Raw genomic sequence first — 64,052 nt, 5'->3', positions numbered from 1 at the left:
AACACATGTACCTAGCAGATCTTGTGCAGGATTTGTGCTGTGCAATGAGGTTGCATGCTTGAACCAACAACTTAATGTTCCTGCTGGACATCCTGCTGAGAATCTACACACGGCAATGGCCTGTCAATCATTCTTCTAATGCATGAATGGGGATGGGCTGACGGAAGAGGATTACACTGTCACAGTGATATTTATCTTAATGGTAAACATAAGCTTAGCAGACAAATAGTCTATGTGTTTTTCCATCTTTCTGCATCCATGTATACAGTGCAGGGATATAGAAAGAAATTCCGAGGCCATGCTCAGTGCACTGACTGCACTCCACAAGCAAGAGTGTGAGGCATTTCACAAAACACAGACATAGTACATGTGGTATTATGGATCGAAAAGTCAACAAAGCAGTTAAATTTGGAGTGGTACCAGATTAAAGAAAGAGACAGGTTGGTGGAAAGGTCACTATAGGACTTTGGGGTAAATTGTGAAGCATTCGATACACACACACACACACACACCGGAGCGGATATGTTATGGGAATGTAAGTTTATCAGGTTTCAGCGAGGTTCTATAAATTCTTCCTCATGGCAGAGACTTTCCCTTGTGTGCCATTCACCTGTGTCTGTGTGCTCAGTATTTGCCCCAGGGCACCATACCTCTCACACAAACACGATACATGTGTGTGAAAACACTTTAACGTGAGCTTCATCTCAGTGCTGATCAGGCAGAATTTAGTTTAGGCAAGACATGTCTCTTTTCTACTCGGATCAGTTTTGTGTTAAGTAAACATTCTTATAAATTCAGCCTTCACAGAACATCACACAAAGTTCTGTATTCCCTTTCATTAACCCTTTATAGGGCACTCATTGGAATATTTGGAAATTCTCAATTTTAACCTCAGAAAGCTAATGGGGGATGTTACAGGACATCATCTTTGCATTGCAAATCAAGGTCAATGAAGTTATCATATATGAGCACTTGCCTGTCTAGGGCAAATAAATTACCGTATAAATTGCCCATAAAGGATTATATAGTGTTATTTAAATAAACTCCTGATGTACTCACAAACTTCCCAATGCCTCGTTTTATGAGCACAGAACCTATTTGTACTACTGTAGAAGTTTGGTACCATCACAAGCATTATTAGTGGGGTAATTTACGAGATACAACCTTGGATCCATTAGCGCCTGCACTAAGCCATTCGGCTGATATCTTGAAATAAGTTCTAACTTTAATAATGTTCGACCAAGGGAAAAAAAGCTTCTGGGGGGTGTTTGGCTCGAGGTCATGGTGCAAAGGACCCTAAGCTGAAATTACTCCGAACCATCCCTTTCAGATTTTGCAAAGCGATGCCTGGGAAAAGCTGTTAAGATATATTTTAAAAAATCAAGCTGTGGTAAATCTGTGCCTTTTTCTGCAAATAAAATATGCAGTTGACACAAATAAGCTGTGGCAGCTGCTACAAGGGCTTTTTAATTGAATGATTATTGTATAAATAGTTGTTTTACATACATTTTTAAATTTCCATACACCCAGAACCACAGTAAGTGTGGGTGTGTGACTGTGCACACATGGGGGACCACAGCTGTCCCCCTGAGCCAAAACACTTGGATGCCTAAGAGTGTCCCTGTTTTTATTTGTGTGTGCGTGCCATTTAACTATATAATAAAAAAAAACATACATTCATAAGGCATATGTCTAAAAATAGACACTTGTGCCACTCATGCTAGTCTTAGGTGAACGGGGCATATGATCAAATATGGTGCATTTAGTTTTCAGCCAAACATTAAGCTAATTTTTACAAATGCTATGCAAATAACAACAATCTTAATCTTTAACACAACTATTCAACCAAATAATCTGTGAGTTACATCAACTTACCATGTTTAGTTATGATGTTATTACTATAGCTGTGGGAGAAGCCAGGTTCAAAAAAGCAGTATTTATGATTTCTGCAAGATGGCTGTGTTTGAGGTGCTCCAGGCCACTGCTGATTGGTCAGATGCCTTGATGTCAATATAGGTGTGTTAGACATCGGCTGCGGCTGGATGTAACCGATCGGCGAGAGTAGCCGCGTGCAGGCGGGGAGCTGCAAACGGAGACGTGAAGTCGGACACTTTCTGGTTCCCGTAGTGACCGCCCACGTGGTGTTCGCGTACTTTACCACAGCTGAAGTGAAATAAATGTAATATTTGCCAAATAATACACAGATGTTTCAGAGACATTTTCATTCATTAGGCCTACTTTATGTACTGCTCCATACAGCGTCTGTTTGAACAAGAATAAAGTTCAACATAAGCTACTCAATGAAGTGGAGTCTATACGTTTTTTAATCAGTTTTAATTTGATAACCATGACACAATATAACATCGCAATGACATGAAGAGTGTTTACTGTTATAAAAAAACCTATTTGTGAGCTTTAGATTAACTAAAGGTGTTCGAATAAACACGAAACACACGTGATCGTTGTCATGCGGTGAATCCGGCCAATCGTGGAACAGCTGTGTCGTCATCAGCCCTCCTGCAACCCAGTGCAGCCACTATTGAGAAGCTGCGCTGGCTGAGTTCTCCGGCTACTCTCGAATCGCTCTCGCGGTACTTTGATGGCATACGTCACAGTCACGTGGCGTCGGCGCTGTATCAAGTCGGACAAAATTTCTAACCGGCAAGCACTGCTTCAAGTCAGCCACCGATCGGTCTGCGCAGAGCTGCATGAAGTCGAACAAGCCTAATATCTGTCAGATAGCTTGATCTCCCCTGATTGGCTGAGAGAAAACCACATGACTCTACAACTCCAAATGGAGGCAGGGGGAGGGCATTTTGAATGTGTGCGGAATATCTGCATAAAACAAAATAATTGCGAATCTGTTTAAAGAAGTCTTTGTAAAGAAATAATGCACGCATTAAAGGGTTAGTTCACCCAAAAATAAAAATCATCCGATAATTTACTCACCCTCAAGCCATCCTAGGTGTACCGGTATATTACTTTCTTTCAGCCAAACACTAACGGAGTTATATTAAGAAATATCCTGGCTCTTTCAAGCTTTATAATGGGAGTGAATGATTTCCTAGATTTTGAAGCCCAAAAAAGTGCATCCATCCATCATAAAGGTGCTCCACACGGCTCCAGGCGTTAATAAAAGCCTTCTGAAGTGAAGCGATGCATTTTTGTAAGACAAATATACATATTTATAACTTTATAAACTAGAATCAGTGGCTTCCGGTAACGACCATACGCGAGTCTAGTTCTGGCGGAAGAGTGACCTCTGACCTGACCATTGACGAAGGATGTAGGAGTAGCGTAAGCTTAGTTAAGCTCTCTTGGTTCAAACAAACAGGGCTGGGCAACAAACTCAAGCTCCTCTTCTCTTATATTGAAATCATTCAACATTTCTCTTTAAAAATTTTAGTTTTATACTTCTAATTAATGACCGGTGTTTTGTTTTGCTCTTTCCTCTGCACTTCCATGTTCTTCAATACGTTGTGCGTCGGGTCAGAGGTCACTTGCGCTTTTTGGGGCTTCAAAATCTCAGTTACTATTCACTCCCATTATAAATCTTGGAAGAGCCAGGATATTTGTTAATATAACTCTGTGTTTTTCTGAAAGAGGAAAGTCATATACACATATGATGGCTTGGGGGTGAGTCAATTATGGGATGTTTTAAATTTTTTTGGTGAACTAACCATTTATGTTTGATTAAAAACATTAAGTTGAGAAATCTTTTGATACAATATAAAAGTTGTTACTATTTCAAAACTATTAGTTTCTTTCAAACTTTCTATTGATCAAAGAATCCAGATTTTTTTTTCATGGTTTCCACAAAAATATTAAGCAGCACAACTGCTTTCAACAGTTATGTAAAGGCTGCTGAAAATTCAGCTTTGCCATTGCATGGGTCAATGACATTTAAAAATATATATTAAACAGTTATTTTTATTTGCAATAATATTTCACAATATTACTATTTTTAATGTAAAAACATTTTTTAATCCTATCCGGAGGTGTCACCAAACAGGGTTTTTATTATTATTATTATTATACATGTGATTATTATTTTCCTGATGTAATAGCCTTTTCTTTTATTGAAGAGCAATAAAGAAGGCCCACCTAACCATCAGCAGCTGAAGGAACACATAAGGTGGACAAGGACGATGTCATCACTCTGCAACCCACATCACTCCTCCATGAACTTCTGTCTTTCTTCACTGCCACAGCACAAAAAAAAAAAAAAAAAAGAGGAATTGAGCTCTCTTCTTCCAGAGGTCAAAGGCCAATCTGTGCTTGTCAGGAGAAAACAGGCTCGGGGCAACAGGTTAGATCAGAAGCTGTGGCCTGTTGATTGGGTGAGGTATGATCAGCTTCCACGAATTGCGCTGGTGTGACAGCGTGTGGGCGATGAGCTGTGAGGGAATAAGAGCTGACATGAGGAGATTCAGGGTGGGTGAGTCTTTCTGTCACTACCTGACACAATGACACCAAAGAGAGACACACAGAGAGAGAAAAGACGGAGCGATTGAGAGACAGAGTGTCAAAGAGCATGCTAGGAAAGGAAAGAGAAATACCTCAACAGGCAGAGTGAAGAATAACGGAATGAGAGAAAGGAATGGAAAAACAGTTGACCTGAAATGTTTGTCACTGACTTTGAAGATTTTTGTTAGACCTACACCTGTCTGACTGTTTGGGACAGTTCATCCAAAAAATTTTTTTTAATTCTATCAGTTGTTCCAAAACCAAATTACATTTTTTCTTGTGAGAAGATATTTAGCAGAATGTTTAAGCTGCTTTTTGCACATAGCAAAAGTGGAAACGTGGTTGAATGAGGAAATGGATACATTTCTGAATGAAGTATCTCTTTAAATTTGCTTTTGTCTGATCACAGTTAACCAAAAATAATGAATATGAGGTCAAGGAACAGTATTGTTTTCTCTCTGAAAGAAATGATTACTTTTATTAAGCAAGGACACAATAAATTGATGTTGAAAAATGTTGAAATGTTGAAAAAAAATCTATTTCATATAAATGTTGAACTATCTATTCATCAAAGAATCCTGAAAAAATAATCCTTTTTTTGTGGTTTCCACAAAAATATTAAGCTGCACAACTGTTTTCAACAAGAAATGATTCATAAGCAGAAAATCAGCATATTAGAATGATTTCTGAAGGATCATGTGACACTGGGGATAAATTTGCTTTTGTCTGATCATGATTAGCCAAAATAAACATGAATATGAGGTCAAGACAATAAAGAAACAGCATTGTTTTCATTCTGAAGAATTAGGGAGGATTAAAGTAAATCCAGTTGTGAAACAACTTTATTAACCGCTAAATGCTTACAAAAACAATATTAAAAAAGATGATATACTCATAATAAAGGAATGCAGAGCCTTGGAAGATAAAAACCTTTTGTGTGTGTGTACTGAGTCTGATAAAATCCCTTTACTTTTTAGTTGTCTATTCATTGATAGAGAAACATCTACTGGGCAAAAAGACAAAACAAAATCTAGACAGAATTTTACAGCAAAGTGCATTCACTCAATTCATTGATTTATGTTTGTTAATCCTCCGGTTTCCTACTTTTTTCAGTCCATTTTTCTCCTCTCCTGTAGAACCCAGCAATAGCCTTAAAAACAGTTCTACAGTTCTAAATTAAACAAGGGAGAACACAGATTGTTGTATAATTTATCCGGACCTCCCGCTGAGATTCCTCGGTTCAGTTATGTTACTGTCTAGATTGGAATTTCCTTTTTTCCCAGTGTTTGTGTGAAACACAATGTGGATTCCTGACAGGGCCCTGTAAATTACCTCTTTAAACATTCATTTGGCTTTAGCAAGAAGAGAAAGAGAAAAAGCTCTTGATTTCGTATACAATGAATAAGTTAATAAAAATGGATTTTTTTCATACACACTTTTTTCTTTTTCCCCCCTCTCATCATTCCCTCAGAAATCAAAAATATGTCTGAGGAAGAAAAAAAAAAATACACACGCTCAAGAATGTATGCGCGCACAGACATACAACAACAACAAAAAGAGAGGGAGAGGAGAGAGAAAGAGAAAAGGGAAGGAGGATGAGCAGGCAATGATGTGCCTCACAGGCTCCCTCCTGCCTCCCAAAATATCCAGCGCGGGAGCCGTGCGAGGCGGCCCGCACTCCCCTGAGAGCCCGCGCCGCTATCATTAGCGAGGGAGACGGCAAGCTCAAGTGGCATACAAACTTCAGCAAAACGTCAAGTGAGAAGAGCACGCCACTGCCGAGCTGGCAAACTCCACCAAATTAATACTGCTGAAAATAAAAGGCAGGACAACTTTCAACCAGCCAGTGAGGCAGAGTGAAAGAGAAATGTGAGAAGTATGAGAACGGATGAAAGGCACAGGGAAGAAAGTATGGGTCTGTGCTGGGTTCGCACATAAGAGACACGTTCATTTTCGAGATCTGTGCCGGAGCTTTTCTCTACCTCAGCGACTTGGCTGGCGTTTGAAGGAAAGAGACACTGAGGATGGGCGCTTTCCTGATGAGGTCATCAGCAGGGCTCGGAAACAGAAAACTTTGTATCGCTCGAGTTTGGCTATTAGTATTCCGTACTTATTAGTAGGCTATAACAACTGCACACCCGTGGAAATCAGGAAGCTTCCAGTAAAAAAGAGAACACGTATACATTTAGTTTTCAGGGGTGTCAAGCAACATAATGTGATGCTTTAGAGGAAAGTAATGCTCCCTAATACAAATGCTCTTAAAACCTCAAAGAAGAAAATACAATAAATGATAGCCTACCTAAAAAACAACAACAACAAAAAACAGTAATGACACTCCGAACTGTATCACAGCAAAGGCTTTGGTCAGAAAAACAATGTAAACATTGAAATGTCACAGCTTGCTAAAATCACACTGCAAATTTTGGAACAAGGAATTTAGTAATTTTCCTTGTCAGTGTTTGACATAATAACTTTTTCTTAATTCCTAGTTTTTCCTAATTCCTTAATTCCTAATTCCTTAAAGTTTCCAAGCTAACTTTATTTATATAGCACATTACATACACATTATTTAAAAATAATCATAAAAGACGCATACGAAATAAAGAGGCATTACAATATAGGTAAAGTTTATTTTACAGTGCCTTTAATTTACAGGCATTACAATTTGGGTCAAGTTTATTTTACAGTGGCTTTACGTTACATAGTTACTATCGTAATAACTTTAAATTATGCTTGCAATTTCAGGAAAATAACCCTTAACCAAAACATAATAACCCAAACCCTAGTACATAACTATTACTCCATACTTAAATGTATAACTAGTGTAACAAGGACACCTTAAATTAAAGTGTAACCAAAATTTAGTAGAAAAAAAAAGAATAAGTAAAATTCCTTCAGTGATAAAATCCTTCAAAAACTGAAATATATGACATTTTCCCAAGGAATGCATGAACTGATAGCATGAATAACTTAATGGCAATCAGAAAAAAGCATCTGCCAAATACAATTGTCAAAAAGCAGAAGCCCATTCAGTAAATCATAAATAAATATCGCAAATCATTTTTATGTACCCTAATGAAACTATACTGAGAGCTGAAAACACACTGACATCTCAGCCTTAGTTTGCAAGGATGGAGGTCAAAGCAACTGTGCCGTAGGCCTTTAAATGTGAATTTTCAGGTACTTTAATGGGGGTCAGTGAGTTGGAGGAACATTCCACGACCACGATCATGAAACTTTAGAGAGAGTCAGAGGGCTGCTCTCAAATGAATATATTCAGATTTCAGCATCTCAATAAAGCCAAAGCAAAGAAAGTCAAAGCTTATGTACTTAATACTTGAACCAGTGTAATTTACAACCCTGAGACACAGTATTGCAATTTTCACACATTTTCAACCCAATACATGTATTGTAATTATAGCATTTTGTAACAAAATCCACTAATTTAAATATGCTAGAAATATGTTTAAAAGTGATGTTAGTTTTCCATGATTGGTCAAAGATGCAACAGAGACTGGAGAGACACACAATCGCCACATGGATGAATGGAACGGCTCTTTTCCAGCCCGGCAGCGATCGGCGACAGCATAATCATGGATGTTAAATGACTGGTTGAGAGATGCTGCAGAATTTAGGCTTAAGTCTGTACAATTCAGAGCCATAATTACCAGTTAGGTTTAAATAAACAAACAGGACTCCGACTAACCGCTCTTTCAAGAACATTTTGGCTGGTGGAGCTTGTGATTTCTCTGATCTGAATCACATTTCTAAGGCTGCATGGATAAGTTCAAGTTCAAGTTCACTTTATTTGTATAGAGCATTTACAACAGCCACTAGGCTGACCAAAGGGCTTTACAGAACAACCAGATTAAAATATAGTAAGACCTGCATTACAACACATCAAACACAAATAAGAGCAGCAAAGCTAAGCGAAACCTTAAAACCGGAGTGAAAAAACAGTATCAGACCCAGAATGTAAAAACAGGAGGGGCAAAACAGTATCAAATTCAAATATAAAATAATAGAGCCAACCATTAGAGAAGAGATCAAGATACTAAATAAAACAGGTAGGTTTTTAACAGAGACTTGAAGACAGACAGAGTAGGGGCCGTTCTAATCTCAAGGGGCAGGGTGTTCCAGAGTCATGGCCCGGCCACCGCAAATGCACGCTCCCCCCTTTGAGTCTAACGCGAAGGACTACCAGCAGAGCCTGGTCGTAGGATCTTAGGCTTCTGGAAGGAGTGTAGGGATGGACAAGTTCAGAGAGATAGGCAGGAGCTAAGTTATGAAGAGATTTAAAAACAAAGAGTAAAATTTTGAAATCTATTCTCTGTCAGAGATTTGAGAATCGGAGAGATGTGGTCATATTTGCGACACTTATGTAGAAGTCTGCCCGCAGCATTTTGGACTAACTAAAGACGAGCAATTTGAAAACTTGATATACCGCAATATAAGGAATTGCAGTGATCTAGCCAACACGTAATAAATGCATGAACAGCCATTTCCAGAGTTTTCGGGGTGAGAAAGCCTTTGATTTTAGCCAATAGATGAAGTTGGTAGAAACTGGAACCGATTACGGATGAAATCTGTTTGTTAAATTTTAAAGGCTGGTCAACAAGAACACCTAAGTTCCGCACCCCTGGGGATTTAAAAGCCCGATAGACTCTCCAACTCTGGACTTGTACACTGAGAGTTTTCATTTGGGCCGAAAACAATGACCTCAGTCTTGTCTTCATTTAGGAATTGGAAATTTTGGGCTAGCCATGCCTCCTCTAAGCATCGCAGAAGAGAATTCATCGCTGCAGGGTTGTTTCTCTAATGTCTATATACAAACACATACAGATATACATTTGCATTTCATATAAATTATTTAATATATATAAGTGCTGTTTTTCATTCATTATAATAACCCTCAACCCTTGCCCACAATATTTTGCTGAATACATGCCTCTATAAACCTGAGGGACTATTTTAAAAGAGCTATTTTCTCAAGGGACGGAAAAAGTTTACTAGAAATACACGTCAACGAACCCAACAATTTACCCATTTTGTGATATTTGTTTTTTTTACTCACAATTCCTTGAAAACCAACTGAGGGAGCCAATGGCTTGACCGAAGGTACAACATAGCACTAAACTGGGAGTGTGTCAAGATTTTTTCTCTCTCTCCATGCTATGGAGAAACTCCGCAGCAGTGATGCTTTCTCCGAAACATATCTGTGGATCTGCACCACTAAAGACTCTGAACACAGCCTTTCTAGTAAATTACATGTACAGTGAGGCAGTTAAGCTCTGTTTTTGTGGTTGGTGGAGAGGATCTGTTTTCTCCTGAAGTGGAAAAAAAAATGCAAAAAGTGAATGTAGAGGTGCCACTGCCACATTGTAAGTAAATACACTGATTACACGCATCATTTATTCACAGCGGTGCCACACACACACATACACAATGATTTTGACATACGCTTGGGACCAACATAGCTCACGTTTGTGCCATCCAGGCTAAAAAAAAAAAAACAGTTTATTGTTGAGTGCAACTGCCTTTTTTCCCCCAACAAAGCACTCTGTGGATAGCAGCAACATTAAATAAAAACTGGGGTGTTTGACATTAAAGAGATCAGTTTAGCGCTATAGTTTGAGATGCAGTCTGCTATTTATTGTTTTAAGTAGTTTCTCTCACACATGGGTGATACCAGCATTCGCACAGATCCTTCCTTTCAACATATGTGAAGCTACATCAAATGCTTCTATTAGCTAACCTCAACAGAATCGGGCACTACAAACCCAGTCTACAAGTCTAGGACAAACCCAACATAATGATTAAAAACCTACTGGAGAAGATAACCATTTGCTATTTATACCTTCCAACACGGTTGTTAGATGTGATTGTTTTTTGTTTGGAAGGAGTTATATTTTTATTTCAATTGCATTTGTATGTGAACGTGGTCCAAAAAAGACACACATGACTAAAGATAATGCATTTGTGACCTGAAAAATTTAATATTAAAGTACCAAAGACTTCATGTCCCCTTAGGAAAGTATGCAGAGTTTATAAGGCCTCTCTCTCTCTCTCTCTCTCTCTCTCTCTCTCTCTCTCTCTCTCTCTCTCTCTCTCTCTCTCTCTCTCTCTCTCTCTCTCTCTCTCTCTCTCTCTCTCTCTCTCTCTCTCTCTCTCTCTCTAAACTTTTATTCATGCAATGGCAGCAGTAGTTTTTTTGCAGGACTACTGACTGAACCTGGAGTCACTGCTAACTGGAGAAGATTTCAAAATCAAAGTCCCCTTCAGTTCTGTCACGTTCACAAACACTGATAATCACTTTCCCCGTCTTTTTCTCCCCACGTGAAACATCTTATTTGCTTTGATTGTCCTGTTTAAATGATTAGCATGGCAGCTCTGCGGAGACGGGGGCTGATGGCGCACGGAGTGTGTGTGTGTGTGTGGGGAGTGTGTGAGCCGCATCTCCTGCTGAGCTCACCGTACTGGGTTTGAATGGAGTTGAGTTCACCCCTGTCACATCACATGCATGTGAATACACATGAACACACACCCCAACATACACACACAGTACCGCACTGTATGATGTACTGTATAGACACAGAAACAAAGTTGTTTTCTTTATAAAATGCATCTGTGGTTCCATCATCTGTAAGGCAGCTATGACTACATCTAATCTCCCTTATATGAGCTAAAGAGCCTTACAGTCTCCATGGTGACAGTGGGCAGCCAACAGCTCAGGAGATGCTCAATATATAATGACAAGACAGAAGAAATGATGGTATAAGTTAAGTTTAAGCAGGAGGATTCTGTAAATGACTGACTGTTAATTAAAATGTTTTGTAATACAAATAAATATATTATTGTGAAAAGCTGTTCTTTTAATTATATGTGAGGGATGTATTTTAATTTAATTCATTCCATCAAGTACGGTCTTTTTTTAATCTTCATCACAAATGATTAAGTAAACTGACAGTTTATAAAAAAAAATCATTTGGCCACTCGAACGCACATTATGAACAATTTTCAATTTCAATTGTTTTTTAGGCATTAGCAAACCGCAGATTTTTTTTTAGGATTTGCCAAAGGAAATATTTGTGGACAGTATTACATTGTTTTAACTTTGGACATGATGAAGACATTTTAATTTTAATACCCAAATATTTATGTGCACATCACAAAACAGTTCTACTCATAACTACACTTTTTTAGTCTATTTTATCCTGAAAATTAATAACATAAGTGCAAATAATGTTACAGATTTTACATCATTATAATATCACTAGAGCACAAGACGGGCTAGTGACTTCATGACCGGTGACAGACAGCCAATTGAGCAGGAAATTTAAAAAAAAGTAAAGAAAAATGAATAAATAAGGGATTATTTTGTATAAGTATATTTTAAAAGCCTAAGGAAACAAATAAAGTGAAGAAATAGATGGTATAAAATAATGCAATTATTTAATTGTAGACTATTATTAACTTGTTCATTTATTCACTTATACTAATTGTTTATGTAATAATAATAATAACAAAGAATTATAACATTTATAACAAAGTATTATTATTATTATTATTATTAGTCAGTAGTTTTATTTTCATTTTCACCTGCAGTCAATTAAGATTAGCTACATGATGTAAGGTTAATATATAGGCTATTGCAGAATCTGCAGATATTTATTAAAAATGAATACTAATTCAATAATACTAATTTATATTGAATCAAATTAATATAAAAATTATAAAACGATAGGCAATATATCTGCTCTTATTCTTTGTATTATAAAACTGCCTAAATAGCCTACATTTATAAGTCAGTGTCATTTTCAAATCTCTTGGAATTTCCCTTTAAAAGGAATTGAAAAGTTTTAGCCTCGCATATTTTCTTTGTGATGTTTCAGAATGGCGTGTTATCGGTGGCTTTAAAGCAGTTTGAAAGATACGTGGAGAAGTGCGTGTTTGTCCTGTACTTTAGCGCCACCAGGTGGTCGAATGATAGAACGCGCACCTGCAGAGAAACACTAGCCGTTTGAAGCTCTGGGAACTCTGTCATCCCACTCCTCTGTCCTACATGATGGGAGCCTCTCTTCAGTTTGTAAGCATAATACAGTGCATGATGAGTAATACAACTCATAAAGCTGCCTATAGACATGAGAACTATGGCAATCATGACAATCTCCCTGGTTTTTCTACAGCTGAGCGTCCAGCACTATCAAAGCAAATTCTCACTTTTACAAACACAAATATAGCTCCTCGAGCCAACACAAACATCTGATTAGTGACAAACTGTCTTTCTGTGTTTCCACTTCGCTTCTAATCTAGCTTGGCACCAATGCCTCCATTTATATTTGAGGATAAAGCAACAGAAGGCAGAGCAGCCAGCCGAAATTGCGACTGGAGCCCAGTGTGCCGTGCGATAGGCAGGCCAGCGCTCTCTCTTCCCATCTTTTCCCTGGTAGCATCCGCACCATGAAAGCCGAATGAAGCGCAGAAAGAAATGAAAGTGTTTCTTTTCCCACCCAATTCCCTGCCAACATCTGTCACTGCCAGTGCTTTGCATTTGTGGTTTGTGTTTTCTCTTTGTGTGCACAAGTAGGTGTTTATGTGTGCATAATTGAGCCTGTGTGTGAGGGTGTGCAGTCCTGCATCCTTGTTTACAGTTCTCTATTGTGGGTTATGTTGATTGCCCCTGACAGGTGTAACTCTCTCTCTCTCTCTCTCTCTCTCTCTCTCTCTCTCTCTCTCTCTCTCTCTCTCTCTCTCTCTCTCTCTCTCTCTCTCTCTCTCTCTCTCTCTCTGCTTCAGCTTCACGCTGTCTATCACCGTCCTGGCCTCACTAAAATAATGAATCCCTCTGATAAGCGCATGTGAGCGGCAGACTCGGCTTCATATTAGTCTGGTCTTGTTCTCATTGGGTAGGTGCACTGAGACACCATCCCTAGACGCAATACCACGAACGAGGCCCTTTCTTTTGTAAAAAGCGGAGGAAAAACACGTCTAGCTTTTCATGCCTCTGGCGCTCACACACCTGTGAGGGAACCCGCAGCTGAAACTACGAGGCACCTGAAGAAGTGAATGTGGGAAGCCGTCGAAATACTAAAAAAGTGGACCCTGAGATCATAGATGAAACGAGCGGAGAACATGACACTATGAATTTAAAACACCAACGAATTTTTCGCACTGATTGTGTTTGATCTCAACCTGAACTCAGATTAACATAAGCTTTACGGCACTTTTTTTATTTGATTAAATGTGTGGAATTTTACAATGTTATTTTTTTTTTATTCTAAATAATTAGGCTATAGGCCAGGGGGCTCCAATCTTTTTTTTAAAAATGAAAGTGGCCGAGATCATGTCATATAGCCTACTTAAATCTCTTAAATAATGTCTCATAACTCTCATATTAACAACTATCCAAACTGTTTTAGACCTAAAAGAGTTTTTGTAGGCCTATATTTGTCATTCTTAAATGTCAGAGAAAAGAACAGAATCAAAGTTTTCTTAATAGAAAATTGTACTTTGCATAGGCTATTATAGCCTAGGCCTACTGTAAAACACATTATAGTAGGCTATAATTATAGTTGATTTTAGTTGATTATAACTAGAGATGAAATGGCATGAAAATTTCATTTCATGATTATAGTGACCAAAATGATCACGGTTATCACAGAATCCTGTTCAAAAACACAATGAAATCAATTCACCAAGTTTTATGTCGAAAACCCGCAAATAACAAATACAATTAGCATCAATATGCACTTTTTGTTTACATAAAAATAAAATAACATAAAATAAAATAATAACATTAAAAATGATGGCCAGATTTTAAAGGAGTGTCTTGCAACATGTTATCTACTAACATTTTTTATAAAAAAAAGTATCAGTTTTATAAAAAGTTAAACCTTACATATTTCAGCCTTTTTATAAAAAGAATGAGTCAAAAAAGATAATTTACTGGCATTTACAATGCACATTAGTTTATCTTTTATTATTAATAGTGAAATTCGGTCCGATTTTCCCGTGGCGTCTGTCGTTGTCAGCAACCATGCACTGCGCTCTCCACAACGACAAATAAGTTTTAGTAGCAAATTGATTTCCACCACCGAAAAACGCTTGCTGTAGCTCTGCTACAAGATTTATTTACGGAGAAGTGAAAAACACCCGTAGTGTTTGGGTGCACCCCCATCCTTCATGTTGACTGAGCTTTCAATGTTGTTACGGAAAGGGTGAAGCTGAATGTTTGGTTCTTGTCACATGACCTGCTTGCGGTATTCTGAAAAATTGAGATTTTGTCATTTCGCCGCGCCTGGAAAAAATTAGCGCGTCGCTTGCCGCGCGCCTATGGGGCGCCGTTTGTAAAGCGGCTCACGCTGAAAATAACAGCAACATTTTGTCACATTTAGCTTCAAACAATGTTTAAAAAACTGGTATGAATTTTTGACGGTCACTTTTTACCACATTTACTACAATATTTGTCAACTTAGAGATATTTTAAATAGTTAAATCTAAATATTAAATGTTACACCTAAATGCTAAATCTAAATCTAAATGTTAAATCTAAATGTTAAATATAAATATAAATATAAATGTTAAATATAAATGTTAAATATAAATCTAAATGTTAAATATAAATATAAATGTTAAATATAAATCTAAATGTTAAATCTAAATGTTAAATCTAAATATAAATGTTAAATCTAAATGTTAAATCTAAATCTAAATGTTAAATCTAAATCTAAATCTAAATGTTGAATCTAAATGTTTCGGGTGAAACTAAATATTTAACTAATATGCAAATTCAAAAAAACCGGAAGTGCCAAAATAAAAGCTCGAGTGTGTGTTTATTAGCATGGTTTATAGTGTCAAATAACGAATAAAAACCATCTCATAATAATAACTATAATATAACGATAATAACTACCTAAAATAATAAACACGTTTGGAGAAACTGTAGAGTTTCGTGATGAGAGCGATGACAGAGTGATGACATGACATTCAGTCAAAGTGAGCCCCCTTGTGGCTGGCTATTATGGTTGCAGGTCATAAGTCCCGCACTTTTCATAAAAGTGACACTAGCCTACTCTTCAAATACAGTTTCTCCAAATGTGTTTATTATTTTAGGTAGTTATCATCACGATAATCCATGTCCAAGAGTCCATTTCCTCGGATGAGATGGTTTTTATTCGTTATTTGACACTATAAACCATGCTATAAACACACACTGACCTCCTCGAGCTTTTATTTTGGCACTTCCGGTTACCGGCATTTTGATTTTGGATATTAGTTAAATATTTAGTTTCACCCGAAACATTTAGATTCAACATTTAGATTTAGATTTAACATTTAGATTTAGATTCAACATTTAGATTTAAAGTTTAGATTTAACATTTAGATTTAGATTTAACATTTAGATTTAGATTTAACATTTAGATTTAGATTTAACATTTATATTTAACATTTAGATTTAGATTTAGATTTAACATTTAGATTTAGCATTTAACATTTAGGTGTAACATTTAATATTTAGATTTAACTAGCCTATTTAAAATATCTCAAAGTTGACAAATATTGTTGTAAATGTGGTAAAAAGTGACCGTAAAAAATTCATACCAGTTAAATACAACATTGTTTGAAGCTAAATGTGACAAAATGTTGCTGTTATTTTCAGCATGAGACGCTTTACAAACGGCGCCCCATAGCCTACATTTGAAATAACGAACTCGAGCGCGCTAAAGACGCGATATGTGTACTGCACCTTGGCGAGCTACCTCCAATCAGGCCACGAGCTACTGATCGCGAGCGACGTGTTACCCTGTAGTTCAATGCAGCTTCAAATAGCTCTACACGTTCCCACTCGGCGAAGGGTCTTGTCTTAGCGAAACGATCTGTCATTTTCTAAAAAACTAAAATGTATATACTTTTTAACCACAAATTCTCATCTTACACTAGCACGTATTATGCAATCACGTTGGAAAGGTCATAAGTGTTCCGGTTCAAAAAGGTTGGGTGATTAACTCCATCTCATTTTCTCCTCCAACTTCAAAATCATCTGACATCTTGGTTTTTACTTTTTTAAATGATTTTTTTTAACTTTTTTTTTGTTGTAAATGGCGGCTGACTTAATCTTTGCACGTTCTTTAGACTTAGACTTTACACTGGGTTGGTAGTACCTTCGCCTACCTTAAGGCCAATTTATACTTCTGCGTCGAGTGTACGCCGTAGTGTACGTCGTAGGCTACGCACGTAGGCGACGCCGTCGTGAACATTTATACTTCTGCGAATGTCTGTGTTGCTCTGCAGTTACACCGCCAAAACGCTAGTTGGCGCGGGTGGGTTTTAATGTTCCAGTTCCACTGTGTTTATTCCTCGCGGCTGTTTTGAGTTTAGGTTTCTACGAGCAATGGCGACTGAAGGAGTCATAGAGATGGCTGTATTTCCGCACTTCTTCAAGCAATCTCTCGGTCACTTGGTCTATTTCCATGGCTCTTCACTGATCTTCGGAATTTAAAAATGGGGGGCGGGCGGTGCAGAGTGCAGAAGATCATTCCGGAAATGCGTAGGAGGAAACGCGATGCTATCCAGCCGACCAATCACAGATCTTGCGGTCCGCGTCGCCGCGACGCGTAGTTACATTTTTGAGGAGGTGCGCGCCAGGGTACGGCGAAGGGTACGACGTATGGTACATGTCAATGCGTATGCTACGCCGTACCTTCTACGCGCACCCGACGCAGAAGTATAAATTGGCCTTTACGCGTGACCTTTCGATGTGATTACATAGGCCTAATGTTTTTTTTTGGTTTGTTTTGTTTTTTTAATGACCAATTCGTTTCACTAGATAATAGCCTACCCTTATTCCCTTTGAAGCTGCATTGAAGCTGCAATTTGGACCTTCAACCCGTCCCATTGAAGTCCACTATGGATAAAAATCCTGGAGTGTTTTTCTCAAAAACCTTAATTTCTTTTCGACCGAAGAAAGTAAGTCATAAACATCTTTGATGACATGGGAGTAAGTAAATTATCAGGAAATGTAAATTCTGAAGTGAACTAATCCTTTAATGTATGACTCATGAAGAACTAAGCCATTTATTAATGATTACCATCCATCAGCAACTAATCTGATCAATAAAATTCAGTCATATATGAATTGATATTTATTAAATGTGTCAACATGGACTAATTCCCTGTAAACATCTAGCATTAACAAATAGTGTAAATCAATGTGTCAATTACCACAATGGGTCAAAACCATGTATTTAAACTTCCAGCCTTCTGTTTTAATGAATCATAAGCTAATGATTTGCAAATATATTATGTTATGATTTTACTTTTTGAGGCACATGACTATTAACTTATTAAGTAATATGTCATTAAGGTTATGGGTTTTGATATACGCACTAACATTTGAGGTCTGTAGGACAATTGCACAGTGAATGTAATGTCAGATAATGTGTTTGAAGGATGTGTCAGTTGAGCTGCACAAATGTCAGTGCACATTAGCCTATATAAAAAAATAATATCCTGGCTCTTCCAAGCTTTATAATGGGAGTGAATAGTATTTTGAATTAGATTTTGCCCCAAAAAGCCCCACAAAGTGTATCAATCCATCATAAAAGTCATCTATATGGCTCCAGGGGGTTAATAAAGGCCTTCTGAAGCGAAGCGATGCGTTTTTAAAAAAGAAAAATACACATATTTAAAACTTTATAAACTATAAAGTAAATACTAGTGAGTAAATTATGGGATAATTTTCTTTTTTGGGTGAACTACCCCTTTAACTCAAGATTATCTGTGCATTAGTTAAGCGTGAATTAAAGCATATTAGTGTACATGCATTGTAAAGTATTACCAATAATTGTAATCACTTTAAATTTCATCAAAAATACTTGACTATATGCAATAAATGCCATTATGAAAAAAATATTCTAGGTAGTGCCTGAAACTGGTCTTTTTTAGCTAGTTGTTTCACAGTCTTATGAATGGAAGAGCTATTATTCAGCCAGCCCTCTCCAGCTCAGACCGTGTCCACTTTAACTGGCCTTTAAACCAAGCCTTTTCCCACCCTGACTGCAGCAATCCACGGCTCAGATAAGATCTCTCCATCTGCCCGGCGGCGGGCCATTCGTCCTGGAAGAGCTTTGTCCTGCGTGCTGATAAGGATGTTTTCTCCTCCACAGTTCTGAAACTCTACACTAGTATTAATGATTGGAATACCGTCTGCTTCCACCAGCAGCCAACAGGGACCGACCTCTGCACTCATAAACACGTCTAGGTCATTTTACGTCTCCTCTGTGTATATGTGTGTGTGTGTGTGTGTGTGTGTGTTGTGCAGGTGTTTCAGAACATATGTTTAATTCTATTCAAACGGGCCTGGCAGCTTTTCAATGTCTGCTTTCTTAAGTTCACTGTAAACATGACTATAAAATATTAAAATATTGTCAATTCATAAAACGCAGCGCTCACATGAGCGCAGTCTCTAGAGATGCATGCTAAAAGATTATATTAGCTAAGCCAGTGCTAGGGCATACCTTCACATCTTTAGCTGGATAAACAAATCTAAACATCAAGACCTTTGTCATCCTGGTTTTGGGGTTTTGTCTCTACAGGGCCGTATGGTGTGAAATCTGCTACTTAGCCATGGCGCTGCCAACACATCTGCTGTTGGACTCTAGCCAGGTGCATCCAACTCTTACAAATAAAAAAATAAATGTGTTAAGGGGGAAAAAAACAGCTTTGGGTTTAACAGAGCCAGTGTAAAATCTCTGGCAGCCAAAACACAGCCCTGAAGTTGGGGATGGTAAGGCAGTGAGTAGGCAGTGAGAAGTCATAGATCACTGTCAGAGCTCGGCCGAGAATAACTTTTTTTGACATGCTTTTTTCATTGGCTCTGCAATGGGAACGTGCTTTCTCTCTGTATTGCCCAAACATCTGCAAACTGTTGCTGAGAAAGAACCCAGAGGAAAACATTTACCTAACAGAATACTAATTCTTTCAGGCCCCGGTGTCAGCACTTCGTAAATAACAGCAAGTGTGCGAGGCGGGTTTTTCGCTCAGGCACATGTGGAATTGTTTTTTCAAGAGAAGTCTGGGAGAGCGATCTCTCTGCTACCGCTGTGAGCGGCACGTAGTTTAAAAGGGGAACAGCACTCTTACTCATAGCGTTCTCTCTTCCCGTCTCCAAGTTCTATCTATCCGCAGTCAACCTTTTCTGTTGACTATAGCTAGTCACAACATAACTCTGTTGTTTCATGTCCTGTGCAGAGCACACTGTTTTACCAGGAGGGAAGAGACCAGACTCGATGTGAAAAGCTCAAGTTATTGAAACTAAACTGTATTAAAGCAGGGAAAGTATGAAAGCCACAGTATTAAAGGGCCTTCAGTAGATGGTAAGTGACAGACATTTGGAAGGCTGTCAGGCAGAGCTGGTGCACAGGTGCTCACACATTAATCATATCTCGAAAATCCCAAATCTTTACTGTCACTTTTGATTTTGATTATTTTAATGCATCCTTTCAGAATAACATTTCTTATAAAAAAAAAATATATATATATATATATATATACACTGCCCAGCCAAAAAAAAAAAGAAAAAAAAAAAGAAAAAGACAAAAGAAAAGAAAGTCGCAGTTTGGATTTAAAAAGGCAAATGCTTAAGAGTCTATGATTGAATCATTATTGCAGTAATTATTATCTTTCCAGTTATATGTTTGGCAACAGTTCTTCTAACCCTAATTAAGTGTGTAGCCATTTCTTAGAAGACACATAATGCCCATATTCCAGGATGACAATGTTCTGATTCATCAATCTCAAATTGTGAAAGAATGTTTGGGAGAGAGCATGAAGAATCATTTTCACACCTGCTTTGGCATCTCTGAGTCCAGACCTTAAATTCATTGAAAATCTTTGGGATCCGCTGGAGGAGACTTTACAGAGTGCTTGACTCTTGCATTGTCAAAACAAGACCTTGACCAAAAATGTATGCACCACTTGATTTAAATAAATGTTGTGATGTTATTAAAAATTGTGTTGTGAAGTAACATAAAATGATTCTTCATGGTCCCAACCATTCTTTCACATTTTGAGCCTGATGAATCTTGACATTGTCATCCTGGAATATGGCCATGATGTGTCTTCCTACATACTTGTTTAAGAAATGAAAGCTACACACTCCATCAATTAGGGTTAGAAGAACTGTTGCCAAACATATGCAATAACCACTGCAATAATGATCCAATCATAGACTCTTAAGCATTTGCCTATTTAATTCCAAACAGCGACTTTTTTTTGGCCGGGCAGTGTGTATATATATAAATCAGAGGGTTTAATACGAAATGGTTTAGAACCATATTTCACAAATGAATTGCAAATAAATGTTAATTCGATTTTTGTTACAGCACAGTTACCTCACAAATGCCATCATGCATAAAACACAATCGCTTGCAATTTCCTTTCTTATGAACTCGGCTTCCCAGTTTGAACACAACGTCCACCGGGAAGAGCTCAGAGCCAAAATAATGCACGTCACCTAATGACAGCGGCTGTGGTTAAGAAATGAATAAGTGACAGAGACACATGCATAATTCAGTGGTTTTATAGAAGCTTAGTGGAAGTGGATGAACAGCAGCGAGAGGGAGAGATACCTCTGCGTCTGCCTCATCATTCCTTCCTCATCCTCTCCCCTGACATCTCTTTCAGCGCCGAGCCTGATGCAGGCCAGGGACCGCTGCGAACAGGTGAACATGCAGGCACAGGGACCAGCTCATGAATAAATGAATGCAACACACAGCAATAATTTGCATCTTTAAGGAAAAAAAAGTGGCACATCAGTGCTTTGTCTGCCGAGAAGTGGAGAGTCGTGCTTTATTTATTTATTTATTGAGAGTATTGTTAGTTTATCTAATAAAATGCGTTTCATTAACAATGGCATTCCAAAGGATGTCATTGGCCGAATGTTGTCAAGCGATTGTGTGTTCTCTCGCAATTTTTCCCCTTAATTAGGTTCTCACAGTAAACATCGTAATGAATGCTGAAATGCATTTGTCCTTGCCTAATCCTAGGTACTAATTTTTGAGGTTATTATGCAAATCAATACTGTTTACAAACATGAAAGCTGGCAGTTGGCTTTTGATCTGCGGCAGAAATACCATCGGTTATCAATAGCTAAAGCCTCCTCTGCAGGTGTCATGTCAATAACAGCAGGATCGATAGGGCCTAGTCATGGGGGATTGGGACAGACGGGTCTCTAAGGAGTATTTAGTCTGTGAAGACCTGGACACATTGCAAATTCAAAGCCAAACCATATTGCTAACTGGCCTTTGGAGCTTGTCTCCAGATACTGTAGGCAGAACACACAAATTAAAGCTAATGGTTCTGCTCAACAGATTCTGGCTGCTCGGCATGAAACGTCTAGGGAGAACATTGCACTACAGACCATCAGTATCAAATTATAAAAGCAGGCATATTTCCTGGCTGATACATGCATTTAAATATCACATACCAGAGTCTAATGCTCTTCCTTTTATACTTACCTTCTATTTCCCAAATCGCTTTTTTTTCATTCAAGTCATATGTCAGTCTGTCTGAAGACGCACATCTTGACTTTTACTGCTGTGCATGCTGACCCTTGGCTCATATAGTGTATAAGCACTCTTTTCCTTTGCTTGAGCTAATGTGTAGGCAATCCCCACAGAGCAAAGGATTGTGGGTCAGAGGCAAAGTCAAGAACGAGAGCATGATGATGTTGCAGGGGGCATTTAGAGAAGGCACTGCTGTTTAGCAACTAATCAGAATGCGATAAGACCCCGTTTCCTGAGGTCAAGGGTGTTTCTGAATGTTAATGAGGCATTAAAGAGCTGTTATGGAGGGCTGTGGCTTCACCACAAAAATACGGTGCACTAGGAATAAATTAATATGATATTCCGGTTTGAATAGGCAAGGTTTTTGAAGGGATAGTTAAAACAAAAACAAAAAACAAAACAAAAATTGTAGGCATTTACTCACCCTCATGTCGTTCGAACCCAGTATGATACTTTAAAAAATGTCTGTTTTTATTTGTTCATTCATTTATTTTTCTCCATACAATCTAAGTTTTTTCAAAATATGTTATGCAGAAGAAAGATTGAAATGACATGAGGGTAAGATTTTTATTTATGGATGAACTATCCCTTTAATGTTTTGTAAGATATTTGATGTTTTACGAGCTACTAATTTTCATTTACACAATTTTTAGTGGTGTAACGTATCATTCATATAGCAATCAAAAATATCGACACATTTTCAAATTTTGTCTATACAAAAAAACTAAAACAAGACTTGAACCTAAGGTCCCCATTAGCTAACAGATCTTATACATGTGTTCAATCCACTACACCACAGATCTGACCAAATTAAACATTTAAAAGTTAGTACATCAGAACATTTCAACAATGAAATGAACTCCAGAAAATTGTAGGCTATTCAATACAGATGGATATTTGTCATGAAGCGAAACACTTTCAAAAATAAGGCCGCAAAGTAAGAAATTATCACCCCAGTGCCATAACCATGAAATGTGAAGTATCAACATAACATAGACATAAACATAAAATAAAATGAATTACGACACCCAAAAAGCAACTCAAAGACTGTAAATGACAGTCCTAAATAATCGATTTTGGAGAGAAGAGTTATAAGCAGCCAGACCACCAAGGATGTTTGCCGTGATGTCTTCCACATGTATTCATCTTTCCCTTAAAAATGGGCTCTGTATTTCACATTTCATCTAATACTAGTACAGAATACCGACACATGCAAACTTCTCAAACCTGGATTAAACTTGAACATGCAATCACAGAAAGATGTACAGTTTGTGATTCAAGCATATAATGACGCCCACACAGTCTGAGCTTTGGAGAAGTGGATTCTGAAAGACACAGAGCACACAACTCAAAGATGAGTTCTAAAAAGTGAACGACTCTTTAGAAAGAGTATCAGAGTAGCGGATAATTGTGGAAACAGAAGCAGCGACTGGTAGAACAGTGAAATGCGACGGTTCTAGAGCCCCATTTACCCCACTCCTCACTCACTCCTACCTGTCTTTCAAACAACCTTGACAAAACACACCATCTCTCAAGTTTGTAGTTGAGTGGGAAACATAAAAAAGGCAAAGAAACTGTCGCAGAGAGGATGATGAATACACAGTTTTTTTTGTTTTTCTTTCTTTCATTTTTTCTTTCTAATTAAGTGCGAGAGACACTTTGTGAAGCTAAAGTTGGATGACACAAGGGTACACTGAGGGACACAGTCACTTTAGGAAGATTTTCAAAGTGCCAAGCACAAATAGAGGTTTGCTAAGTCATAACGGCTAATTGATACAAACTTAATGAATGCGGGTGGTACCGAGACAGATGCTTTGTGGAATGCGGCAGATTTCTGTGACTGAATGCCTCTCGTTGCGTCGCACATCAAGACACCGAGAACATTTGGCAGGTCACAGAGTTACACGAGGAGAGGGGAGGCTTGCGAAAGTGGGAAAAAAGCCCATGCGAGTGGTGTGTGTCGGTGTGTGTATCTGTGGTATGTCTGCTCTTGAGCTCGCCTGTTTGTTTGAACGCTCCCTCTTTTGTTTGGGCTTTCGAGGCTCGCCAGCTCTGTGGCTTGCAATTAGCGCTCAGGCCTCAGGGACCTAATTAACCAGTGCAATTAATTCATTTCTTATTTATTTATTTTTTTAAATCCTGTACAAGTCACCCTGACATTTGTCAGCCAGTCAGGAGGTGTTCAGAGTAAGCGATGATTAGCTCGTTTGCAAGCTCTCCTTTTCCCCCAGGTGGTGGTTAGTCGGGGGAGGAGGGGTGTGCCGGCGAGGAAGAGGGACAGCGATGGTGGGCTCACGTCTGTGGGGAGGCAGGCACAGAAACATTGCAACTATAGTGATGAGTGGAAGCGGGGGTCTGCTGACCTTTCATCGAGTCCGCAATCAATATGGTGCGAGGGCCGGAGCCTTTGACGAGCAGGCCTCACCCGCCTGGAGACGACCCGCGGCCGCGGTCACAAAGAGGTGGGGGGAAGAGGAAGGTAGGAGGTCTTAGCCATCTTCTCTCATTAGCACATTATGACATCTTTGTCTTTTGGAAAAAAAAGCAGGGGGTGGGTTTGGATGCCCTGCTTTAATAACCGTTCCCACCATCTGGGACCAATCTGACCACACGACAGTAATGTAGATAAAGAATTAGCCATGATCAGTAGGATTACTAATGGAAAAAAATACATGAAGTTACGATGCAAGGTTTTAAAGCCACTTCTGGAAAATGCAAAAATTAACTAATGTGGTCAGTGGGTTCATACATGTCCACCACCCTCCTGAGCTGATAATATAAGCTGTAAAAAAAAAAAAGGAACAAAATCCAAGAAGTAACAAGATATAGCCCATCTTTTTGGCAAAGGATAGGCCTATCCACCATTGTCTGGTTGAGTCAGACAAAATTACCCATCTGGTAATAGGAATAGTGGCATGGAGAGTAAAGATAGTGAATTTTTTACTTGTGATGTGGTCAACCCAAGGACAAACACACCTTTTTCCCGATGCCATTCTTCTCCCTTTTCCCATCGCATATCAGCTCGGACTGAGAGGCGTTTATTTGAAAAATAAATAATAATAATAGAATGGAATAAAATGGAATAAATAATAAATATTTTTCCATAATAAAAAATTATAAAATGGAAATAAAGAGCCTAGCGAATATTTAATATCTATCATTGAAAATAGATATGGTGTCTTCAAGTCGATGGGACGAGACGGCACATCAACCACGATGTGTAGGGACATGTAAGATCCCAATTAGGCAGCATTCATTTATGATTTTAATAAATATACACTGAATATGTTGTTATAATTGCATATTTTTTATAACGGACTATAATACACTGAGGTGCATCTATTTAGACAGAAAATACTGCTATTTTCACTTAGTGTAAATACCCTCTGCCGAAATGTAAAGTTCAAAATCAAACACACACACATACAATATTGTTGACAGTGAAAACCACTGTAATACCAAATTAATTTAAAATTATACGAATTATGTTAAGAAGTTAGAATTTCCCTGATTTTAACACTTTTTATACATGTATTATAGAGAAGTTGATAAGTCTGCTAAGCATTATTAAAAACAAGGCTTTAAAAAGTTTGAAGCTATTGCAATCTATCCATTAAAAAACATCTTTAAAATCACATTCACTTATGTCAGTTGAATCTAATAAATGTCAACTAGTCTATTAAAATACAATATCTGTAAACACTCCAGCTGGAATGGATTTCTGAGATAACACCATGGCAACCCTGACGTTTACATGCTGACCCGCATACATTTATTGGCAGATTCGATCCAAGAATATTTCCATGCTGTCGCTCACATGGGACCGCGAGAGCGCGTAAAAGAATCGGGCAGACAAAAAGAATGAGAGACAGAGTTGTTCCTTGCTTAATATGACCGAAGTGTGCCCTTTGCGAGGTTGTGCATGCTCACTCTCTCTCTCTCAGTCTATCTCCAGTGCCCTCAAACTTCCCCAAAGAAAGCACAGCAGAAGAGAGCCTCTGCAGCTTTGATAGGGAGGGGGGCTGTTGTGTAAATATTTTGTGTGAAAGAATGCCTTTTGTGCGTCTTAATCGTGCGTTGGGTGATCTCTCTCGAGCGGCACGGCGGGTGCTGGCTTTCATACCAACTCCCGGCTGGTGATGGGGTCTCTGTACTTCCAGGAGTGCTGGGAGCGAGAGTTCACTACGGGGGCGTTAAGTGTGTCAAGAAGAACGGTTCCCCCCATTGCAAGCCCCAGGCCCTCTCCGCAAACATTAAAAAGCATAAACAGTCAATACCGAGTGTTACAGTCAGAAAAAAAGAAGGAAAAAAAGCGAGTATGAGTTAGGAACATTGGCTTTCTGAAGAGTTACACAACATGGCGAGATCAGAGTGGAGCTTTGGCTCTGCTGCATGGCTTTTTCACCGTGCTCCACACTCTTGGGGAGGGAAACCGCTTGTTCTCGCAGTGAATCATTCATACCAGGGGGTGCGGAGAGTGGGGGCACTGCAAATAGAGGAAAAGGGGGATCAAGCAAACCCACACCTGGTGCAAAGAAGAGGTCAAAGCATCCAGAGGAAGAAAAAAAAAAAGAATAAAGACAAGGAAGAATTGCTCTGTGTCATTCCTTGAAGAGACGTCCATCGCACACGGCAGCAACTCGGCAGTATTTAAGCACGCACGGCGAATAGACGGGCTGTCTATTATCAAACTGACATTGAAAGCTGCCTTTCATGATAAGTGAGAACAGTGATGATGAAAAAAAGAATCACACATCCACGTCTGAGACTTTCCTTTTGAAATGTGAAGGTTTGTTTATCTGTTGTGTGTTGCGAGTGAGTTCTAAGTGAGAGGCTTTACAAGTGAGGAATAAAAATCTGTCTCACACACACACACACACAAATAATTTCTCAAAACACTCGACACCTGCCTCCTGACTCAAGATTTGTAATAAGTGGAAGTCCGGATGTTTTGGGGGATTTTTTTTCTGACATATTTTTTGGTTTTCAACAGAGGCCCTTTCATATGAAGAAAGAAGGTGCAATTGATGTGAATTACAGAGAAATCTCTTCAATATTGACTGACTGCATCAGATTTTAGTTGTGCTCTCTGTTGTGCACTGACTCAGCTGTACGGTGTAAGCTTACGCTACTGCTGAATTGCTGATTAGTGAATATTGCCACATTTAATATTTTCTTAGTTCAATGATACAAAAAGTGAATCAAAGACAAGGTTAATCAAAGGGAAGAGTGTAAGATAATTAAAAACAATATGGGAAGATAATTAGGAATTTAAAGCTTAAAAAAGTTATCAGGGACACCCAATAACAAAAATGGCAGACGTGTGTGTGTGAAAATTATATATACCCTCCCATTCAACCTTTGGGGTCAGTAATAACTTAATACTTTTATTCAACAAGGATGGATTAAATTGATGAAAAGTGGCAGTGAAGACATTTATATGGTTACAAAAGGTTTATACATCAAAAATAAATGCTGTTCTTTTTAACTATTTACCAAAAAGCCTATTATTCCTCAAAAATATTAAGCGGCACAACATTTATAGTAATGAGAAATGTTTCTTGAGCGCCAAATCAGCATATTAGAATGATTTCTGAAAGATCATGTGACACTGAAGACTGGAGAAATTATGCAAAAAATTCAGCTTTGTAATCACAGGAATAAATTGCATTTTAAAATATATTAAAATAACACTTTGTTTTAAATTATAATAATATTTCACAATATTACTCTTTTACTGTATTTGCGATTAAATATATGCAACCTTGTTTGACATAAGATAATTCTTTCAAAAATTTAAAAAAAATCTTACCGTACCCAAATCTCTGAACAGTATTATTTCTGGTGAAAAAAAAAAGATGAAGTCCCTGAGATATGAACATTAGTGATAGCTAGATAAACAGGTGTTTTGTGTCAAAGTGGATGTTATGCCATTGGCCTAGTTTAGCATTGTCTTGACCAATCAGCATCTGGTACAAGAACTATCCATTTTATAATGGCATTTATCAAATCATCTAACAACTGTACATACAGGCTTATAGTGAAGCAAAAGAAAAGGAAGGCTGGAGACTCCCTGGGATTCAGACACTTTCCTTTTGTTGTCAAACAGAATCATTAAACATGCTCATTCCCATAATACCCTGGTGCAGTGTTATTAATTTATCACTTTGGAGTTAACTGCTCTAATACACGTGGCCTTATATGAATGGCAATGTGTTAAATTTTGTTTGAATTTGGCTGCTATAAATTATGTAACCATAGATACTGGAAGCTTTGTTGCTTCTTTTAAGAGTGCCCTCACTGGAGGATCTCACATGCATAATGCGATCCGTGCTTTACTTTTATAATGAGAGTATGATGTGATGACCAGGAAAAGGTTTCGTCCTGTTTTCACTGAGATTCTGGCTCTGACTTTCGTGACTGACAGAGAGTCACCATTGCTTCCCTCCATCCGTGAGACAAAAACAACCCGCCGCTTCTCTGAGGAAAGTGGGGCACTTCATCCCATCATGGTTTAGCTCTGATGTTAGCTGTGATGTCTCAACAGGCTGGTTTACAAATAAATAAATAAAAAAAATAAATAAAAAAGGGGGCGGCGGCAGTGCTATATCAGAAGTTGATCGTTGTGGCTAAGGCAGTCTTTGATAGGGTTCTGAGGCGTGACAGGACTATTTTCCCCCAATGCTGCTCTGCTAGACGGCTCGAAGAAAAAGAAAAAAAATCTGCTTCATTTGATTGGTCTGAACAGACTGTCAAATGTCAAGTTCATATCAAATGCAAGATGTGTTTTTATTTTAAAAATGTTGGCAGAGGGGGGGAAATGTACACCTATCCGAGGCAGGGTGCCAGATTCTCAGGCATCATGTGCCGCCCCCAAAACTGGCACTAGGACCTCTTGCATGTATTTGTATTTGTATTGCAAATGTATTATAACAACAGATATTTAGTCATTCCTATTATCCAGTACATTTTCATTTGTCTCCGTGATGTATGTCCTATATTCACTCTTAAAAATAAAGGTTCTTTATTGGCATTGATGGTTCCATGAAGAACCTTTAACATTCATGGAACCTTTCCATTCCACCAAAGTTTTTTTTTATAGTGGATAATGGTTCTTCAGATTATGAAAAACTATGAAAAACATGGTTCTTTTAAGAACTGATCACTGAATTTGGCTTCTGGTTCTTTTATGGCACCGATGTGAAAACAACATTTTGGAACCAAAATATTCCACTAAAGTTGGAAACAGGAGTGAATTTTAAATAATTTCTTGAGGAAAAACATATTTATGAAAGTCTGCAATACCCTTTCATAGTTTTTTTTAAAATAAAAATAAATTAATACTTTTAATCAGCAAGGATGCATAACATTGATCAAAGTGTCAGTAAAGACTTTTATATTGTTACAAAAATGTCCATTTCAAATAAATTCTGTTCTTTTGAACTTTATATTCATCAAATAAGCCTTAAATTTTTTTTTTTTTAATCATAGTTTCCACAACAAGCAAACCACAACTGTGTTCAACATTGATAATAATAATAAATGTTTTTTGAGCACCAAATCAGCATATTAAATTGATTTCTAAAGGATCATGTGACAGTGACACTGAAGACAGAAGTAATGATGCTGAACATTAAGCTTTGACTACAGGAATAAATGACATTTTAAGATATGTTAAAAAAGCAAACTTATTTTAAATTGTAATATTTCACAATATTGCTGTTTTTACTGTGCTTTTGATCAAGTGAATGCAGCCTTGGTGAGCATAACAGACTTCTTTCAAAAAAACTTTTTTTTTTTTTGTATGCATCTTACAGACCTCAAACTTTTGAACAAATAAAAGAACGACACATAACAGAAATTACCTTGGGGTTTTATTTATTGGAGCCATAATTTTTCTAAAGCCTTGAAGTGACCTATCGATGAAAGGAGCAAACAGCGCCAAGTCACATGAAATTATAAATAAGTACAGTTCGGCAAAAGAAATACTTATTTCAGCCAGCAACAAATACTGAATCCACGCTTCTTAAAAAGAACCTTGCAAAAAAACGTATTTCAAAAAAGTAAATGAAAACTAAATTCTTTGGCTATTGGTTTTGATAAAAAAAAAAGAATAAAAAAAAGTTAAATGACTCAAATAACATGTGCAAGGACGACTCTACTGTCCGTGTTTTGAGTGCAGTTGTGAACTTGTCCTGCATTCTTTTCATTCTCAAACAGTTATGGCTGGTGTGGATACATGCGCAGAGATGAACTGGCTTTCGGCAGTCCTGTCAGAATCCTGACACTCCAAAGAGTGTCCAACTCAATGTTTACACTAGAGGAGCCTCATGTCTTCATCTCGCCGGACTGGGAGCGACAAACCAGAGAAATGTATCTGCAAATACACTTCTGAGATTCTTTCAGTCTGCAGAAAGATCATCTAGGGCCATATAGCCTACACACCTGCTTATGTAAGCAAATTATATATTGTGATAGACTGTCAGCTCGGTTGATGGTCAAATAGCCTTAAGTAGTAATCCTATGGTTGTTATTCTATCTAGATACATAGAATAGCAGCACAGATATGTGCGATATACTGTTTAGTCCCTTCAGTATCACAATACACTGGTCCCTTTACTCTCTGGCATAGACAATCTATTGCCTTAAGTTCATTCTGGTCTTTATGATCATATATATTGCACTGCAATCACAAAGCACTCATACCTTCACCTATGTTTATCGCATTTTCTTCTCCTGCTTCCAAAAGAGTAACGTTCTGAACTGGATCTCCAGCTTAAAAACAAAAGTCCATTTTCCATATATGAAAAAGCTCAATGTTACGTTTCGTTTAATTGAATCTCTATTGAAAAGTGTAAGTGGGGGTTTGTGTTTTATTTATGTGTGTTTTTTCCTCCCCTTCTCCTTTCTTTGTTGCTTCTCTCCGCTCTCTCTGACAAAAGACGCCAGCCTGCCAAGCAGGGCTGCTCTGGGACGAACCTGTCAATCACAGCTGACGGCACCCTGACAACATGTACGTTAAAAATTAAACTAGCTCTCAAAGCCGACGCGTGACAGCCGAGCCTTTGAAAGTGGCTGCAGTGCTCAGCGACAGAAAAGGCAGAATGAGAGAAAAACATACTAAGAAAACAACAGTGTGATGGGAGTAGAGAGAGAGAGAGCTGAAAGAAGGGAAAAACAAAAGTTGAAAGCAAAAAGAATAAGAAGCACGGCATTGATGGTGGGAATTTGTGTTATTTCCCTGCCTTTTTTAATTTGGTGATCTTCTCTGAGGACCTGCAGGCATTTCCAGGGATGCTGCTGCAAGTCGCTCTTGATTCTTCGGGTCTTTCAAACAATCTCAAAGTTCTAATCAGTTCAGCAACTGAGACTCGGCTTCTTCTTACACGCGCCGCAGTCATGACCCCGACTGGTGTCAATCTTTCAAATGAATTGAACTCTTTCTGTTGAACTTTTTCTCTTAAAACAATCATAGCAGATGCATTTATCAAAATAACAGGGATAATGCTCTAATGCAAACATTTTCAATAAATCTAAGGACACACGCATGATTTCCCAAAGCCATTAAATAGATGAGCAGAACCAAAAGAATTAGCCTACTAACGTATTACTCTTTCAGCACAATATGCCAAATTTCTGTATGCTTGCCTTGAAATAACCAGATCACCAATTTGCCAAAATTTGTCAGAGCACACTGGCATACATAATAAAATGCAATGCATGATGCCATGAATAAGCAGTAATCACACCATCTCTTTAAATCTCTTTTAAAGTTATGAAAATTGGACTTGGCCTAAGGCGTGATCCACCTGGACACCACTCGCTGATTTACACATGCAACATTATGAGGTCATGTGACAAATGGAGTCAGATCATGTGACAACAATGTAGCTGAATGGCATACTTGCATTTCTGCCATATAAAGATATCGTTTTTTAATGTTATTTTAAAATGCATACTCAAAACTATGTTTAACTGGTTTTGTGTAAAATATTTTGGTGAGAATTGTGATAGAAATGATTTTTGATATAATCCTCTGCATTTAATTAATTAGTTTATAACTGTGATGTATTTTACGCAGTCAGTATCACCATTTCTTGAAAATAATGATGAAATGTGACAGCATTAACATGACTGCTGGGGCCATATTTGCAGTAAATATTATATTTATATATTATTTCCCATGTGTCTATTAAAAAGTTGAACGTACATTTCAAAGCCAGTCCGAGCACTATCTGAACATGCAACATGCCAGAATGTTGCAGCACCGAAACAAAAAGCTTTTACATATGTGCATGTGTGCTGTGTGTGCACATATCTTTGTTTGTATAAGAGAGCGTGTGTATTTGTGTATGAATGCCCGCTGTGGCCTGTGCTCCAGGTCAGCTCCCTCACAGCAGCTGTTTAAAATGACTTGCGTCTGAGTCTGAGCCCAGCACAGCACCTGCTGCAGCTGATAGGATTTAGAGCACAGAGAGATGACACAGCCAGTAAATACATATCTGTCTGCACACTTCTTCCAGGAATTATTTTACAAATAGAGAGAGAGAGAGAGAGAGAGAGGGGGAGAGAGAGAGAGAGAGAGAGAGAGAGAGAGAGAGAGAGAGAGAGAGAGAGAGAGAGAGAGACAGAGAGAAGCACATTTAAAGCTCTACTGCACTCTAGTGGTGTGAAAGGGAAACAGTTTGAACGTGTTCCTGTTGGATGGGGAAGCAGATGTGATTGATTTAGGGATGCACCGAAATGGAAAATTCTGGGATGAAACCGAAAACCAAAAATAAGTAATAAATTATTAATTAATTAATTAATTAAACTTGATCATCAACACTCAAATAGCTTAAACTGAGTTGTACAAACATTTAAATTTCACATAAGGCAGTTTTTAGTAGCCTATGTCAGCTTTTTAATAACGGAATTGTTTCTACTCCAGTCTTCTGGTGAAATATAAACATTTAAATGAGAATGAACTGTTATAACTTGTTTTCATGACATTTATTAATTATTCATTTATTCAGTATGACGTCAGAACCCGGAAGTCTAATTGGTTCCCTGAGCTTTTCTTATGTTTTTGTTTTTGTGAGTAGCCTAAAATTAAGCCTGTGGAAAACATAACTTGACCATACTTCGACGTTTTGTTCAACAACGTAGGCTACACAACGTTTTGTTCAACAACGTACACTGCACACACACACACACACACACACACACACACACACACACACACACCAAGCTGTCTTGTCTAGTTATTAAAACCATACGTTTTCAAAAATGAGCATAACTGCTTCAAAATTCGGTGTGTGCAATGTAAGTTACAATGTAAAGCCTAAGCTGTTTTATTGATGTCTTAACCGGTTCAAACACTGAAAGTGATTACATGAGACAGGATTCATTTCGGTAAGTTAATGCATCTTTCAACATATGCCTACCTTTTGCTGTTCGCCCATATTTATTTCGTGCTGTAATTAGTAGTAGAGAGATCAGATGATGATCTGTTCACGTGATCTGCGCTGCCTCTTGATCTTGAATCTGTCACGCCGTATAAAGAGCGCCAAATTTCATAATAAAATCGACAGATTTTTTAAGTTGAGACTTTGCTTCATATAAAAGTATCAAAGCACAAAGTTTTTTGTTTTTGTTTTTTTGTTGCAATTATTGGATGGCAGGCACACTACAAATGTTTTGTTAACACATAAACAGAAAACAGCACTGACTAAAAGATTTTAGATTTAAGAAACCATATCCATACCGATTAAAATCATGAAATTCATATTTTCAATCCAGAGTATCCACAGCTGACATGTTTAGGCTAAATATACGAAATATAAGGTTGCTCACTAAATGTAAACAAATATTACTGTGACAGTTAATGTTTTGTTTGTTACTACTGTTAACAGGATACAATGCAAAGAATAAAATGTTTACACATTAATATAGTTTTCTTGAAAGGTGTTTAAATATTGCTGGCTCTGTTTGGCTGAATGTGTAAGATAAAGTGGGCCAGTGGATTCAGGTAAAGTGGGCGACCTTTAACCTTCAGTAATTATACTCAAATGAATTAAACTGACATTCACTGGTTATTTTATAGTTGACATGCATAATCTACTTTTTAGAAAACAGAAATGAGTGTGCAGTTAGGAAATTCAAGTCAGAGATGGAAGAAAGAAAGAAAAGAGCAGAATTAATAAGATGAGGTATTACATTCATTCTGTAGAGTGAAGAAAGGATGAGAGGAGCAAAATGTAGATGCAGAATATAACGCTTTAAAATATGGACACAATTTAGAGAAAAAGTTGTACAATATGGTTACCATTTTAAATGTTCCTCTGATTGAATGTCTGTTAGCCCTATTTGTTGTTGCATGTGTAGTAGTCCCATTTTGGATATGTTGTAGAGTTAATTTTTAATCCATATTCTGATTTCGGAATATTCCGATATCATCAAATATAATGTCAACACAACATCTATCAATTGTTTTGAATGTTATAACACATGCATTGTGTGAACTGATGAATTTTCACTTATCATAGCCTATAGGCTATATGCTTTTGGGTTTGGGCTCATGTTAAATATGTTGTGGAATATGTGTGTTTGATAATACGAGTTAACAAATCAAAATCATGTGTTTTTAAATAAGATACAGGATCATTTTTGATAAATCAGGGATGGCCCACTTTACCTGAAAATAAATGTATCTGGAGTGCATGACCTCAAAATGTTTATTGGTATATATCTTGCAAATAACACATTATATTAACTGTATTCAAATTTAAATATTATAGTTGGACCTTAAAGTTAACAAAATAAAGAAAAGAAAAAAACACATAGGTATCTAAATGACACATTTAACAAAAAGTGGCCCCCTAGCACGTTATTTGGGCATTACAAAGGGGGTAAACAGTTTCATCAGTACAGTTTCATCATTATCGATATGGGGATGAGCCACACACTCCATTAAGCGTCCTCCTGTGTATTATTAATGTGATGCGTAAGGTTTTTCAAACACTCTTTGAGAGATATGGTGCACCAGCACGAAGGTGAACAAAACATTTTATTTCAAACGCTATTTCATTTCAAACCACTCAAAAGGAATTTCACACTGCTCTCAATTTTCTTTTATTTCTTCACGCCTTCACCTGCTCCCATATGAATGCCCTATTTTTCTTCAAGCCTTCCGCTGCTCATAAGAACTGCTGCGTCCCTTTGAAATAAACAGTGTTATTTATTGCTGGTTACAAAGCAGAGTGGCTTCTTCCACTACCATCGATAGCATATTTTTATGTACCCGTGTTCGGCTATAATCTTAAAGTCAGTTGCCTAATGATAATCAACAATGGCACCTGTCCTTTATCAATATGATAGCTACTGTCAGGGGCGCGCTAGCAATTTTGGGCCCTATGAAAGAATATGATGTTGGGAATACCGCACCCATACGTATCAAACATATATTCATCACAAATCATTTTGTTTTATTTGTAACTATTTGGTAGATTTTTCTATTAGGCTACATTACTATACTGTTACTCCTCATAAAATCGATCTCTGGGGGCCACAAAAGTGCATGGGCCCTTAGAATCGACCCCACTGTAAAGCATAATTTAGCTTTTTTATCATTTAAATCAGACATGATTTAAAAATATTGTCTTTGTTACAACTAAGGAACTGAACCAGCTTCTTGGCTATACATTAATTTGAGAAAGAAAGCGAGCAAGAAAGAGAGATGCCTTAAAATTGTGATTATCCTGAGTGGCTTGGTTCGGCAGTGATACCTGCTGGGACACAAGCGCAGGGCTTCTAAATAAATTGCAAGTGGCCTTGGGCAAAGAGAAGAACTGTCTTTTGATCTCCTTTACGAGTGAACGAAGAGAATTTGCAGGCTGTCAATCAAACTCATAAGTCTTCAGAACAATGGGAACGACCTTTATCTGTCTTTTTTTTTAAATCACATATTTCATTATGACAATGCTCTCTCTCTCTCTCTCTCTCTCTCTCTCTCTCTCTCTCTCTTTCACTCCGGTCGAGAGCCGCACTATCAATAATTGATACGGAGTGGTACGGCCGACTTTCCTCTTTTCTTTTGGAGCCCTTGTCACTAACTGTTGTCAGAACACATTTGCTTTGATGGCAAATTTGAAGGAGCAAAAAAAATGGCATCATATGTGATTATATATTTAAGGCTGTAGAAAGGTTGGGGTAGATCGGCAGCTCCTTTTCCCCGTGTGTTCAAGGCGCTCTATTGAAGTTGCTTGTGTTGTTGCCATCCTCTGCCTTAAACACACGGATGCATTGTAAGGATATTCCACCTTCTAAAAGAGGAGATGAAAAGATCTGAGTGTTTTTTTGTCATGTGTCAGTAAACACAGAGACTGTTTTAAGATGAGGGCAGATCACACAAAAGAAACTTACTCTTTAAACTCTGAGCCCTGGGACGGTGGGGGAAACGTCACGTGAGAGGTTGTCTTTACCTGGACCGTGTGGGGAAGACAAACCCAGAAACCCATGATGCATATTCATGTTTGCATGTGTGCAATGAGGTTAAAGGCCTTAATATTTAATAATGCAACATCACTTTTGTAAAAATAAATAGTAAATAACGCCCAAAAAAAAAAAAGAAGCACAGTCCATATCAAGATTTTTTTTTTAAATAACATAGGCCTATAAATACATAATTATAAAGAAATATATAAATGTTGAAGTAGGCCTATTGAAAAAATTATTTTAGGAATTCTCTATAGCACAACATTACAAAATCATTCCGTATTAAATTACATCAAAATGATCCTTTAGACATTGCAAGAAATTACCTCACTGATACAGAATTGCACATTGACAAACAGGTGCTTGGAAAATTTCTGTTATCCTATGGTTCAAAAGTTTGGGGATTTTTATTTTATTTTATAATTTTTATTCAGCAAGGATGCATTAAATTGATTAAAATATTTATAATTTTACAATCCACTTTATTTATTTTCCCTCAAAATGTGTTGATCCATCAGTGTTCAATAAAAACATATATATTATTTCTACTGTGGGAGTAGTGAAAAGCACATTTTCCTTTAGGTGTGCACCGTTGCACCCTAATCAATCACTGTTTATTGTATTTTCAATCAAATAAATGCAGCCTGGGTGAGCATAAGAGATTTCTTTCAAAAACAATTCAAAAATCTCACTATTCCCAACATTTTTTAACAGTGGTGTATTTAAAAAAATAACATGTTGGGTGTAAACTGGGGCTAAAATCATTATTAAAAGAGAAAAGTTTTATGAAACACCCAAGGAAAGAGAGAGAGAGAGAGAGAGAGAGAGAGAGAGAGAGAGAGAGAGAGAGACAGAGAGAGAGAGAGAGAACTGCATGTAAACAAAGTATAAACTAAATAATAAGCACATTTGAATGGCTTCAGAGGCGCCCCCAATCCCTCCATTATTCAGTGTATATTCAACCACTATTTCCTCTTTTAATTATCCTCCAAAAGAAAAGATGGAGCACATCAGACACATCTCCACAAAGCCGTCCCTGGCACACTCTCAGAGTGGCCGGCGAGCGTAGGCAGCGTCTGGCGGAGCCGATAGCGAGGCCTGTACACTGGCAGGGACAGACAGGGCCTGTCTGCAGCTCCACACAACAACAGGAGGATGATCTCTCAGCAAAGGGCCCTCGTCTTCCTCCCCCTCACACGGGAGGCTTTGGCTCGCCCAGCCACATCACACCGTCTCCGACAGCAGATTAAGGCCTGTTCGTAGAAACCCACAAGGCTAATGAAGAGAAGCGGCAGCTGCCATTCACTAGGGCAGAGCTTTTGTCCTAGAACCGTAAAGTACTTACAATTACACACATTTTCTTTATAAGAACCCGCACTGATGGCTTCTTTAAATACTTATATCTGGGGCTGCAAAGTCTACTGCATATTGTCTTCAACCCATGAAATAATACAAATGAATTATGTTTACTTGGGTGCTGTTCTGCTTAATTCTATAATTACAATTTAATGCTACAATCAAGAAGCTAACAGTGTATTTGTTGGCCATTTTGTCAGACATTTGCACTGAAAGAGTCGTCTTGCCCTTTCCTGTAATGTCACTAAATTAGACCATCCATTTTTGTCTGAGTTCCTCATTTTTTTGCTTTACGTTTTCAGATGAACCACAAGACTAGTCCTGTTCATGGTTACCTGGTTAGGTCCAAAAGTCTGAGACAACATTAAAACTTGGAAATAACAAATGGTCTTAGAATTTTAAATTAATATATATATATATATATATAAATATAAACCTTATGGTTATTGGAAAACATTTAAGATTCTGTACTATTTCAGGTCACTAATCAAATAAGTAATTTTCCCCACACTGATCATATGAACTTTGTACTGATGGTCCCACTGTAAAAAGTGATTATTTGACTTAACTTTAAAAAAGTGAGGGAAAACCCGTTGCCTTAAAATTAAGTGAATAAACCATGCGTAATTAAAAAAATTAAGTTATGTGGAATCAAGTTCACATAACTTATTTTTTTCAGGTTTCAGATTTCCTCACTTTTTAAGTTAAGCCAACTGATCACTTTTTACAGTGATGTTCTTCTATTAAAGCACAAAATGCTTGTTGGATCATGTTCATGCTTGAGATTCATGTTAACCAAATTCATGTTAACCAAACTTTTCACCAAAATTTCACCCTGATAATAAATTATTAACAAGCATAAATTGCATCAGAATATATATATATATATATATATATATATATATATATATATATATATATATATATATATATATATATATATATATATATATATATATATATATATATATATATATATATATATATTTAAATAGAACCATTTTCTCAAGCTGGACCAAATGAAATGAGTGTATTTTGCACATTTTATCACCTAAAAAGAATCTTATGTGAGAACACTTGTTCTGTTGATCTCTGGCTGTGTCCAAAGAAATTCTCTCCATTTCACTCTCTCTCCCATCCCATCTCTCTCAACCGGAGAGGCAGCAAAAGATCTTAAGTGTTGGCTTTTTGTTCTCCAGGGGGAACCAAGAGAGAAAGCTTGGGCTTATTTGAAGTATTCTGCCCCGTGTGGGGAGGAAATGTCTTGTAGTGCTTTCAAGATTACTATTTGCAAGCCTGTGATGTGAGAGAACCATTCCTGTATAGTGCAGAGTACATGTGGTACAGTAATCGCTAGCTAAGCCAAGAAAAAAGGTAAAGGAGGAGACGAAAAAAAGTTCAATTAAAAGATCATTCCAGGACAAAAGACATAACACTGATGAATCATTTACACAAGAGGGTCCAAAAGTCTGATTTTGGCATGTTTTTCCCTCCAAAATGTACAGTACCAGTCAAAAGTTTGGAAAAATTAATATTTTTAATATTTTTGAAAGAAGTCTCTTATGCTCATCAAGCCTGCATTTATTTGATCAAAAATACAGAAAATTATTATTATTGAAATATTATTACAATTTAAATTAATTGTTTTCTATTTGAATATACTTTAAAATAGAATTTATTTCTGTGGCGCAAAGTTCTGTGAATTTTCATCAGCCATTACTCCAGTCTTCAATGTCAAATGATCCTTCAGAAATCATTCTAATATGCTAATTTAATCCTCAGTTATTATAAATGTTGTAAACAGTTGTGCTAATCGAAAACATTAAACATTGTAATGTTTCCAATTTTTTTACTGGTACTGTATATTTAGATTTTTTTTAATACAAATTACAGTATAGTATAAAGTGAAAAAGTTACATTCAAAAGTTGAAATTAATTTCAGAAGTACTTAGTATTTGGTAATAGCTATTAGTATTAGTATTTTGTCCACTTTTTGCCTTAATGACTTTACCTCTATTCTAGTTTGTGTAAAATAAATAAATAAATAAATAAATTAGGGAAAATGATCAATGTTGCAATTTTTCTTATTAGACAAGTGATCTAGAAATAGTGCAGAATCTTATTCATTGAATAATTACTTTATTTTAATCTTCCACTTTGTCATAATGTTTCTTTGTTTTAAGTTTTTTAAATCTTTTTAAAAACTTTTTGTTTATCACCAGGTTTAAAATAGATTTTCAATGTGATCTCAAACTTTAATCAGTCTTTAGAATTTTTAAAGAGATCTGACACATTAATTATGTTTGAGACTGTCAAGCTCAAGCCATTGACAGATAAAGAAACAAAGCGCTACAACTTCTCTCACTCACTGAGCTGTGTTTTAAAACAATGCTAGAGTGGCTATCAAAGAACAGTGTCGCTATTGTTTTACAAAAGCTGTCTTTCTCTGTTTTGTGTGTTGTTTTTTGCTGTTTTTACTCCAGAGCGTTGCTCCTCATCTTGATGAAAGGAGAGATGAGGGGGGCTTTGAAAAGAATAGAAACACAAGGCCAACTCTTTTTGGCCTTTTGCCTGTCAGCTGAGGGGTTTGCTTACATGCCAGAGTCTACGGTCCTAGAGTTGAAACAACCATCACACAGTAATACAAACACATACACATGAAATGTATGACCCACCTCAACACAGCCTTATGAAGGCCTTGCATCAGAGTGGCTCTTCAGGCTATGGAAGCAAAAGAAGGCAACATATTGTCGGAGGTTATGTCAACACATTCCAGAACAATCAATAGTGTCAGAATCACTTAGATGAGTACGGCTGAAAATGCACACGGCAGGAAAAAATAGACACCAGATGTACCAAAATGAGTGCTGTGATGATGAAATCACTCTCTGTGATGCCAGCATTTGAAAATAAATAATTCAATAAAAATCTCCAGACCAAATGGTTGACAAAATGTCTGTCAAGCTGGTTTGCCTCAATCTTAACAGAATGTGACAGTTGTGTTTCCCTCTAATTGCATATTTGATGATGAAATCAAAAAACAAAGCTACAGAGAACAACTTCTCCCATATAGGGATTTCAAAAACCTGTGTTGAACGTTTGCTTTATCTGCAGTCTCGACAGTCTCTTTAATATAGGTGTATGTAGAGAAAGAAGGAAAATTTGAAGTAGGGGAAATTTGACTCTTCAAAAGTTTTCAAACGTATTGATGTCAAGAACCACCAAAAACGTACAATTTTAGAAATTAAATACTTTGCCATATTAAATAATTGCCTTTCATGTTATTATGAACATACTTCATTAATATCTAAGGTGAACATCCTTCTCTTCTCAAACCTCATAGCATCCCCTTGCGGCCGCCGTGGACCCCTCCTTTTGAAAACCCTGTTACGTAAAGGGAACTTTGATTTACATCAAATGAAACTTGTGCACTCAGTTAAAAATTGTTTACATGCCATTTTTACTACACATTGTTCCAGAAAGGCCTGTTATAGTAACTCCCGATCCTTTTGTGGCCCATTGTGAAAAGAGCACATCACCAGGTCATGGGTGAACAAGGCTTGGTTTGCTGTTAAGGCTCATGAGGTGAGCGGAATTTGTAAACTCTAGCATTCGGGAATAATGGGAGTGTGGCTTTAGTTGTTTTTAGAGAAATGAATAATGGGAAAGGTCTGTGACGTTTTCAAAGGTAGTCTCTATGACGTGCCTCTGGCAGCAACATGTATACATCTGTAGAAGAGTATAAAAGGTCCACTGGGACCTCTATGGCAGTACGGCAGAACGGCGCGGACATCCTGCTCTGCAATCATGGGAAAGGTAGGCGCTGATAGTGGTACCTGAAAGTTAGAGTGACACTGGCTGTTTAAAATGGCCATTCACATTAAGATAGCATGTGGTTATATGCTACAACAGGGACATTTATGCAGGACATTAGGACATACAAACTCATGGTTTCTCATGACTTGACTATAAACCATAACACGGCTGTATGTTATCTTCACTCATAAGATAATATATATAGGCCCATACAATGCATATAATATCTAAAACTAGACAAAATGAATCAGGATATTCATTCAAAGACTTAACTTTTTTATTTATTTTTCTCTGATCCTTGCTAACATCCTTTCTACCTGCTGTGCCTTTTGAAATAATTGCCTTTCTGTCATCAGATCGTCTTTTACGAAGGCCGCAACTACCAGGGGCGCTCCTATGAGTGCTCCTCTGACTGCTATGACACCTACAGGCACTTCAACTGCTGCAACTCCCTCCGGGTCATGGGGGGTCATTGGGTGGGCTACGAGAAGCCCAACTATATGGGGTATCAGTACGTCCTGGGCCCTGGGGAGTATCCTGACTTTCACCACTGGATGGGCTTCAACAATTGTATTAGATCTTGTCAGATGTTCCCCCCAGTAAGTCAATCAAACTGATGGGTTTTATTTCACACAGTTAGACACCTTTTAAAAAAGCAACGTCAATCAACGAGCCCTTTGAAGTAATTCATATATGCAGGGGAAAAGAAACAGGTTCACAGGTCCACCAGGAGCGTTAGTTATTTGAAATGGAGCAAGACACACTCCAATGACTGCGCAGCTCATCATAATTCCATTCATCTCTGTTTTTGGCAGTGGAAGAATCATGACACTGTCACTAGAGTTTGTTCGACAAAAATGACTAAACGTCTACTTGAAAATCTTTGAAACAGCAGTACAGCAAGTCATGTTCAAAGGCTCAGTCTCAACAGCGACATGAAGAATTCAGAGTTTCGCCTCCATAACGTTCTGACAACTGGTCTTTCAAATGTGTCTGCATTGCCCTGATTATTGAGCCTAACTGCTGGTTTTTCTCCCCACACAACAGTACAGAGGAGCCTACCGCATGAGAATCTACAACAGGCCTGAAATGCACGGACACATGATGGAGTTCACAGACGACTGCCCCAATGTCTTCGACCGTTTTGGCCACCACGGCATCTACTCCAGTAACTGTATGGAGGGCTTCTGGGTCTTTTACGAGCACCCCAACTACAGAGGACGTCAGTATTTCCTGAGGCCCGGAGAGTACAGGGCCTGCATGGACTGGGGTTGCATGAATCCCATGATTGGCTCCTTTAGGAGAATGAGGAGCAGTTTAATGTAAAAGCGGTCTGTTTTTTTACCATTAAAGACATTAAAACCAATTAAAACAGTTCTCGCATGCTGTCTTTTCTTCAATACGCTTTGAATTACTCTGTAGCGAAGGAAACAGAACGTTTGTTCTGCTTGCCATTTCTCTTTCGAATGAGGATCCACTGATCCGCTGCCCAATGCACATGAAAATAAAGATCGCGATTGCAAGCCAAACTCAACTTTAGAAATCTGACGTGGTTGAAGAATTCATTTTAATCTCATTCCAAACCATAAAACAAGCTGATAAAAAAAAAAAAATCAAGAACTTTGTGCCCATCTGAGAGGACAATTTCAATTAAATCTTGTTTAAATCAATTCATATCCCAGTTTCATATTACCATTTTATCCTCATTTATATGCCCTGCTAGTTCACTGCATTTACATATAAAGCCCTGAAGCAACTAAAAGCAGAGTTTGCAACTTTTTTGTCAAGCACTGAAAAGTGCAGTGGTGCTGTCTTTGGAGAGAGAGAGAGAGAGAGAGAAAGCACAAAGCTTGCAAAGACACAAAGGGGACGCATGCTGGCAGATCTACAGTCGCATTTACTCTATAGAACACATTGTGCTGACCAGACAGAGTTTTGTGAGTCACACACAAAGCCCTGATCCATGCTGGGTCTATAAAGAGGTCCTGACCTCAGAAATGGTTTGGTCCACTCGGAGAACAGTCACAATGGGCAAGGTAAGTGACCAAACAGTGCCTGTAAATTATACGGATCTAAACTAAAAGCATACTTTTAACTTCAAAATACACTGCCCGGACAAAAAAAAAGTCACAGTTTGGATTTAAATAGGCGAGTCTATGATTGGATCATTATTGCAGTGATTATTATGTTTTTAGCATGTTATATGTTTGGCAACAGTTCTTCTAACCCTTATTGATGGAGTGTGTAGTAATTTGAGTTATATTCATACATGTTTGCACTAAGGGTATTTTATGGACAAAATAATGGACTGCAATGCAAATTCAGCTTTGTTAACATTGGTAATGAAAAAATAAGGGATATTTACTGTACCCATCATATTCTGTTACAACTTGATTCCTACAATGAAGTGAGAAGGAAACTAATTGAAAAACAGACTGCCATTAGCATAAGATAGTTCTGTTGTGTCCAATTAATATGTTTGAGATTAAATCTGTACATTGTAGACTTTTGTGCAATACAGAAGACAAAAATGTGAACAGACAGACCATAAAACATACTTTCAAAATACTTATATTGAAAATAACATTTCAGGGTTTTTTTTATATCAAATGTATATACAAATCTGATAATATGCTCAAGTCATGGCCTAGTGGTTAGGGAGTTGAACTGGTAACCCAAAGGTTGCTGGTTCGATTCCAGAGCCGGTGGGAAATGACTGAGGTGCCCTTGAGCAAGGCACCTAACCCCTAATCGCTCCCCGGGCGCCACACAAAGGCTGCCCGCTGCTCTGGGTGTGTGTATCCACGTTTGCAGTGTATGTGTGTGTTAACTACTCACTACTCTGCTCCTAATGTGTGTGCATTAACTTGGATGGGTTAAATGCAGAGGTCAAATTCCAAGTATGGGTTACCATACTTGGCCGTCACGTGTCACTTTCACTTAAAAAAAAAAAAAAAAAAAAAAAAAAAAAAGAAAAAGTGAAACTGCAAACTTAAAATGTACCTGTAATCCTGTATTTTTCTTTCATTACAACATCCAACAGATTACTTTCTTTGAAGACAAAAGCTTCCAGGGCCGTCACTATGAGTGCAGTGGAGACTGTGCTGATATGCAGACTCACTTTTCTCGCTGCAACTCCATCCGAGTAGATAGTGGAAGCTGGGTGGCCTACGAGAAGCCCAACTTTTCTGGATATCAGTACATGCTGTCTAAGGGTGAATACCCTGATTTCAAGCACTGGGCTGGATTCAACGACTGCATTCGCTCCTGCCGCATGGTTCCTCCTGTGAGTCTTTAATGAATAATCAGCATTAGTAAACAATAGTATTATTTAATAAGCATCCATAATGATAGGAAATATTTTTCTCTTTGCATCAAAATGTTAGAGGTTAGGCTATGTTGTGAGGAACTAGCTCACCAAAAATAATGGTTGTTCTTTGAGTATTTTGTACTTTTCTTATTTGATATTTTTGTCTTTAAAGATTTCAGATGTTTACTCTGTTTATATTATGTTCTTAATAGTACAATATATATAACAAACAGGTTTACAGGTATATAACAACACTCACCTCATCTGCCATTGGTCTGCCAAACAGGATAGATCTCGCCCCATACTCTAGCTATTGGCTGATGCAACGTTACAATGTCGGGCTGGGCTGATCAGTCAGAGCAATGCTTTACATTTTTGGAGGGAATTGAGTTACAAATGCATAAACAGAGTAGTAGAAAATTATTTGACCTTTAAGCATAACCTTATATATATATAAATGAAGGTAATGTTTAAAGGTCAAATCATTTTCTATTATATATAGATATATCTATTATATATAATACTGTTTGTTTCTTCCTCAGTACACTGGAAACTACAGGATGAAGATCTTTGAGCGCACTGATTTCGGTGGTCAGGCAATGGAGCTGAATGAAGATTGCCCTGATCTGCGTCAGCGATTCAACAACGGAGACATCTCTTCTGCCAATGTCATGGAGGGCTACTGGATGCTCCATGAGCACCCCAACTACACTGGCCGCCAGTTCTTCCTGCGTCCTGGGGAATACAGGAGGCACGTCGAGTGGGGCAGTCCAAGTCCTACCATGGGCTCCCTGCGACGTGTGACTGACCTCAAATGAAGATTTAAATCACGCAACCACCTCTCCCAATGTGTCAACAGCACTGCCTGTTCATGCAACGACTATGTCTAACCTTCAATCACCTCGACGTGGTCGTGCTGAATGTATTTGTGATGCTTGCTGTAATCCGGCACAAGTGCCGTTCAGCCTGGTTTAAGTAGTGCTATCTGTCTTCTTTAACACTGTTGACCGAGCAAACTGTGTATTTTAAAGGCACCCTTCCCTTCCCAACTACAACTGGAAATAAAGGAAACATGTATTAAAATCAAACAAATGATATTTGTACAGTCTGAATGCAATGCAGTGAATGAAAACGTCAAAATGTTGACATATAAGTATATGTTGTCCATTTATGGAAAGCCAACAGAGCCAAAACATGTGAAACTAACATATTACGTGTTAACATGTAATTTACACATTTACATGCAATTATGCGTTTGCGTGTAATTATGTATCAACGCGTAAACAGGGTTTCAAATTAACTTTTTCACTCGCCGGCCAATTTGGCTACTAAATTTTTTAAGTTACCAGCCATTCAGAACTTCTACTAGCCAAAAGAAAAAAGAAACCAAATTAATGTCACAGCTTAGCCTATATATATAATTTGGTTTCATACATTCATTTCTTATTCAAACAAAATCCTGTCATCCAGCCGTCTCCTCCTTCCTATCGTCCGCATCCTTTTCACTCAAAATCTGTTTTAGGTAGACAGATCAATACAGTACATAGAACATAAAAAAAAAAATCTTTTCTAACCAAATGCTTTTTAATCTTCGCTATTGCTTCAATGCAAATGAACAAACGTTCCGTTATTTGTTGCATAGTGACGTGCACGTTGAAGTAAGCCAGATATGCGCAGATTATGCGCAATACGCCGTATTTATCATGGTGACTCACGAGTTGAGTATTTGTGCTAAATCTGCGCATATTTGGCTTACACAAACTTCCCCAGCAAAGTGACTAAACATAAGTAACATGCCAGATTGGCTAGTGATTTGACAGCATTACCCGCCATAGTTGATTTTTAGTTGGCGGGTGTTAATTTCAAACCCTGCGCGTAAATTACGTAATTACGCGTTAACATTGTTAGTTTCACAAGTTTTGGCCCTGTTGGCCTTCCGTATCCATTGCCTTGATGGTGCATGACTTCATCTTGTGCCCAAGAGACAAAAGAAAATTATTAAGGAAACACAAGCTTGTTCTTTGAACTGAGTTATTAAGGAACAAAAAAAGGGTATCTGAAGATGGGAGAGTAGAAGACTTTTATAAGATCACATGATGTCTAGCAGACGCTTTGGGCCCATGAAAGAGGCCCCATATTAGCAGCACATCATAGGGCAATGCAGACTCAAAAAGGAAAAGTCAAAGTGGCCTGGTCCTAGCCCCAAGCATGCAGCTCTCTCAGAACACAAAACAAAACCAAGTCCATATCTCAGCTCATAAATTTTTCATAAGGTATGGATACCGAGCCCTTTCAGAGATAAATATCAATTATTGAAATTTTTAATTAAAGCCCATAATTGGCAAAGATACAAATGAATAAATAACTTTGACGATTAATTATACATTTGAAAAAATTAGGCTCTACAGGGAGCACGTTTGAGTCTCTAAAGATCAAGGAAACACAAGAAATATGCGTTTTCGCCTCAAGTAATGTTCAATTAAAGCTGTACTGACTGTGAAGGTCCGATGGCTTGTTTCATTTCCATATACCCTAAACTCTCAACTTAGACCTTGACATGTGACATTTTGTGTGCAGGTTGACTAACACCAAATCAAGAATTATTTAGTAGTCATAATTTCAACATAATAAACCTGCACAGACAAAATTAATCTAAAATACAATTTTAAGGGTCAACCCTCATGTTACTTTACAAAAAGTGATCTTATCATTTGAAATTCAGCATAACAACCTTTCTTTCGCATGTTAGTTATAATTATGCTTTCTTACGGCTGCACCTGTATTTTCGTCTCCTGTTTTGGCAGTAACACTCTCCTCATTTGAGCATTTTTTAACCTCTTTCATCCAAAACAGTCATTGATCATAGATCTTACACAGTAAAGTTGGAACACAATAACACATGAATTAGACTCTGTTTCTCTTCATCTCTGGATCTTTTTAGTTCCTGATGAAGGCTCATTGAGCGTAAACCGCATATTTTGGAGAATAAAAAGAATTCGTAAGTCAAAAGGCACTGGCACTTTCATGGCAAGCCTCAGTCTTCTCGCAGTCTCTTCTTTCCTAATAGCAACATAATTAATCCTCTGTAGTATTGTTTTCACTCTTCCATGTCCCACTTAGTGCTTGGCAAGTCTCTCTCTCCCTACAGAACAGCCTCTTGATGTTTCCCACACTGAACTGCACTTAAGAAAGATTATTAATCAAGTTCAAAATGGCCCCGATACTTGTCTGCTTCCTCCCTAAATCTTTTTCCAAACATCTTTCAGGTACAAATTAAACTTTCAGGTCTTTATCGGAAGTGTCGAATGTATCCAGAAGCACTTGGAAAGTACAAAAAAAGAAATTTATTCTACATACAAAAATTGTGAACATCTTCAGAACACTCTTCTCACCATAAGCATCACTATTTTGTAGAGCGTTATAATACTTTTAAGTAAACATGACAAGGCCTTCTGTAGCAGTTCAGGACAAAGGCTGTCTGTACCAGGTGAATTTTACAGTAGTAACTGGGAAATATCTACAGTTCTGCACATTATTTATGATTTAAAGGCAATGAATGTTAAAAAAAAGGAAAAAGAGAGAAGTAAAGAACAGGAAATTTATGTTTTTCCTTTGTTTTCTTTTCAATAAACGCAACTGACACGACAAAGCAGCGTGAAAATAGTAGTTTCTTGTTTCATTATTAATACAGTTGTCTTATGTTGTATATGACCAGCACTATGCCACATCAAAATGGTTCTTTTTCAGTAAAAATACAGTTTTATTATGTAATGTTGTATATGACCAGCAGTATTCCACATGAAAAAGATTCTTTCCCTATATTATGTTCGAAGTTATGTTTACACAATATGCTGTAATTCAGCACAAAGATTTTTAATGCTCTCATTTGTACCAGGAAATGTCATTTTGTACCTGCTACTGGATATCAAATATTAAATATTACATAAATATAACATTGGCAGTTCGAGAAGTCATTTCGAACTCAGTACTGGGGTGGAATTGGCATTATATTTGCCATGAAACGTTTCGCTACTCAAAGAAACATAATACAACGCACAAATCATAACAAAAATTACAACATAAACAAGAAGATGGATCAAGGCTTTAAGCAAAATCCCTTATCCGTCTGTGTGGCATGACCTTTCATGTGTTTTTTCATAGCTTTAAGTTCAACTGGTATGTACTGAAAGCAGGATACACTTGACTTAAAGTTGAAGTGAAGTCTCTTTGCCCCTTGAGACAGTCCAAATTATGGGAAAAACAAAGGAACATTAGCTATAAAGGGTCTTAAATTTATGGGTTTACAGAACAGCTCTCAATACACGTATGATTTTCCATGTATTCGCACTTAATCGAAATACACCGCCTGATGGAGTCTTTAATTGGGTTTTAAGTGGTTGAGTTTTACTTAAAGACTCTAGCTGGTGGTTCTGCGTCCAGGAAGAAGCTGCGCCACTGGAAGATTCTCGTGCAGATACGTCATGGTGCCCTGCTCAGAGAAGTCTGCAGCTGTGTGGCCTTCACCCCGTAAGACCCACTTGGTAGTGAGAAGCCCTTCCAACCCCACAGGCCCACGGGCATGAATACGGGCCGTGCTGATGCCAACCTCCGCACCTACAAAGCACCACAGGGTCATTATTAGGCAATTAAAAGGGAAATATTTAAATTAAGTGTTTGGGGGGGGGGGGGGAGACCTACCGAGACCAAAACGATATCCATCAGCAAACCGTGAGCTGGCATTCCAGAAGACACAGGCACTATCCAATTGCTGAAGGAACTGCTCAGCTGTTTCCTCTACACAGAGCAAATGAAAATTAAAGATAAATAATTTTTTTTTATTTTTTTTTATTAGATGTCAATGCATGTATGGAAGCAGCAACAATCTTTCCACTAGATGGCACTGCAGCACTGCTTTTTTGTTCACAACACATCAATTTCTTGATAATTTCTTAACTTTAACATTAGCATAGCGTGTAACTTTAATATTAACTCACTAAAGTGTCTAGATTTATGATACATGATTATCCACCACTAAAGGACAGGTATAATGTTCAGCCTTACCATTTTCCGTGACAATAACATCAGTGTGGGAACTGCCGTATTTATGAATGTGATCAACAGCCTCCTGCATACTGTCCACCACCTCGATACAGCACTCCAGATCCCCGTATTCGGTACGCAGAGATTTCACCTCTGATGGACTGAAGGTCAGGTAGGATGCAAACTTGGGGCCAGCGTGGATCTTCACCTTCAGGGGTCAAATCAGCAATCATTTTAAGAAAATGTAGTAACAAACGTAGACTCATTTTGTAATATGCAGAAAAATTGCCTGTTTCCACAAAAAAACAACAGTAATAGTGAGATGTACACTACCATTAAAAATATATATATCTTTTTAAAATGAATACTTTTAGTCAGCAAGGACACATTAAATTGATGTGACAGTAAACACATTTAAAATGTTATAAAATAATATTTCAAATAAAAGCTGTTGGAACTTTCTATTATAAAAACGATTAACAGAATTTACAGAATAAATCCATCGATGAGCAACAACAACAAACAACAAGGATCGGTTTCATTGCACGGCATCTCAAATGTTGTTTTAGTTATTCTGAAATGCCCGAGCCAAAGTCTCTCATCAAAATGATTTGGTATAATGACCTCCCTGAACTGTTTCACGATTGCATTCACAAACATCAGGCATCTGAACGCAAGATAGCATGACAGTGTTTACAGCATTTCGTCTGCGCGGCCGGCACAAGTCATTTATGACGTTGGATAAAAGAGCCACAGTGGCTTTCCTGATTGCAGCAACCTTTTTATTAAAGATATTTTGCAGCAATTTCCCAGGAAGTGATGATTTTGTTCTCTTGAACACATGGAATGGTAACAGTGCTTTGCGAAATGTTTTATGTGATATTCTAATTTTGCGTGCAAGTTAAATGAGCAACTCTGAATGGAAACATAGCCATTGACAGTCTTACATGTTCTGTTCTCAGCATGTCGATGATCTGATCAAACACTGGTGTTCTGAGAAGATCTCGATGCACCAACAGGGTTTCCATGGCGTTACAGGCTGCAGGGTAGTCACATTTGGAGTCTCGGACTAGAAAGATGAAACATAACTAGAGTCATTTATACCGTTACAAACAATGAAAAAAAAAATCCCACATAGTTGTACTTTATAAACATAATCCACACTAGTAAATCCTCATTGGCAGTCTTACTGATCTTGATGGCTTTGTCAATACTGGCCTCATGGTCCACATAAACATGGCAGATCCCCTCACTATGACCAAGAACAGGGATGCCCTTCGCTGAACGCTGAATATCTCTGACTAGCTGAGAGGAGCCACGGGGAATGATCAGATCAATCATCTTCTCCAGACGGCACAGATCCTCCACCTCTTCACGCGTGCTCACCTGCCACACAATATATCATTCTTGAATGATTAATATACATATACAGTTGTTATTAAGATTATTCAACGCCCATTGCATTTTCAGTTGAATTTGGGGAAACCACTTGAAACATTTGTTGTGTTCTATTTCAATTACTTTTGCTTGATTTGTTCATTGGAAACAGCTGAAATTCTGTACATTTTGCCAATAAACCTGATTTGCCATGGGAGTTCGATAGTTTTGATTACAACTTTATACATACACATTACCAATCAGAAGGTCAATTTATTTTTAATTATTACTAATATGCAGCAAATATGCATTAAATTGTTCAAAAGTTACAGTAAAGACATTTATATTGTTACATACAATATCAATTTCAAATAAAGAAGTTCTTTTGAAACCTTTATTTATCAAAGAATCCTGAAAACAATGCGTCACTGTTTCCTCAAAAAATTTGAAAAGCAGCAACATTATTAATAATAAATGTTACACTAAAGCCTGAAATAATACTGCTGGAAATTCAGCTTTGCCATCACAGGAATTAATTACATTTTAAGATATATATTACAATAGAAAACAGTATTTTTAAATTATAATACTATTTCAGAATATCTGTACTTTATTTTGTAGTGAATAAATGCAGCCTTGGTGAGCGACTTCTGTCAAAAAAATAATAAACAAAATCGTACTAATGCCAAATATTTTAACAGTAGCGTGCGTGTGTGTGTGTGTGTGTGTGTGTGTGTGTGTATGTGTGTGTGAGTGTGTTTGTGTAAGGTAAAAGTCTACTGTGCAAAAGTGCTTCATTTACCAGCTGGATGGCGTCTTTCACTCCATGTAAGGACAGGGCCTCCTGGGCGAGCTCATGCAGGATGCGGTTTGTGTTGGCTGCCTCTTTGCCACCTTTCAGCAAAAGAGCATTTCCACTTGCAATGGCTAAAGCAGAAACCTGTTGAGATAAACAACATTTAGTAATTTAGTAGGTTTATAAAAGGTGACTCACAGTACACATACTGGTTTCTCAACCTCAGTGGAGCAACTTGGAGCCTTGGCTACTGTCGGGTTTGAACCAACAACTTTTCTGTTTACAGCCCAGATTTTTAAGCACCACCCACTGGCCCAAACATAAACATGCTCACAAACAGGAAAACCAAAACATAACATTATTTATGTATAGGCATGCATTTTGTGCAGCTGACCTGAGGGAGGCAGTCTGGCCGTGACTCAAAGATGACCAGCAGTACTCCTATGGGGACTGTGATCTGCTCCAGCTCCAGGTTGTTTGCCACACGGGTCCTTCGCAGAACCCTGCCAACGCTGTCCTGAGAGGACACTGCGATCTGGCGCAGACCAATGGACAGACTGTTCAGCTTTGATGATGACAAACTGAGTCGCTTCAGCAAGGCTGGAGACAGACGACCTGTAACATCACAGATAAAAACTGACTGATATGCAACTCCAATTGTGGGAAATTACATTGCACGTGGTCTAGAGAGAAGCAATCACTTCCTGTTACCTGTGCTGGCAGCATGCTCCATGTCCTTTTTGTTGGCAGATAAGATCTCGTCTTTCCTCTCGGTGAGGAGATCAGCAAATGCACAGATGATGTCACTTCTCTGTGGACAAACAGAATGATTTGACACAGGTGCTGCTGTCTATAGATGGTAAGATAACCTAGAATATTTCATTTTAATGCAATGATTCAATGGTTTCTGGGAAAATGGGCACACATGATTCCAGACAGTCATTTAAAATAGTGGTTAAAATTTGTATCTAACCTGTTCTGGTTCAAGGGAAGCAAGTGTCCTGCCAGCAGAGCGAGCCATTTCTGTCTGCTGCTCAACTGTAGGGCCTGTGGATGAAGAAAAGTGGCATCTGAGGACTTTTAACAGATAAGGATAAACATCATGTCAGACGAAAACTGATTCAGTAAAACCTGAGAAAACTTACCAGCTGGCTTGACCTCTGAGAAGAACGTTCCCACTTTTTTGCCCTCAACTATGTCAGTGATCACATGACCTGTGACTTTGGGGTGTGTACCATTAGCAATGACAACAGAAGTCCCACCTTGGAGGGCCCAGAGGGCAGCTTTCACCTAAAGTTTAGAGAACGCACAGACTGTCATTTTTAGGCATTCATACTATCAAAAGCTACATTGTGTTTCTATATCAGATTCCCTTTCTATACCTTAGCTTCCATTCCTCCAATGCCGACCCTGGACTTTGTGCCATAGGTTATGGAATGCTGGTCCCCAGGGTAAAATGTGTCCAGGAGCTTGGCATCATCTGACCCCGGTGGGCTGTCATAAAGGCCTAAATAAGTGGCAAAAGAGGACAGAGAGTAAACAGTTGAGTTTAAGAAAGATTTCAACCAAAAATGTATAGCCTGCCATTGTTTACTCAGTCTAGAAAGTTTCAGAAGATTTTTAATGTTTTTAAAATAAGTCTCTTCTACTCGCCAAGGCTGCATTTATTTAATTAAAAATACAAAAAATATTGTGAAATATTATGACAATTTAAAATAACTGTTTTCTGTTTGAATATATTTAAAATGTAATTTATTCCTGTGATGACAAAGCTGAACTTTCAGCATTATTACTCTAGTCTTCAAACGAAGTTAGTTTTTGCCTGATTTTGTTCAAAATGACTATTGAAGTATATCAGGGCCTTAACAATTATGGTACTGATCTAAACATTAAATCTGAAATCTCACCCTCTACATCAGAGAGAGCGATGAGAAGGTCTGCCCTCATCTCAACGGCAAGCCGCGCTGCAAGACTATCGTTATCCTTGATGCTGATAACCTGCAGAATGAAAAAGAGAAATACAGAGTGTGAAAAAATGAGTCTCAAAAGAGCAAATTAGAGAAAACAGCCCTTGTCTTTTAAAACCCACAAAGCAAGACATCATCTCTATATTTCAAGCTCCGTTGAGCATTTATCACTAAACTATGACAATAAAATGGGTGTGATGAACAACGACTCTGTCTAGTCTATGAAAAGGCAGAATTCCACATGAAACCACATTAGAAGCCGCAGCCAGTGCATGATAGAGCAAGTGTAGATGAGCTCAGAGAGTAAGCGACAGTACTGTGAATGAAGTAATGTTAGTTTCTTTCCAGTTTCTACAGGAATGGAAAAACCTTCAGGCTACAACAGTGCAGAAGACAAAGATCAAGCCTCTGTATTGCTCTGCTCTGACTCCCAGCATGCATCTGTAAAGCCCCTTCCCAGCATGCAGTTCCAAAAGGAAGAGGATGGGTGGCAAGGCTGCTGGGAAGACTCTATCTCCCTATTCATTTTGCTCTGTACCCACATTTACCCCCTGTAGGTCGCTGTTGGGTTCTGGGGGAGGCACCACAGCATCGTTGGTGTTGATAATGGGAACGATGTTCATACGCAGCAGCTCGTGAAGGGTGCTGTTCAAGTTTCGTCTTTTCTGGTCGTCGTGAAAGTCCAGATTTGTTACCAGGATCTGAAGCAACAAAAATATGAATAAGAGTGTATTTTGAAGTGTCATCATGCATATGTGAGTGTGTGTATGTACCTGGGCTGTACAGGTGCTGTACTGAGTGAACATTGCTTCATACAGAGCCATAAGCCCACTTTGTCCCGCAGCGGCACACGCTCTCGCCTCTAGAACCGGCATTGCCTGACAGAGGAAACACATTCAGCTTTAGCTTCTTAAAGTTAAAAGGATAGTTCACTCAGATAAAACATGCTCGCTTGATGTACGAGAGAACCAGTGAGGTTTGTTAATTTGTCCTCACACGTCAGGCAAGTATGGTATGGTTTCATTTACCATATTTGATGTGATCGATTTGTGTGCTATGATCAATGTTTATTTGTGAATAAAAGCCTAAATTAAATCCGTTCATCATATATGAAGTGACTGTCTCTTCAGGAGCCTTGCATTAAACCACTCGATTCATATGCATTCATTTGTATGTCCTCACCATATCTTTGAGCTGATTCTGGCCTGAATGCAGGGCTTGTCTGACGCTCTGTGAGAGAAGAATTTCGTGCCTCAGCCTTTGTTTTCCAAATGCTACAGCGCCACTGGTCACGATCATCATCTCTCGACCCTGATTCTGAAGCACGGCCACCTTAAACAATAAAAATTCGGAGTCATTTTGTGTCAACAATGAAATATTGCATAACGCCTTCTTGTTAGTAAAATGTGTTACATCACAGACTTATTTGCAAATCCTTTACCTGTTCTACTATTGAAGCAAGTCGGCCCAAAGCGAGGCCGCACTCGTCGCCGCGGGTTACGACTGCACTCCCCAACTTGACAACGATTCTTTTGGCCTGGCGCAGCTCACTGCGGTGGGCAAAGGACTTACCGTGGGCCCGTGCCAGTGGCACTGTAAAAAAAGGCACATTACTCCACTGACGCACAGGATGGAGTGTGAGAAATGGGAAGGAAGAGGGATCTGCATGGGAGAGAGAGCCGGGAAAGAACCTAATGAGGAGCCATGCCATGCAGGAAAGCCGTGAGTGCATAGGTGGATTGTGTTAGTGTGCACTGATAGTATCACAGATGATCAGAATAATGGGGAAATGGTGAGAGACAAGCAGAGAAAACAGGAAGTATGAAGTGCATGTCCATAATGTAACAAATGGCATTGTATAATAATGAATACCGTTGACAAATTGCTTATGTTCCTCTATTCCTCTATTCCTCTATTCCTGCTAAATGCATAAATGTAAACAAATGAACACTATGCTGGTCCCCCTGGTATTCCAGAAAAAAAAACAAAAAACAAAAAAAAAACTGATTCAAAAACAGTAAAAGTCATTATTGACTATATTTACTTATCAAATCATTTGAGAAGTAAATATTTAATGTCTCTTGTCTTGTAATTCAAAATGAATCAATGCATGTTTTCATAATCTATAATCTAAAATGTAATAACTTTCTCTGTCTCTCTTTAGCTGGAGTAACCATAGCCACATGAGCAAGGAAAAAAAAATGTCATGATCCAATCAACTTCCAATGAAGTCTATTCTAATTATACATATATTTCTAATTATATATAAATATTTCATAGTTAAAAAACATTTGATTTGTTTTAATAATGTTTATAAAAAATATGAATATAAATATATTACTTTAGTGAAACATATATATAAAAGTTCTGGCCAAATAGCAATAAGCTGATAATTATTTTTCATGTTATGGCTGATAATAAAATGTTATACTGATTTTGATTCTGTGAATAAATTAACAATAAAATCTCTAAAAACTAAATTCAACTGTTTTAAATGCTACAAGTGTAGAGTAATGTACAGTATGAAATTTGTGGATTTTTTTTTAATTCTGAGATTAAAAAGATTAAATTTAAGAGTTATTAAATACTTTAAATGAGTTTACATGGCGGCAAAAGGTAATCTAAATGTAAAAAAAAAATTTTTGAGTAAAAACAGTGAATCTGAAATCACATCCTTTACATCAAAGAGAGCAAAGCAAAAATGTACTTGAAAAAAAGTTTAGGTCTCTATGGGATTCCAGAAAATTAAACAAAGCATGACAGCAATGTTGACTATATTTGACTTATTAAATATCCCTGGTCTTATTAAACAAAATTCATCAATGCTCTCATTATGTTCTAAAATGTAATAACTTTCTCTGCTTCTCTTATGCTGATGTAATCCAAGGTTCATTAGCAGGGAAAAATAACAATAACCAATAACATTACAGTCTAACTTTCATGACCCAAAATTTTTTCAATGAATAAATTTAAGTCTCGCCCTACATTGCTCGCCAGCTAAACATAATTTTTAACTCTTAAATTTCACATTACAGAGGATAAATAAAAAAATGCTACATTATGTCAGTGCAGTCACAAAAGTTATCTGGAATCAAAGTCAAAGCAATCAAATGAAGAGAACAGAAATCTGGGACAAGCCATTCACAAAGCTGTGAGCTTGTAAAGTACAGCGCCCACCAAAGCCCCGCCGCATTCTTTATGAAAGAAAATAACATACTAAAAGGTGCCACATCAGCAAAGCCAGACGGCACAACCAAACGCTGACAGGACAGAACTCAAAGAAGAGCACCGACCCAGTGAATGAGACCGACAGACGTGCTGTAAATTAGGAGCAAGGGTCATGAAACAACTACTTGCATCTCCATATTTTAATTACTGACTGATTTTAATAAATAAAAAACAAGGAAGTATATACTGATACACTGGACGGTACAGTCAGTCAGTGATGCAAACTTTTCTTTATATTCCCCTTTATATTTTTCTTTCTTTAAAGAGGTATGTAAATAATACACAAGAACTTACTTTTGCCTTGTGAAGCAGCTCTTCTGAAGGTTTGCAGAGCATTTGGTCTCGCTAAAAGCCGAGAACATGAGAACATCTTCTGGAGATACATGGTGACCAGATCTGTACAACAAAAACATAGCCCAGATATTTATATTTCAGATATCAAAAAAACAATCAATTCACTTAGGCTAGATACTAGGCAAGTCTCCACACATAAATTACTTATGTCAGATATTATGTGATCATTATTTCTTAAACTGAATGTAAATGTAAACAAAAGCTTGATCTAAAACATGAATTCAGCACCCAATTGACCAAGTAACGTTACGTTCAATTCAAATTCAAAGACAAGTGCATCATTGTGCTGAAGGAAAGTTGTCACCAGGGTTTGATGTTTTTTATTATTATATTAATACGACATGTAATACGTTGTGTGCATATATACTTATACTGTATAAGATCTAAGTGCATGGTATCTATCTACAATAATATTTAACATTTAACGAGGTTCAGGAAACCGTTACAATAATCAATATAATTAATAAACACAATCAATACAGACATTAAAGAACAACACGTCTGATTTCTTCAGTAAACTTTCTTAAGAGACACGTTGGCTGATGCAAGAAGGACGAATAAAAGGCCCAACATGACATTTCTAATGCAAAAGCGATCGTGCGCTATCTTAATGTGTAAATATCATCTTACATACCTTAATCTGCTAAATAAATATTACTTATTCAATTCAAGTTCACTGCCACTGCTGCTCTTCAGTGCCACATCAACTCCCAGCATTTGCTCTCATGGATTCGGCCATGTTGACGTTCATCCACGTTGATACGCAACGAGCGTACGTACTAAGCTTTACGCCGAGAAAGTTACGATTCACAAAAAAAATTTACGGTCGCTTGGATACGCCACTTACCTAACATACACAATCTTCGCAAAAAAATTACTGTTAAATTTGAATAATGAATAATAATAATAATAATAATAATAATGATGATAATAATAATAATAATAATAAACTTCTAAAATGTCAATAAAGGTCAGAATGCAGTACTTTTGTCGGAATCGCAACCACAATGTCAAAGGTTGTTATACAGGCAATGGGTTTGTTTATACTGTCTATGGTTTGAATCACAATCTCCAGCGCTAGAGGGCGGCGTGTAAACATCAGGATACACTTGTATCAGACACAATTTTTTTTATTTTTTTTTATCAGACACAATTGTACACTTGCATTCCAAATGCCGGACATGGACAATGGACCATTCTTATAAATGCTGATATTTTGCATAGTTTTCTCAGGCCTTTAGTGGGTTGGTGGTCCAGTCCTTCCTCCAGCACGTATACAGCCGTGCCTGAATTAATCATTAAAGGGACTGTTCGCTGAAAAATGAAAATTCTGACTCACCCTAATATACATATATATATATATATATATATATTTATTTATTTTTTTGACACAATTTTTTTGGGGGGGTGAACTATCCCTTTAAAATAGTCAAAAAACAGTCATTTAAATAGGCCTGTGCTGTGATGTATTCCAGACTCCATAGGCGGTAGTAGCGTTGCTAGACATAAAGCTCTACTGGGGCACACAGGTCCCTCATTGTTTGTCTGAGATAGAAACAGTCACTAAGGAGGCCGTGGCTTACCGATAGGTCAATTAAATATACATTTCATATCCGAAAGAATGATTCATTGTTATCACAAACAATCAAAGACAGTAGTACAGAACACAACAAATGTGTTAATTTTCTGTTCTATACAGTGCTGCAGGCAGGGGCGTTTGTTTCAAAAACACCAGGCTGGGTAGTTTGTTAATAACTCAGGGGGGTTTGGGCCTTTGGGGGCATGCTCCCCCGAGAAAATTTGGATTTCTCGGACCTACAAATGTGTATTTTAAGGTGTTTGAAGGCCAAAAAATTGGATAACAATAGCTTTAAAAAGCATGTTAGTGGATAGCAGTAGCATTAATGATTTATCAAGCAGATAACAGATTCTTAAACATGAGAATGAGGATAAATGTTGCAATGAATGATCCACACCACAAAATGTTACTGTGTATTGTCAACATTCAAAACTATAACTCTTCCAAAAATTTTGTTTTTGCGTAGTAACTCTACACACAAACATAAAATGATTAGCCCACATACACACCAAACTACACACAGGTGTAAAACACTACTACCTTGTGTCTTTTGCTTGTTCAGTGTGCAGTGGACGTACATGTATGTGCACAAATACACTGTATATATTATACAGTATGTTTGATGAATGTTACAGTTATTGAACTGAACTGAATCAACACTGAAGTGACTATTAACTGAATATTGACACTTTTGGCTTGTTGGCCAAGCTGCTTCTCAGGCGATTTTTTTATTTGTTACTATTGTGAAGCTGCTGTGAAACAATATATTGTAGCTCATATATGTATATATAAATATACACGGATCTACACACACACACACACACACTGAATATGCAAAAATGGCAAGTCAGAAACTCAACTTCTCAACAAATTTCTAAAGCGCTGTGTGAGTGTGTATGTATGCATGTATGTGTAGTATGTACACATAAATATACACTACTGTTCAAAAGTTTGGGGTCAGTAAGAATTTTTGAATGTTTTTAAAAGAAGTCTCTTCTGCTCACCAAGGCTGCATTTATTTGATAAAAAAAACAATAAAAAAAACAGTAATATTGTGAAATATTATGACAATTTAAAATGACTGTTTTCTATTTTTATATATTTGAAACTGTAATTTATTCCTGTGATCAAAGCAGAATTTTCAGCATCATTACTCCAGTCTTCAGTGTCACATGATCCTTCAGAAATCATTCTAATATGATGATTTGATGCTCAGGAAACATGATTATTATCAGTGTTGAAAACAGTTATTTACATTTTTATTTCATGATGCTATGATGAATAGAAAGTTCAAAAGAACAGCATTTATCTGAAATCTAAAGCTTTTGTAACATTAAACACTACCGTTCAAAAGTTTGAATAAAATAAATCAATACTTTTATTCATCAAGGATGAGTTAAACAGGTCAAAAGTTACAGTAAAGACATTTATAGTGTTAGAAAATATTCTATTTTAAATAAATGCTGTTCTTTTGAACTTTCTATTCATCAAAGAATTTTGAAAACAACTGTTTTCAACATTGATGATAATAATAATGAATTTTTCTTGAGCATCAAATCATGGATCATGTGACACTGAAGACTGGAGTAATGATGCTGAAAATTCAGCTTTGAACACAGGAATAAATTACGGTTTAAAATATATTATTTCTTTCTTTCTCAAAACTGAGTTTCTCACTTCACAAAAATTCTGATGTCCATCTACAGAAGCCAATAATTAATAAAAATAAGATTATTTGTATTATTGTTACATATGTTTCGTCATGTTTTCATAGCCTACCATAAAGCGTGCCAACACCTGACCGGACTTCAGTGTGTTCAAATCATAGACAGGTAAACGGTGCAAATGTGTGCGCGCTGCAGTTGCTAGGAAACAGATGCGCGCGGACATGGATTTCTGTCGCGCGGGTCAGTTTCTGTTTTCGGTTAAACTGCGTTGCTTTTACAAGCGTTGTTTGTTTTATTACTGCGTTGCAAATAGATAATTTATATTACCCTATTATGTAATTTCTATTAAATACACTGACAAATAAAATAAATTGTTAAACTCAAACTTCAGATTTAAGCTGGGGCACAGCAGATTTATACTGCGGCACATACAAAATCGAAACATTGAGAAAATGGCCTTTAAATTTGTCCATTTATGTTCGCGATTGTGCTGCATTGCACTCACAAAAATACATGTTTTATATATTTACGGTAGGGAATGTACAACATTTCTTCATGGAACAAGATCTTTACTTAATATAGCCTAATGATTTTTGGCATAAAAGAAAAATCGATAATTTTGACCCATACAATGTATTGTTGGCTATTGCCACAAATATACCCTTGCTACTTGTGACTGGTTTTGTGGTCCAGGGTCACAAATATCAATATTAATAAATTGGTGCTCTCAGACAATATTGTAATTAAATAGACCTGATTTGATTTCCATATTTCATAATTGTGAGTTTGAAACATATATGATTGGGACATAAAAATATGCATAACAGGAATGATCCATGGCCTCACGTCATCTATGTATCATGACTCAATTTAAAGGAGCACATCATTGACAAGGACACCTTAGATAACACAATCCAGATGTTCGAACAGGTTTTATTTATATTCCACATTCCACAGTCTCTGATCCTGACTAAATCTGAGACAAGTCCCAGGGTGAAAAACCTGGCACAACTCATATGTTTATCAGTTTAGACAGAACCTTATATCTAAAAACCTGAGGGCCAGTTGCATAATCTTAGCCACTATGCCAAGAACTAGTTTGAACAACTAGCAGTTAACCAAGGGGTAATCTGTCCACCTGTCACATTTGGTTGGGATTTGGTTCAAATTTTGTTTTCATGTCTTTTATTTAGTAGTTTGCCTTGGCCATGTTTCATGTTCCTGCCATGTGCTTCCCCTGTTCACGTGTCTTGTTCTGATTGGTTCCTTGTCTATGTGTCATGTTCTCACTGGTTCATTTTTTGATTGTGCACAGGTGTTCCTTGTTAGTCATTAGTCAAGTCAAGTCATGTTTTGTACACATTTATGTTAAATAAAAAAACATGAAACTCAAACAAAACCCAAAAGCAAGTTACACAACCTTTTTATGTAACTTGTGACTTAAAAAAAAATGATGACCAGTCTTGAAGAAAAAAAGTAGATGACTAATTTTTAAGTCTAGTCTAAGCAGGTTATGCATCTGCACACTGATTTTTTTTTCTTCATTAATGCAGTTTACAGTGTAGAAGTGAATTGATGGCTGAATTTGTAAAGTGGGGAATAATGGGCCATGCATGATTAGCCTAAACAAATACAAAAAGCACTGAACAGCTCCGTAATAACTAAACAGTTTAAAACCTATACCACTCACAACACACAGAAATAATCTAATTCACAATAGTTAATTCATCACATTATGCACTCTTTTATCTATAAAAATTAAATGAGAATGACATCCGTGCTGAATGTGTTCTTTAAATAGACTTCATATGTGCTGCATTATTTCAGAAGAATGTGAAGAGTTGGTGAAGAGTGAAGAGAATACAAGAACAAAAGTGCTGGGGCCTATTTCAATAAGGAGGTTCAACCAACTCTGAGTTAAAACTTGAACTCTGAGTTGACTTACCCTGAGATGGGAAACTCTGAGTTTTTGGTTTCAGAACAGCTGAAATTAGTTAGTTCAATCAACTCTGAGTTGACTGACTGAGTTAAGCGCGTGCACCACAACTATAAAAAGCCATTATCAATGCAGCACAGATATTATGAGTCACCATGGCAACAGCGCCAGACAAAAAGAGGTCTTCATATTTCTTCACATTTTAATTACTGTTATACAGTGATGGGTGTAATTAATTACCAAGTAATCTAAATACTGTAATTTAATTAAAGGGATTACTCTTAATTCTTCTGTAATTTAAAGTTAAATCTGATGTAATTGTATTAGACTATAGAACAATTCTGTATAGGCTATTTAACATACATTTTTAAAAGGTATATTTTTAATGTAACCTTCTCCCTCTACACACTTTGGTCAATTCAATAATAATTCATGCAATTGTATATTGTTTATTTGAAAGCATTAAAAGTGCAGATTCTTGTCTCACCTTGTATTGTTTAAGTGGTTGAGGTTGATATGGGATTTAGTAATTAGTAATAACTAGACTAGACCAATAATTTCTAAAGATAGTCATTATTACATTAATCTAATTACACTGTTGAAGATGTCATTTGTAGTTAGTAATACAAGTAACTTGCCCAACTGTTATAATATCAGAGGTGAAACTGGAAGAACAGTATGTTATTCAACCTAATTTTAATTTTCATGTATAGGTGCAATCCTGCAGGCATTAAAAGAACATGGCAACAGCTGAAATTTAAATATAAAACATAATTCAGTCAAGTAAGGCTTGAGCATAGTATGGGTGTAGGCTACCTGACTTTACAAACATGTGACATATTAAATAACTAAAGCATCCAGTGTCTAGCAGTGCAGCAACATTTTTTGCTGAGGGAATTCCTGGAGGGACTTCAGAGCCAGTCCCAAAGATCCAAGGGCCTTCATAAAATGTAAGAGATTTACATGTGTTCTTTTTAATATAGGCTATTTTTGATATTTCCATTTATTTTACTTTGGGTTAGGATTTGTGTTGGTCCCAATAGATTCTGATGGTAATATCTGTCTTTTGGAGCCTCCTGTTCCAACAGAACCCCAGGCAGTGTTAAGTCGCCTACTCAAT

The 64,052-nt window shown here is 37.4% G+C and overlaps 2 protein-coding genes across 4 annotated transcripts; one reads left to right on the top strand and one right to left on the bottom strand.

The window, feature by feature from the left end:
• The first annotated feature begins 42,032 nt into the window (after positions 1-42,032).
• On the top strand, positions 42,033-46,162 carry LOC309484897 (uncharacterized protein). Its single transcript, XM_082151371.1, has 6 exons — positions 42,033-42,277; positions 42,726-43,000; positions 43,606-43,714; positions 44,722-44,968; positions 45,222-45,229; positions 45,531-46,162. The coding sequence occupies exons 1-6, from the start codon at positions 42,140-42,142 to the stop codon at positions 45,804-45,806; spliced, it is 1,053 nt and encodes a 350-aa protein (XP_082007497.1). The 5' UTR covers positions 42,033-42,139; the 3' UTR covers positions 45,807-46,162.
• Positions 46,163-48,638: 2,476 nt separating this feature from the next.
• aldh18a1 (aldehyde dehydrogenase 18 family, member A1) lies at positions 48,639-58,531 on the bottom strand. Of its 3 annotated transcripts, none has more exons than XM_082151598.1 (18): positions 58,386-58,531; positions 57,691-57,801; positions 55,610-55,830; positions 55,351-55,500; positions 54,942-55,046; positions 54,711-54,869; positions 54,109-54,199; positions 53,584-53,708; positions 53,347-53,491; positions 53,175-53,248; positions 52,913-53,012; positions 52,596-52,816; positions 52,208-52,345; positions 51,219-51,414; positions 50,976-51,097; positions 50,050-50,236; positions 49,687-49,782; positions 48,639-49,602 (listed from the first exon to the last, which is right to left on the bottom strand). In XM_082151598.1, exons 2-18 carry the CDS (start codon positions 57,779-57,781, stop codon positions 49,406-49,408), a joined length of 2,418 nt encoding a protein of 805 aa, XP_082007724.1. In that variant the 5' UTR covers positions 57,782-57,801; positions 58,386-58,531; the 3' UTR covers positions 48,639-49,405. The 3 variants fall into 3 exon arrangements, with proteins under 3 accessions (XP_082007724.1, XP_082007725.1, XP_082007726.1); XM_082151599.1 differs by having other exon boundaries at positions 54,717-54,869; XM_082151600.1 differs by having other exon boundaries at positions 55,610-55,761; positions 58,386-58,530.
• Between the last annotated feature and the right edge of the window lie 5,521 nt (positions 58,532-64,052).

The sequence above is a fragment of the Leuciscus leuciscus genome (genome assembly GCF_965113295.1).
Source record: "Leuciscus leuciscus genome assembly, chromosome: 21".
In the NCBI taxonomy this organism is placed as follows: Eukaryota; Metazoa; Chordata; class Actinopteri; order Cypriniformes; family Leuciscidae; genus Leuciscus; species Leuciscus leuciscus.
Note: the sequence above shows the minus strand (reverse complement) of the source record. Positions and strands in the feature narration are given on the sequence as shown.

Coding starts and splice junctions, on each gene's coding strand:
- LOC309484897 (XM_082151371.1), top strand. CDS start 42,140: ATGGGGGGTCATTGGGTGGGCTACGAGAAGCCCAACTATATGGGGTAT. Junction 42,278..42,725: donor CTTGTCAGATGTTCCCCCCA/GTAAGTCAATCA, acceptor CCCACACAACAG/TACAGAGGAGCCTACCGCAT. Junction 43,001..43,605: donor AGAATGAGGAGCAGTTTAAT/GTAAAAGCGGTC, acceptor TGTGCTGACCAG/ACAGAGTTTTGTGAGTCACA.
- aldh18a1 (XM_082151598.1), bottom strand. CDS start 57,781: ATGTATCTCCAGAAGATGTTCTCATGTTCTCGGCTTTTAGCGAGACCA. Junction 55,831..57,690: donor AGCTGCTTCACAAGGCAAAA/GTAAGTTCTTGT, acceptor TCTCCCATGCAG/ATCCCTCTTCCTTCCCATTT. Junction 52,346..52,595: donor GGCCAGACTGCCTCCCTCAG/GTCAGCTGCACA, acceptor TTATCTCAACAG/GTTTCTGCTTTAGCCATTGC.